The sequence below is a fragment of the Pleurodeles waltl genome, chromosome 7 (genome assembly GCF_031143425.1).
Source record: "Pleurodeles waltl isolate 20211129_DDA chromosome 7, aPleWal1.hap1.20221129, whole genome shotgun sequence".
Taxonomy (NCBI): domain Eukaryota; kingdom Metazoa; phylum Chordata; class Amphibia; order Caudata; family Salamandridae; genus Pleurodeles; species Pleurodeles waltl.
Window position 1 is genome coordinate 821,023,823 of NC_090446.1, and position 72,089 is coordinate 821,095,911.

Consider the following 72,089-nt stretch of genomic DNA (forward strand, 5'->3'; position numbering starts at 1 on the left):
TTGTCAACATGTTTCGGCCGTCTTCATTGCCCATAGGGTCAGTTGGCCTTTGTCTGAATAGGGCTGTGCCTGTCCTCACAAAAAGCTGTCTTCAATCCTCTGAAGTGTGTCTGGGGCCAGGACAAGAACATTCAGGGTCTTGTGCACTCCAAAGACTTCTCTTTGAAGTTTGTCTACTTCAAAGACAGAAATAGGAATAAGTACTGGTTCTCTGACACCACAAAGTGGAACACTTTGGATGGAGGACATTCTGCCAGGAAGAAGAGCTGGATGCTGTAGGAGGGATTGCCACTCTGACAGCTGCTTTGTTGTGCTGGCCTGCTTCTGCCTGCTTCTGTCCTGGGAGTGAAAGGACTGGACTTTGCTTTCTATGTCCTGCTTTCTAAGGTTCTCCAAGGGCTTGATCAGAGATTGCCTCCTGTTAAGAAGTCTCAGGGACATAAAAGACTTCCCTTGCCAATGCCTGGGCTCTCTTCCTGACTTGCCAAGTGGTGCCAAATCCAGTTCCTGGGCCCTTGGAAGTGAGCTCTGGTGCAGTCAAGAAGAACTAAGCACATCGTTTGCAGAGTGACTTTGGAACCGGTGCCACTCTCTGACTTCAGATTGCTGCCTACGCCGGCACTATGGTCCCCACTGTGTGCAATGACCACAACCTGCAACACAGTCCTGATGCCACCACAGCATGAGTCCTAAGTGCTATGTCCCCAATATCCAGCACACCTAACTCTGACTCTGCCACAGCACCTGTGGCCCCATGGTGTGATCGCAACACCGCAAAGTTGACGCATCGCATATTGACCTGCTGATTTCATCGACCCCGCCTTGTTGTAAGGAACTGAAACCTTGCCCCTGATGAAAGGAACTGACTCCTTACCTCTGTTGCCTAGCTTAAAGGAACCAATGCCTCGCCTTCCTGGTAGCAGTAAGGAATCAATGCTGCACCAGCTCCAGCAACACCTCACCTCCCCAACTTTGTGCAACGTCTTTGTTTCCTCGTTGTTTTCAAAGGTACTGTTTCCGGGGTCACAGAACTCCATGACCATCCCTCACTCCTTCACAAGTGGTTTCAAACTGTTGGAAGCCTCTCCGTCAGGACGCATTGATAGCCCCAGATGGAGTTATTATGTTTTTAAGCACTATACTAAGATTTAATCTTCGAAAATTCTTATATTTGCTTGTGTATGTTGTGTTTTGTCATTTTGGTCTTGTTTTTGGTTATTTTTCTGAAATGGATGTTTAGTATTTTTGTGGTGTTTCACTGTGCTACTGTGTAGGGGTACAAATACTTTACACATTGCCTCTGAGATAAGCCTGATTGCTTTAGCCAAGCTACCAAGGTGATGAGCAGGGGTTATCTTAGCTGTGTGACTCCCTTACCCTGACTAGAGTGAGGGTCCCTACTTGGACAGGGTACAAACCACTGCCAACTAGAGATCATTTTTCGAACACCTTACTTTTTCTGAGAGTCTGGGCGTCAGCCTTTTTGCATGCTCTAATTTCTTCCTGATCTCTAGGGGAGCATTTCAGTTTGATTCTCACCATATTATTGACTTCTCTGCACACCTTATCAAACCAGGAATTACTGCCCTTCATGTTATTCTCCACACACTTCAATAACAGCTCCCTTTGGTATGACTTTAAATTAGAAAAATTAGTTAGCCTAACTTTGGGATATATATCTTCATCTAAGCATGTGTTAATTGACCCCCTGCAGCCCTTAAGGGTTTTGCATGTGATACTTTCTGTATTAACAGACTGTCAGATCTACACTCAGTGTTTTTTGCAAAGAGTGGCTGCCTCTGTCCAGTAAACTCCTTCATTCATGTCCCAGAGATATTCATTGTAAGTGAGTTAGGATTGTGGTCATCGATATTACAGGAATAACCTCCCCTACATTCAACATTGACCGTACATATCTGGAGATGAAAATGTAATCAGTGGTAACACCTGGCCCTGTGCTAGTGTATGTTACGACTTGACCTGTTGAACTAACATTAGCCACATTTTCCAGGCCATATGACACCAAGAAGGTGTGTAAGAGATTCCTCTGAGGTCTGGATTCACCTCCAGGGTATCATTGAATGAGTACGTTGAATAAGGTGATGCTGACCAAGACGGGGCCGTTCCTAACTCAGAATTAAAGTCCCCAGCCAAAATCAAATTAAATGGTGAACCCAAATGAAAATTCCTATTTACCACAGAAACCACAAAGTCAAAAAGCTAGAAAAGAATGGTACTTTTTTGGGCTGAGAAATCATTGTTGTAAAAGTTTAGTAACACCAAGTCAAAGTTGGGGCCCTGTTTAGGATTAAAGGCCTGCACGTCCCTCCACCCAAAGGATGACTGTACAATGTTACAACTGATATTGACCTTGAACCAGGTAACCAAGGCCCCCTTGGCTAGGCCCAAGGGTGTTGTACAGACATAAAGGTTAAAACATATGTGCTCTTTGAAAGAGATGTCCCCAGTGGCCCAAGTCTCTTGCAAGTGTGTGACATCATAGTTATTAACAAACATGCACCCATCATCAATTAGCAGCTAGAGTCCAATCTGACAAGATTCCAGCAGAACAATTGTATAATGCCCGAAGATTAGGATGTGGATTATCGCACTGGTCCACTTTATATGTTACCTCCTCAGAGCTTGTTAATTTCCTGAGGATGCCTGACACCCATTCAAGCATGGGGAGACTGCAGGAATGTCTATTTGATGATCTGCTAGCAATGCCCAGGCGAGGGGCCTAGAATGTTGGAGTAATACACAGTGCACAAACTAGAGGTATCAGGAGGAGTGGAGTTGCAAGATCCAGGGCCTGAAGTACCATGCTGCTCCATGTCTTTGCATCAGTCATTGTCCTAAAAACTGGATGAAGCCAAGATTCTATTTTGGTATTCTCGAATCACGCCTTAGGTGTCTTGATTTGTCTGGGGGGAGATTGCTCTACTCACCCCTATAGACTGTAAAATCATCCTGGTCTGCTGCATTCTGTATAATACTTGTGTATGAATGAACAAATGTCCCATGAGAGGCTGAAAATGTGTAGCAAGAAGGCCCAGTTGAGGATGATGAGGAAGCAGTGGGCCAATATCCAAATGTTGCTTCAATTGCCAGGACACGCCGGAGAGTGCAGTGTGACTATTTTTTTTACAGAGCCAGAGGGCATAGTGTACCTCACAAAAAGAAAATATAATATATATTATTTAATACCACTTACAATGTGTAAGCCTTCTTTAATCCAAATTACTGTAAAACAATAAAACATCTATTCATATCTGCTAGTCATTGGCACACAAGAAATGATAGTTAGCAATGTGTAACAAACAGGGCTGTACAACAACTTGCAATTCTAAAATGGTGTCCATGCCAATGACCTGTGGCAAATACATGTATGTTGGGTACACAGATCATACACAAAGATTGCAATGTTGCAAAGCCTGTACAACTCTTTATGATGTGTAATGTTGCACTGTAAATAATGTCCGACAACAAAGCACTGACAAAAGTGTATAAAACTAAACTTTGGCAAAATTCAATGTGTGTGTTGTTCAGCTAACCATTTGTACTTCTACATACTTGTGAAGGATACTATAGTGAACTCATAGTCTGATGCCTGTCAGCTGAGGCACTTAGTATGTGCTTGGGAACTCGGTCCAACCCATACAGTAGACATATGCCACATCAATGTGTTCAGGCCAATGCAACATACATTGTGACATATCATAACACAAACATCACTTAAAAATGCCAAACATGCGGGTACACAATTGTCCATCTACTATCAATGCTGCCACATTAGCCCAACTAGACGATTATGGAAATGGACCAAGCAGGGATGTCTCATACTATGTTCCCTAAGTTCTTTTCAGATGTAAAAAATAGGTTAATTTCTCTAACAACATTTCATGCGTGAATGTTAAGACTTTGGTCATGCAACCTTTACACAGAAGCAAGTACTAAATGAAAGCTGAATACAGACAAGGTAAAATGTACTGATTCATTCCAGATCAGAGTGGCAGAATGTGAAAAGAACTGCATACATTAACAACTTGTGTGAATGCATATCCACATCTGAAGTACGTTACCCATCAATATCTGCAAATATGGTTCTGCCTTCAAATAGCAAACGGATCACTCATTGAAATAAATCAGACCCCTTGTGGGACAGCCAAGCTGGCCTTGTCAACACAAAAATGATGAGAAAGATATTAGTCAAGAAATACTGAATGATGGCTCTGTGCCCATGCAACACATATCCTTCTAGACTCAAGTTCATACAGTAGATGTGTATGTACGATGACATGATATGGTAGTTGTCCAACATTATGCAATGGTACCTTTCGGTATGCACATATCAACATGGTCCTCAGGTGGTACAAGCATCTCAAACATATCCATGAAGGCATGCCAAATCAGGAAAATCAAGGCACATCTATAGACTTCCTTCATCTACTCTGTCATCTGTGTGTTCTATTGGACTTGCAGGGTGTCCAACACACATAGTTATCCAGGAAAAGTAAAGCATATTTTAAGAATAAAACATGAAGTAGCTGAATAGGAGTATGCCATCATTCAATTTGACATCAACTTTCATCGAAGACACCTATGCACCTTTCAGTACATAACCCATACATTGTTTTGATTGGCATTTACCATATGTGCTGCATGTTGGAAAACAATTGGGAATTTGTAAGACAAGAATTTTAATGAAGAATCATCTTGTTACTCCTCTTCTGAGGATGTGTAAATGTTTTGTTCTGCACTAGTTCGTTTGAGAATACGAACCTGGTTCAGTGTCAGACTCCATGGGTCTTCATTGTGAATGGCTTCTGCAACACGCATTCCACACCTTTTTGATTCCAACTCAAACTGTGCAGTGCTTCACTCTTCCTTGCCTTTCCCATTGATACTAAGGTCCGATATGCATGCTTGCTTTGCATTCCGCGAACACTGAGTGAGAGTCCTACGCACCACACCATTCAAGAAAGGACGTTTTCTGTGGGCTGGATCCTTCTATAACAGCATGATGTCCAGAAATGTAGAGCACTCATGCCTGAATCACCTATTATTTTGTGTCAACATTGAACCACTGTTGTCACACACCCATTAGACAAAAGATCCTGACCCAATCCAAAAACCATTGAAAGGGCAATCTGTCACCCCTTGTGTGTGCCCAAAAGCAATGCAAACAAATCTGCATCAAGTGACACAATGCATTACATCTCATTCAAGGATGTGTTCCATGTAGGGAACCTGGCTGTTATCATGCATTCACACATGGATCTCAGGCAATTACTGATTAGACAATGTAACGCAACCCAGGGATTGAAACTTAACCAGCACATCACTGAGGGCGTTGTTATTTGAGAGAAATATGTCTGTGACATCGTCATTGACTATTTCCATGTGTGCAGTAATATGCTGCACACATTGGTAAAAGGAAACTATTTCATTTGAGATCCTTTGTGCAGGAAGGTGTCCCTTCCTCTATCTAAACAATTATCTCTGCAACACAGACACCCTTGCTTTCTGGTGTAAGGATGCCTGCATTGGTGCCTAGAAGCCTATTGTGCACCAGCATGGGAAAAGGACAGGAATGAGCCATATCTTGTAGGTAAGGTGCATTCCTGCCCTTTTCATTTGACGCAGAACAGTGCAGCAAGAATGCTTGTGATGCTTCTCAGCACCAAAACTTGGAAATGTGCCCCCAAGCATGTCTCCTCCACTGGTCCTATGCAACACACTGATCTATGTACTTTTTAACATGAATGTCAATGCAAAAAAACACTGAACAAAACACGTTGTCACGATTGCGTTAAAAAATTATGGATTCACGTAATGCTTGTTTTTTTGCAGCCATCACATCAGGTGGGTGTGATGCCTCCCTGCGAATGCATCAGAATTATCACATGGTCCCTTGTCAGGCTATGTGTGAAATTGCATTGGCTATGTATCTATTTGAAGCATCAAAAAAACAGCTAATTCGCTGAAAATGATATGTATCCACCCAGGAAATGATGCAATGGCTCTGGCATGCTGCATAGCAGGAAATGTGAAGTTGCTTTCACTTTGCCTTAAAGTCTTTTTGTCTGTGCCTGGTGAAGGGTGTGTTTTGGCTTTGCTGGAGAGTGTTTTGGTGTCTTTTTGTAATTGTTGTATGTCTGCCACCTTTTAGTGTCCCTAAAGGTATATTACTGCTTTGTATTTGTTATTGTATTGTTTTGTGCTGTACACTGTTGGGTGTCTGTCTCCTGGGGTTTTATTGTTCTTACGGCCAGTTGTGGGTTATTTGAGTAGTTTAGGATTGTTGTAGGACAGATTGTTGTTGGGGAGGGACATGTCTGGGAAGTGAAGGGTACGTAATCTGAATGGTCAGGAGTTTGGATGTTTCCTGTGGCCCATTAGCCACTATCTTCCAACATGATTGCTAGTGGAGGATGAGTGATCCAAGGATATGCCACGCAAGAGCAGAAGACTAGGAAGGAAAAGGTGTGACAATATATGATTCACCTCAACAACATTGATCGGATGCTCCACCAACTCGAACATAGGTGGATGGATGTGATCAGCTGGGAGGGTGACCTCCTGAGCTACAATTTAGTGCTAGCTGGTGGAGCAGTTTGTTAGTACACATAGGGGGTCATTATGACCGCCAGGGCCAACGACCGCGGGAGCACCGCCAACAGGCTGGCGGTGCTTCTGTGGCATTCTGACCGCCGCGGTCAGAAACGTGAAACCGGCGGTGTCCCACCGGTTTCCCGCTGCCCTGGGGAATCCTCCACGGCGGCGCTGCTAGCAGCGCCGCCATGGGGATTCCGACCCCCTTACCACCATCCTGTTCCTGGCGGTGTTCGCCGCCAGGAACCGGATGGCGGTAACGGGTGTTGTGGGGCCCCCTAACAGGGCCCCACCAAGATTTTCAGTGTCTGCCAAGCAGACACTGAAAATCGCGACGGGTGCAACTGCACCCGTCGCACCCCTTCCACTCCGCCGGCTCCATTCGGAGCCGGCATCCTCATGGAAGGGGGTTTCCCGCTGGGCTGGCGGGCGGCCTTTTGGCGGTCGCCCGCCAGCCCAGCGGGAAACTCAGAATAACCGCGGCGGTCTTTTGACCGCGCAGCGGTATTCTGACGGCGGTACTTTGGCGGGCGGCCTCCGCCACCCGCCAAAGTCAGAATGAGGGCCATAGTCTGTGAGTGCTTCTCTCTGTGTAATTCACCTATAGCTGATTTGTGATCATATTTTCTGTGGCTTACATGTGTTTTTGCATAAAACTGTCATGCCCCCCAAAACATATGCATGGAAATATTGGATTGTCATTAGTTCACACTGACCAGTGGCCTTATTGTACATACAGCACACTTTCTCAGTCTGTACCACAGTGCACATGAAAACAGGTGTGCTGTGCACAAGCAGATAAAATGTGCACTGACTGCAATTTTTAAAGCAGCAGCTCTGTGTTTCACTGTGCATGCGTCAAGCCAACTGCACTTCCAAGTGTGTTTAAGCATCCCCTTGTAGGTAGGTGCAGTTAGCTACTTCACCTGCCTGCAAGAGGATGTCTGGAGGATTTAGAATAGCCCCTTCACCCCTCTAGTGGTTGGCCACTATGGGGCACACTTACAGAGCACCCCCTGTTAGGTGATGCACTATCAGTGCACCTCCGGTCCGGCTATTCGCCGCTGTTCCCATACAGCACAAACACAGACGCAAAGAGATTCCCTCATTTGCATGTGGCCATGTCCTCAGTCAAATGAGGAAGCATGCTGGGACGATAGTGTTGGCGCTGTATATGCCCCAGTGCCATCTGTGTCACAGACAGGACACATAAATGTCTATGGCCCTTTTGGTGATACAAAAGTGTACTAGGGAAGCATAAAGCAGCTGCACATGCCAGAAACACCCCAGGCACACTTCTCTGATACCAACGCAGGTAGTGCAGGGAAGCTCCATATGTACTTCTTGCACTACAAGCATTTGGCAGGTGCTATTGTAATGGGGCATTACAGAACATAAGGGACACACAAAGATGTAATCAAAACTCTGTGTGAGGGAAACTCACAAATTTTGGTACCAGGCAGGACAACAATGCTTCTCTTGTGCTGGCCATCATCAAATTTAAAGTGCAGACTTGATCTGAAGTCATGAAATACGGGGCACACCATTGCTTTATGCCTGCACAAGTGCCCTGGTTGGTGCCCTGAGCAAACCCAGGCACCCTTGCCCCATGGTGCTGGTGCGTCTGCATTGTACACCTGATTGTTTTTGTACTAGAAGGGATGCCTTCCTGCATAAAGACATTCAATTGAGCTGTGTTCCATATTAGATGTGTGCAGTGTAATGGAGAACACATACAATATTGAAAACTACAAAGATAATTACCAATGTTCCGCTTTGTAATGTTGCTCCTGGGTAAGCACACCGTAATGAGCCCTTCCATGCTATATATGGATTTGCAATTCTGTGAAGGGGTAAAAATAAATTTCTCTTTTTGGGGGGAAGCAATTGAAATGTAACATGAATGCTCCCTTGATGTAGAGTATGGCTATGCTGTGCTTTGAACTGCCTTGCCTCACTCCATACCTCTAAATGCATGCCAAGCAATGCAGGGTGGCTTTACATGGCCTCATACAAAAGATTGAGAGGGCTGAGCCACTGGAGTGGTTCTAATAGATGACACTCCCATTGTTAATGTCTCTTGTAATGTATGTCATGTATGTTACAGGGGATCCTACTCACAAGTGACTTTATCCAAATTCTAGACAAGCTAAATTGGACACATCTAGACATATCTCATACATGTTGATGTTCATTTTTTCAAACATAATCATTGGTGATGACCAGGACATCTGTGGACAATGTCTGGTACTATGCATCACTTACAAGCTCTGGTCTCAGTTAAATGAAGGAACAAGGATGGCTACTATGTGATGTATATAGCGTAGTCATGGACATGTGAAGATAAAAGAAAGGCACAGTATTGTAATAACTTGCAGTGTGTGATATGTGAGTACTTGAGGTGCACAGAGCTATGAAAGTCAGCTACCCTTGTGACGTTTTGTAATATTGAGTTATTTGAACTGATTCCACAATCTGGCCACCCAATGCATGTTTGGGCTCATCATATGTATGTACACATCAGACTACCTTACCATTGTGCATCATTAAGGCATGTGAACTTTGCCATTTTATTCATTACACCATGAAGAGTTACATTGCCAATTGCTAATCATATGTACTGTGCTTCACTTGTCCACAGTGTATGTGTTCTACATTCACAGTGCAATGTATCATGATATGTCTTGTTGGTGGACCTGACCCATACACAGTCGGTGAGGTGGAGAGCTTCAAGGATTCAGTTGTTACAAGTGAGTGTCATCCTGAATACATGTAATATGAAAGATATGTCTGAATGGTAGATTTGATGTGTAGTATGTGCAGTTCCATCTGACTTATGTAAAGGTGAATATCTTGCCAATCTCTGATGTACCACATGACAGATGGGCTAACAGAGGACCCATTACCGAATTGCCAGTCCGTGGAAATATGTGGCAGTGGATTCATAGGTGAACATGGCTGGGGATGGTAAATCTTCAAAATGCATGTCAGATGCACAATTCTACTGCAGTTGCTCACATTGTATTCTCCGTCCAATTAGAATGACTAGCCCACAAAGGAGGAGAGAAATCACACAACAGTAAAGACAGGAAGACCATGGGCTATATTTACAAGGACACAAAAAGCCAGTCATGGTGGTTTTACGTGGGCTTCTGAATATGGCCCTGCTTGTGTGCCATAGGACCGTCACTTCTGTGTGACAGGTGGGTTTGCAAACACGCTCCTAAGTGTAGCTAGGCCAGTTGTCACCATTCCACACATGGTAATGCATTTGAAGGCCTCACTCATGTTGGCTAATGCCCCTTACTGTATTGTGGATACATTAACATACCTTTGTCCTTTCATTCAAAATGCCAAGGTATGTTTGACCAGAGGCATCTCTTCACAGCATAGTAATCCAACATGCAATTGCCCAATCCACCTTCCGATTATGTGGCACCTGATGGGCTTCAAGATGTATTGCAAACAGGATCACACTTTGGACAGCAATTGCTATTTACATCACATTATAACTGGGCAGATGAGATGAAGAGCATGCATGCACACACCTATCACGTGGATGTGCTGTGTGCTGATGTGAAACAAGATGACATTAATATCTGGCACATAGAAACAAATGCTAGGGGAACACTTGCCATTACTTTGGCTCTAGGTAATGAGCCATGGCATGAACCACCATGGACTGATATCTGTCCATTTAGGAGATTTATCATACATCTCTGTGTGATGTGAGTTAGCTATCCAGCCTCCATTCTCGGATCTAATACCTAGCACATGTTAAATCCAGCTAGCAATGCGTCCAGATATGTGTCCTCACCTTATCAGTTACACAATGTTGTGATAAAATACATGTACTCTGAAGGCATTGCTCATCTTATTTTGGCTAATGCCAATGGAATCCAGCACATTGCAGGATGCAAAAGGGACACTATTGATCAGTAATTATGACATGTGTACCATGCAATGGGTACATATTAGCATTGTTCCTAAGCATACTCTGTACTTAAATGGTCAAACCTAGATGTGCCAAGATGATGCAATTGCATTGACCAACATTTGGCTTTATACTTTGACCTTAGTATATATGGAGATGATAAATATTAGGTAGATGTATGCTCACTTGTACCTTAGAGGTGATATATTTGGCTGAGGAAATGCCTCATGTGATGTAGGAAACTGATATTACATATCATGATTAAACCAGTTCTTAGTTGCCATTTCTTTGACAGTTTTTCATTTTGATTAAAAAGATAACATGACCCCGGAGCAGAAAAAAGCACACTACATCTGTCTTGAATGCTAACGCCACATTCGGTTCATTGCCAAGACCTTGGGAAAGCAATTTTCTGAGGAGTGGGCACCAGGAAAATAGCGGCTAACACCACAAGGACCACCAAAAGCGGACATGCTTAACCAAGCAAGCCCAGGATATTGATGCAGAGCAGGGGAGTTCGGCAGAACCTGTGCCAGCACCTCCAGCAGCCAGCCATAGGACCAGCAGTACCCCAGATTCAAGGCACAGGACAGGTTAGCTCCTTTGAGCAGAGAATCATGAAGGACATGTTGGACCTCAAATACAGAGCTGTTTTTTAAACGTTTTATATGGGGTGGGTACAATTTTACTGGGTTGGGGTGTTTCGTCTTTTTTCTGGGGGGTAGATGTGTTGTATATGTGTTTTATTAAAATAAATACAAAGAAAACAAATGAAATAAACTAAATAGATATATATATATTTGTTTAGATAATATGTGTAGGTAGTTTTTATGTAGGTAGAATGTATTTTGTTTCTGCATGTAGATGTATATTAAGGGGGGTGAGGGTTGATGTTTAACCTATCGTGTTATATGTTTAGAGTAGGCTAAGTTAAGATGAGGTAGTTTTGGATGATTTTAGGATGAGATGGTGTAGGACATATAGCATAGTTTAGTGTACGTATTTTAAGGAAATGTAGGTAGGTATTTTTATATTGGATATGTTTTATCTTTTCATAAAATGTGTTTGAACTCTATTTAAGAGTCTAGCTCATGTTTTCTATGTAGGGATTAGCATATGTGCCTATGTAATGTTAACTACATGCATTTTTCTTTGCTAGCATTGTTTTTAGACAAGTGTGACTGTGCTAGAAGCCTGTGGAGAAGAAACTATCATGTTGGGCATGGAATGACATTATGATAGACAAACATAGCTGTGCTATCTAAGTGACACTCTTAATGTGAAAGGGGAGACAGGCCAAATCACGTTTCATCACTTTATTGCTGTGTGGTGTGTGTGTGTGTGTGATGCCACATGCATTGGAGGAGTGGTGATGTAATACCATTGTCAAGAATACGGGAGGTCTATGATCACACACTGATTGACAGGCCCTTACAATCTGAGTTTTCCATCATTTGCTTATCACAGCAGTGTCGATTTTTGGCTATTGCCCATGGATAGAAAAGCCACCAGTGCTTTGACCTAATTCATCCTCAACATTGACTGCATGTTCCATGTTGCACTTCATGCTTTTGACCTCGGGTGACCATATAGTAGTCTACATACACACAAGGTTCATTTGCTCTGTTTTCCAAGGCCTGTGGAACTTTGTCCATGGCAGCAATACACATGTGTCCCTTTAGGGAGTTTGTTTAATTTTTGCTTCACATAATCTACCAGGTAATATTTATGAATATAAAAAAGAGGGTGACGTAGTGAGTGATTTGCACTCCTATTCCCAATTCAAACTATGTATATACTGTATATGTACCCACGGTGCACAGAACTTAGGTATCCACCCCCCCCCAAAAAAAACTACACGATAAACCTAACGGTTATCTGACAAAATAAAATACTAAGTAATGGCACACGTGTAATATTATAATATCAATAAACTAGTACATATTTGTGTCAGACCACATAGTGAAACATGAATTATATTAACATCACATGTATAAAATCCTTCCTTGCATTTTAAATAGTGTTTATTCAGAATTAATTTCACCAGTCCAAATTTAATAATTCATCCAGAATTTCACAGAAATATTTTCTAATCTTCACATTCCAATGGCTTGTCCAACTGTCACATTTTCATATCCAAGAAAACAGAACCTCCAACTTGCTTGTCCGTCAACACGTGTTTCATCCGGGGGAGTACCCCTAGGATTTCTTCAGGACTTCCTAAAACAATATTTCCATACATAATAAATCATTTTCCACATCTATTTTTCTCCCTTAGTCTTATTGTTAATCGTGTACCAGCAGAATCCAATCATGTAGTAAGAACCATGCAAGTTACCACTGTCCCTTTGTGACAAATTTTCATTATTGTGAACCAAAGTGAAAAGATTAGTTTACCTAATTAAAGTATAAAATACTAAGTAAAAAAAAAAATAAAAAAAAAATAAAGTAAATACAAAAACAACATAAATTCAGTATATATTAGAGTGGGATAATATTATTATTGAAGTGTTCCTCGCGTAGAGCATGCTCATAAAGTTTTTAGAAAATAATTTTAGATTTTTTTTTTGAAAAACTTTAGAAAAACCGCCCCGAAAGTGCTGTATATCCAACAATAACCAAATGTAAACCCCACATATCCATTAAATGTACCTTAATATTTTCAATATTGCTCACTTCTTTAATATCTCAGAAACTCATTTTTTTGTGTAGATTACAATATGTCTACATATGTGGCGAAAAAATAAGAAATGTGTAATTATTTAGTATACCTCGCATTCTTTCACAACCTCATATTATAGTGTTAATTTGGATTTTCAAAATGCTCACCTATTTCAACTTAAATGTTTCACATTTCAATATATCTTGTGTCCTTGCCTTTTTCTCCTGTGATATCTGCCATGAGATAAACCTCAGATCAGTTACCTCCCGAGTTGCAACCCGTCCAATACACTATAAAGCTGACGCTAGGTTTTATATCTTACCTTTATAAAGTTATTCCCTACCGGTGAGTAAGCTACCATGCCACAGTCTAAACCGAGTCCCTCTATGCGCATTCTATTTAAAAGCCCCGATTTAATACTAAAAATAGAAGACGGACTACATAGTTTTGTCCGTCCGTGTAAAGAAATGAAAGACGCACTTGATTTTTTGTACCACTTCCTGGTTTCCTTAGTAACGCTAGAAATAGAAGACGGACTGTGATATCATTGTGTACGTCCGTGTCAGTAAAAGAAATAGAAGAAGAAATAGAAGAAATCAAACTAAATGAAACACCTAATACATACAATGCACTTTATGCACCTGGTCAATTGTTTATTTCTGCTAGAGCCTAATTTTATCATATTGTATATTGGGTCATTCTACACTAAAATTATGTCAACATTATAGTTTTATCCATGCGCTAGCTGTAAACCAGTTATTCTAACTGACTTATCGCCTCATGTTCTAACCTAACTTATGCTTTACCTTATTTATATGACCTTAAGGCCCATTATATTAAGTAGCACTATCCTACATAGCACGCCTTACATCTGAAATATGTTATTACCATCTCTTTTGGTGTAGTTATTAAATTATATTCTAAAAAGAGTGAAAATAAACCAAAATGTAAACCCTATATTTTTACAATCAAATTACCAAATTCGAGACTAATGAACCAAAATTGAAATGTAAATTTATAAAAGAAACATTCTAAAAGTCTAAGTTAGACCCTTATGTTTTTTGTCTCCCTGATTCTATTATTCATATTTACTTGCTGTTTTATTTATACCCTCCACCGTTGTCTCTCTTCGTACTTATCTTATTATAGTTCTTCTCCTATATTTAATTTACTTATCACCAAGAAAGTATTCCATCTCATAATCTGTATTTAATCCTCGCTCCACAGCACCTAATCTCATAATCCAGATCGACTCCCTTCTCCGTAGGGCCAATTCTCTATTACCACCCCGTGGGTTTAATTCACAGTACTCAAAGCCATAAAATTTAAATTCTTTGTAAAACCCTTGTGCTTTGCATGTTTTCATATGAAAGGCTATCGGATATCGTTCGTCTTCTTGCCTGATTGCTCTCCAGTGTTCCGAAATTCTTATTTTGAGCTGGCGTATCGTACTACCTACATACATTTTTTCACACTTACAAATAAGCATATAGACCACGAATTTGGTGTTACAATCTATATGACACTTTATGTCTATTTTACAGCCACTCCTATCATAAAATTGTTTTTTAGCATGCCACGCCCATTTGCACATTGTACATGAGCCACATTTGTAGAAACCTCGATTACGTGCACTATGACAGTTTAATTTGGTCACCTCAGATGGATAACTAGGACTCAAAATATTATTGAGGGTATTCCCTCTCCTAAAAGAAACCTCTGGTTTATTACTAATATATTTCTTGAGTGTCTCATCCCGAGTAAATATTGACCAATGTTTCTTCATAATTCTTAGCAGCTTCTGAGAAATCTCCGTATAATCTAGAACAATCCTCATCCTTTGAATACTGTCTTTATTAATCTCACTGTCTTTCAGTGTAGCTGGCAACAATGTCTGTGGGCGGGAGATCTTAAGAGCCTTATTTTGAGACTTCCGTATACTCATCTCCGAATAGCCTCTAGCTTTAAATCTATGTCCCATATCCTCAATGGCCTCATGGAAATCACAAACTCTACTACAATTTCTTCTTGCTCTGATCATTTCTCCTCACGGTATAGCCTCTATCTGATGCTTAGGGCGCGCGCTTATCGCATACAATAAAGTGTTACAAGAGGTCGGCTTTCGATATAATCTATTCTCTATTCTGTTGTTCTCCACAAACAGCTTCACATCTAAAAATTCTATACTAATCTCACTATATTTATGTGTGAATTTAATATTCACGTCGTTCTCATTAAGATAACTGCAAAAACTTTCTAATGCTGCCACGTCTCCTGTCCATAACATAAAACAATCATCGATGTACCGCCCCCAATAAAGGATATATGAATGCCATCTTGCTGCTTTTGAGCCAAACACCCAATTTTCTTCGAACCACCCCATAAATAAATTAGCATAAGAGGGTGAAAATTTAGAACACATTGCTACACCCTGTTTTTGTTTGTACCAATCTTGTTTAACCAAGAAGTAATTATTGTTGAGTATGAGATCAATCATGCTCAACAACATATGCGTGTGATCCAATAGACTCGCTGATCTTCTATTCAAGATATGTTCTATTGCTCTCAATCCACAATCATGTTGTATGCTAGTATAAAGTGCTACCACGTACAAAGTTACCATAATCATACCTGGTTCCCATTGGATATCTGATAACAGGCTCAATATATGTTTGGTGTCTTTGATATGTGAAGGTAGATTACAGACAAATGGTTGTAGAAATATATCAACAAATTCTGAAAGTCTCTCAGTGGGGCCCCCTATGCCCGAGACTATAGGTCTCCCTGGTGGAAATTTGGACTGTTTATGTATCTTTGGCAACGTATAAAGACATGGAAACTTGGGGCGATACACTTGCAAATAAAGAATTTCGTCCTCATCTAGTAAATTCTTATCCCTCCAACTTATTAACATTCTGTTTATTTTCCCTGTCAATGCTGGTATCGGATTCTGTGAAAGCTTTTCATAGCAATTGATATCACTCAATTGTGCATGAATTTCCTGTTCATAATCTATGCGATTCATAACAACTATATTCCCCCCCTTGTCTGCTCTCTTAATAATGAAATCATCATCAGATTTCAAAGTCTTTAGTGCAGTATATTCCTCTTGTCTCAAATTAGGTTTCCTCCATTGTTTCTTCTTCATCTCCTCTTTATCCAAATCACTCCCTACTAGTTCGAAGAAAGTCTCAATATTACTGTCCATTGTAGATTTAGGTATCCAAGTAGATCTTCGTCTTAAGCCACTAGTGACATGTGTGTGCGAAGGTCCATTTAAGTCTTGTAAAATCGTAGATGTTGTTACTGGGTACTCCCCATAATCAGTAATCGTCATCAATGCTACAGTATCATAAATATCTTGAATAGATAATTTACTATGTACCCCTTTGACTTGTGGGGCTATTTCTTTATCTGTTACACGTAAATCAAAATATCTCTTTAGTTTCAACTTTCTAATAAACTTAAATAAATCAATTTTAGATTTACATATATTCCCCATGAACGATGGACAGAATCCCAATCCTTTATTCAAAAGTAGTATCATATCTGAGGATAGTTGCTTTTTAGACAAGTTGACCACATTGTTTTCAATATCAGTATTTGTATTTATATCTTTTTGTCCTGTGATCTTGTCTTCATACCCACATAGGTGTCGCCTTTTCCCTCCTCTTTTCCATCTCCGTGTCCTCCTACCCAATTTCTTTTTTTGATTCACCTCCCAGTTGTCCTGTTTTATTCTTTTCAGTTCTTGTAAAAAACCAACCACTTGTGTATCAGATACGATGCGTGATTCACTAGCTTCAGTATCACTGGTATTTGTCACTAGACTACTTCTAGATGTTGACGCTGAGTCTATGGAGTTACTAGATTCAGCTGTGGACACTACATTCTTTATCAGATGATCATATTTACGTGAAAATGTAAATACTCTACCATTCATATAGTCTAATTCGTCTCTTTTCAGTTTTCTAGCTTTCCTTCGCTTAATTTCATCCTGAAATGTTATGATCACATCATTTACAATGGCATAGTTTTTATCAGTTGCTTCTTTTAGATTCAACTCATTAATCTCTTTTTCTAATATGTCTATGTCTGATTGCAATTTCACAACCTTTCTTTCTGCATTTTCTATTAAAATATCCATCAGTTTCATTGAATTGGATTTAAGTTCCTCTTCCCATTTTATCAATAAATCGTCATCTAAATCATCATATGTAGGGAAAATATGTGACCTTAATCCCCTAGGAATCCTATCTAATTTCTTATATTGTTTCAATGTGGTTGCATCCCACCACCTAGACATCTCATTTTTCTTCAGCCTCTCCAATCTAATGAATTTATCTTTAACACCTTCTTTGTTCCTATGGTTCCTACTACCCGTTGCGTGCCGTACTGTGTATTCACTGACTAGACTCCTAAATAATTCCTCAGCTGATTTGATTCTATCTTCCATAATGTTGTGTGCAACTTTTGTTTATTATTATTTACTATGAAAATAAGGAGCTGCCCACTCACAATATTGATTATGAATATAAAAAAGAGGGTGACGTAGTGAGTGATTGGTGCGCCTATTCCCAATTCAAACTATGTGTATATATGTACCCACGGTGCACAGAACTAAGGCATCCACCCCCCCCAAAAAAAAAACTACACGATAAACCTAACGGTTATGTGACAAAATAAAATACTAAGTAATGGCACACGTGTAATATTATAATATCAATAAACTAGTACATATTTGTGTCAGACCACATAGTGAAACATTAATTATATTAATATCACATGTATAAAATCCTTCCTTGCGTTTTAAATAGTGTTTATTCAGAATTAATTTCACTAGTCCAAACTTAATAATTCATCCAGAATTTCACAGAAATATTTTCTAATCTTCACATTCCATCGTGTACCAGCAGAATCCAATCATGTAGTAAGAACCATGCAAGTTACCACTGTCCCTTTGTGACAAATTTTCATTATTGTGAACCAAAGTGAAAAGATTAGTTTACCTAATTAAAGTATAAAATACTAAGTAAAAATAAATAAAAATAAAATAAAGTAAAAACGAAATAAATTCAGTATATATTAGAGTGGGATAGTATTATTATTGAAGTGTTCCTCGCGTAGAGCATGCTCATAAAGATTTTAGAAAATAAGTTTAGAATTATTTTTTTGAAAAACGCCCCGAAAGTGCTGTATATCCAACAATAACCAAATGTAAACCACACATATCCATTAAATGTACCTTAATATTTTCAATATTGCTCAGTTCTTTAATATCTCAGAAACTCATTCTTTTGTGTAGATTACAATATGTCTATATACGTGGCAAAAAAAGATGTAATTCGTAATTATTTAGTATACCTTGCATTCTTTCACAACTTCATATTATAGTGTTAATTTGGATTTTCAAAATGCTCACCTATTTCAACTTAAATGTTTCACATTTCAATATATCTTGTGTCCTTGCCTTTTTCTCCTGTGATATCTGCCATGAGATAAACCTCAGATCAGTTACCTCCTGAGTTGCAACCCATCCAATACACTATAAAGCTGATGCTAGGTTTTATATCTTACCTTTATAAAGTTATTCCCTACCGGCGAGTACGCTACCATGCCACAGTCTAAACCGAGTCCCTCTATGCGCATTCTATTTAAAAGCCCCGATTCAATACTAAAAATAGAAGACAGACTACATAGTTTTGTCCGTCCATGTAAAGAAATGAAAGACGCACTTGATTTTTTGTACCACTTCCTGGTTTCCTTAGTAACGCTAGAAATAAAAGACGGACTGTGATATCATTGTGTACGTCCGTGTAAGTAAAAGAAATAGAAGAAGAAATAGAAGAAATCAAACTAAACGAAACACCTAATACATACAATGCAATTTATGCACCTGGTCAATTGTTTATTTCTGCTAGAGCCTAATTGTATCATATTGTATATTGGGTCATTCTACACTAAAATTATGTCAACATTATAGTTTTATCCATGTGCTAGCTGTAAACCAGTTATTCTAACTGACTTATCGCCTCATGTTCTAACCTAACTTATGCTTTACCTTATTTATATGACCTTAAGGCCCATTATATTAAGTAGCACTATCCTACATAGCAAGCCTTACATCTGAAAGATGTTATTACCATCTCTTTTGGTGTAGTTATTAATTTATATTCTAAAAGAGTGAAAATAAACCAAAATGTGAACCCTATATTCTTACAATCAAATGACCAAATTCGAGACTAATGAACCAAAATTGAAATGTAAATTTATAAAAGAAACGTTCTAAAAGTCTAAGTTAGACCCTTATGTTTTTTGTCTCCCTGATTCTGTTATTCATAATTACTTGCTATTTTATTTATACCCTCCACAGTTGTCTCTCTTCGTACTCATCTTATTATAATTCTTCTCCTATATTTAATTTACTTATCACCAAAAAAGTATTCCATCTCATAATCTGTATTTAATCCTCGCTCCACAGGTACTATTTACTACATAATCCTACAGACACCCACATTTTCATCCCAGACAGGCAGCTTCTCAGGAGGTGTAGGCACATCCTCTGCAATGAGATAGAACAATGTTAATGGTGTCCTTTGTGAGATGTTGACACGTGTAAACTGTTTGACAATCTGACTTGGGAATGTTTGACTTTCAAAATAACACTTTTGTGTAGGATGTCTTTTACACTGAGTCTTTGAGTCCAAATTGCACTGTAACTGCCTTACAAATGTCACTATCTCTGCATTATCACTACAGCCACTGTGTGACCATACAGACTTTTGGAGTCATGGCACATATTGAAAAACTATTACACCAATACCGGACCTACAATTCCAGACGTATGTAAAGAAGTCTTGTCCACATCTGTCAAGTTAAGTTGCATTAGTTGACATGATGCCTATAGTGATTGTGTTTTGACATGTTGCACCCACTACTGTTCGGATTACATCTATCACCCAGGGAGGCTGTATTCCCTGTGCCAGTATTCATCCCAGTGCTCCGGTGCATGTGTTGCCCCTCTGCTCATGATATTGTCATGATCCTGCCATCTGGGTTTCCCACTGTACACTAAGGGACTCTGCCTTGTTGTGCTGTCTACAATGCACACCATGTGTTCATGTGTTCAAGGCTTGAATGTGTTCCACTTATTATGCACAATCCTGCACACATGGGAAAAGTGATAGACTGCAGGAATGTGTGTGGGTATGTATTTCCCATGTAGTACCTAGTTCTATCGCCTCATTTGCAATGCATGTATACACTTTTGGCTCCAACATTGTGGACAGTGGGAACTATGTACCAAATCAGAGGCTCTTCTCAATGTCATGCGCATTACACTCACCTCAGTTGATACTTGTAAAATTTGAGTATCTGCAAAGGGTGACATATCATTCAACTGAGGACTATTCACTTGTACATGTACATGCCTACTCTGACAGACCTCATTTTGGGCCAGGGACACACTTTACTGCCACACAGTGATGTCACCCAGGTCATACATTGACTCTCTTGTGCCTAGAACACCAACAATATGTGTGACCATATCCAGTATACTGACATGTTTGGCTTTTGTTATGGGCTGTGGTTCAAGGTGTACCCCACATGGTAATAGTGCTGGTAATGGTGTCATATAAGTAACTTTTTTTCACAACATGACTGATAGCATCCACCTCAGTCTCCAACCATCACTGATTTCTGCCCTTTATGTTGGCAGACTACTTTTACATATCCCTTCACAGACCCATATTTCACATGCTGCAATCAGGTAATATGTGACAAGGTGGCACAATCTCCCTTCAGACTCCCTCCTGCATGATGCTACTTCTTCTCCCAGGACCACATAACACGTAGGCTGTTGTACCCCAATGGCCTATTCTCTCTCACTGTTACCAGCTGTGACACTGTCAGACACAGCAGTGCGTGCGTATTGTTCATGTTACCACAGAATACATAGCCATTCTGAAATCCTTGCCATGCAATAGCTCCCCTTTTAGACATAGTGGAAGTTCCACCTACACAGACATCACTTACTGTGATTTTGTGACTCTGGTATTGCCAATAAGTGTAACACCTCCCCAGGTGCTATTGCATCTGTGGGTGATTTGAAGGAGAGATTGGCGCTTCTTGTCACCTTATTTCCAACTTTTCTTACCAACTGTGATCCGTTTCCAGATGGTGCACTTGTCAGGGAAAAGCACCCCAAATCCCCAGGTGACCTATAACAAGGAGAGGTATCATTGATTATCCTGGTTTTAATCTTTTCTTTCTATGTGTGCTGCTTTCTGCCACACACACAGAAAGAGGGCAAACATGAATGGTTTTGTGCAGAAAGGTGTCCCTGCCTGCACAGGGACAATCCTGTCTGCAATGCAGGCATCCTTGCAACATGGATGGCATGGTGCTTGCACCAGGCCTGTGGGAGCCTAATGTGCATCAGCGCAGGGGTGTGAACAGGGATACATGTCAAATTGTTGGTGCAGAGCATTACTCACTTCCTCATGTGTCACTGGTTGGGGAAGCAAGATGACCTGCATTGTTGCCCTGCACTACCTAGATCGTGATTAAGCCCGCAGCATCTCTATAAGCAGTTTGTGCCACCGGTATTTCAGGTTTTTTTAAGCACCGAGCGCTCAGGTTGCAGGCCCATGTCTACCAGGACACGCAAAGCCACCTTGCGTAGCTTTACATGTTGTTGTAGATAAGAAGTACAGCCATGCAGTGGAGGACAATCTGTTGTCTTACTCACTGTCAAAGAGGCTTTCCATGGGTGTTGTAATGTGTGTTCCCACACAACACCCACAGATGTTGACACATTCACAGGTTTGCAAGGATTTCTAAACTAGGGAATGCATTGAAAGCTAACACCTCCCCAGGGAAGGCATAAGGGAGGTGCAACAAGGAGAAATACCTTTATTTCACCTAGTTTTTTCTCCATTCTCTGTGTGCTGCATTCTTCAGCACACATAGAAAAAGAAAAACGCCTCTTGTGATTGTTTGATTGCAGGAAGGCGTCCCTTCCTGCACAAAAATAATCATCCCTGCAATGCAGACTCCCTTGGACCATGGTGCAAGGGTGCCTGCATTGGCATATGTAGCCCATTGTATGCCAGCACAGGAGAACATTATAGCAATGCACCATAACTCCTAGATATGGTGCATTCCTGCAGTTTTCTTTTGCCACAGAGAAGCACCACAAGAAGGCTTATGGTGCTGCCCGGCACCCAAAAATAGCAAATATGGTCCACCCCCGGTTTTTGAATTTGTATTGTATTTGTAGGTTTCTAGACTCACGTTGTGCATTGCACTACATGAGCCAGGATACACAGGGGGTTATTACAACTTTGGAGGAGGTGTTAATCCGTCCCAAAAGTGACGGTAAAGTGACGGATATACCACCAGCCGTATTACGAGTCCATTATATCCTATTGAACTCGTAATACGGCTGGTGGTATATCCGTCACATTTGGGACGGATTAACACCTCCTCCAAAGTTGTAATAACCCCCACAGTTTGGAATGGACTCATGCTTTTCTTTACTAATCTTATGGATACATGTGACGGAATCTGAATGAGCTGTACAACATTTTATTAGGCAGTGTGAGTGACCCTTCAGTGGCATTTGATGGGACATGAACCATATTCCTGCCATATGCCCTGCAAACAGTGCATATAGCAATGTGACACACATTGCCGCTTATCGATACCCTGTGCTGGTGGTAGTTCCTTGTGTGCTGTTCGTTCTTATCCAGTGACTCCAGCCACCAACTCATCTGGAATAACAGGTTCCACCCACTCCTCCAAAGCATCCAGAATAACAGGTGCCACCCACTCCTCCAAAGCATCTGGTGCCTCCTGGGGTGCAGGGCTCCCTTCTCTGGTCTGCTTTGCAGCCTTCCAGTTCTTTGCTAGTTTCTCCCTTGTCCAGCACTTATAATTGTGCCAGCACTTCTTGCAGTTAGTAATGGTACTTTTCACTTGTCCCACACAGTTCAATTTCTCCACGAAGACCTGCCAAATGGTATCGTTCCTCTCTAGAGACAATTTTGAGGTGACAAAGAGCTGATGTTTGTCTCTGTCACCTCAGTGATCAAGATGTCATTCTCCTCATCACTAAAGTTAAACTTCCTTGTCTTTTTCCCCTATGAGTTTGTCTGGATACCCTGTCTGATGCTTGGGTTGTTGTCTCTGTTGCTACTGCATGCTTCCTGGTGCATGGCTGCCTTCCTTGATGTGTACCATTTTTTTTCATGAAGCGTAATTGTTGTACTTTTTTGACACTTTTCGCACTCAAAAGTGATGCTGGGCCAATTTGCATCACTTTGTGTGCCACAAATCATCCCTGCATCATTTTTGCAGCAGTAGTGTCAGATTTCACTGCTACATGGCTCACATGGATTTGTCCGTTTTTTGACACAATCAGGATCATTATGCCCTGGTGTGCCATATAGTAAATAAGACACATCCATGGTGTAGGATTCTGTCATACCAGGGTGCAAGTCTTTTGACGCATCACTGTCACAATGCAGTGATGTGTAATTTCTTGTAGATAGAGGCTAGAATCTTCTAGAACAAGTTAGTTCCACAGTCAGCACAACCACGTATGGGCATGAGTGTGATGTGGATTGGATCAAACTCTAGGACTCTTCCTGGCTATCCATACTTGGGTGGGGCACAAGTGGCTGCTGCTCAGGTCATTTAATGTTTGATGCCCCTTTGGAGAACTGGAGAGGTGGTTGGGAAAAGGGTTGTGTCAGGGTCATGTCTACACAAGGTGACTGCCTAGTGGGGCCTTCAGAGTGACTTTTCATAGTAATCCACAATACTTCTATTGCTTCAAGACGATCGTGAATTGCCTGCAGCTTAGCATCAAGAAGGTTGGAAAGCCTCTTTCTTAGTGTATCCCAAGTGACTCTGTCCACTGGCATTGTGGAGGGGGATGCAGTAGGCGTGGGAGTCAAGGCAAACTGCTCTTGGATTCTCTTCCTTTGTTTAGGCGTGGGGCCACCCCACCCCAGTAGATCTTGGACATGGCTCAGCTGGGTTAACCTCCTCCTTTGTCACTTCCTCAATGTAAGTGCCCCTGGTGGTTGCGGACTCCACAGGCAAGGCATTGTCTCTATTCAGTGTGGCAGCCTGGAGATGAGCAGCTAAGACTGGGGATGTGGTAAATCTATTTCATAGGCAGAGAGTTAAAGCCGCATCTCTGCCAGTTCAATCTCCTCAGAGATGACCCCCACAGCTCGGGCAAGAAATGTTTCTATTGTTGTGTATCCTTAGGCCTGTGCCACAGTGGAGCTTGCTTTTCCCATAGTTGACACAGCAAAGAAGAGAGACAAGATGAAGCCAAGTGGGGAAATAAAATTGTCAGAGACCACAATCCCTTTAATCCTTGAAATTCATCACAGCTTAAGTATAGAAGGCGAAAAGCCAAAGGGGGTGGCCCTGTCCTGGGTCTTCTTGGCGCTGACAGGCGTAGGATGGACCCACCCTTGGCCTGGGCTTCACCCGAGCTCATTCCACACAGCAGGAGAAGATCTGTGCTATATAGCGCTTATCTGGGCAGTCATGTGTTGGTAATAAAAAGGACCTCCTCCTCGCCCTCAAAGACTACTGGCACACATAGTCCCTCAAATGCAGAAGATATCCTTGGGGTCCCACACAGCTGGAGAAGCTTCTGCGCTATATGATGCTTATCTGAGCAGGCAGTTGTTGGTGATTAAAAGGGCCTCTTCCTCTTTGAGTTCTACTTATTTTCCGATGGTGAGCTAATATAGTTGTATACGATTCCTTTAACTTATGTGAGGAAAGTAGTGACATCATCTTATAAGGAAAAAGAGGGTATGTGGTCCTTGATAGCATATAACATCTCTGCTCAATTTTCACCTAAATGCTCGTGTTTTTTTCAGGGAAGCGCAACATTGGAATAAGAAATAACATGCGGCATTGCTGTGTTGTCCCTCATTACCAAGTGAAGATTTTAGAATAGAAAGATAATTCCTCAACCAATAAAGAATACACTTCTATTATTATTATTTACCAAGAGCAGTATTACTACCTCAACACACAAAAACAGTCATTTTATTTCACACTGCTCAACTTTGCGTTGCTGTAGATGGTAATATGTGTTTTACAATGTATAAGATCAGTTCATCGCTGATATATTTTTTACACTATTGCTGGTTAATTTAGTGATTGAAGAACAACACATGTACAGCATTACTATGGAAACAACTCTTGACCTGTAGTAGGGAGGATGAAACGCTGCAGAGAATCAGCTACTGAAAGGAGAAGAGCTGAACGGCAATCAGGCAGAAGCAGATTCGTATTATTTATGCAAAAATTCGTGTTTTGAGACTATTTTTAACATGCTTTTGTGAAGTCATTCCGCTGAGTGAATATGGTAGGAAGTTACAATTCTTGATTGTTTGGCTATGTTACTAATGGAGTTGGCAAATAACCTTGGGCTAGATTATAGTTGATTCATATACATGCACATGTACTGAATCTTTACTCGTAATTAACCTAATGGTGTTAATTTAATTGGGGCTGACGTTATGCATTTCCTTCTGGTGATATGCAAAGAGAGTGATTTTAAGATTTCTTCCTGAGCATTTGGGTTACTGTTTATTTTCCTTGCCTGGTAATACATGCCTCACATGGTGGTCCCAAACAGTGAAATCTAATGATGGGCATTTCATCCTAGATGGGGCTGGTACAAACGTCCCTGTGACCTATGGAACACCGATCAATACAATACGCGATATATAGTACCAAACAGAATGGTCAATGCCCACACATACCGCAGTATATATGACCATAGGACCACAAAAAAGTAGATGTAATACTGATGAATTAGGCGCATAACGTAACGTTACCTATCTTTTTATTTACTACCTAATTACACCGATTACATAACTTGAGAGTTGGTTCGTGTAGAAATACTCTTGAGGTAATTGTGAAACCTGATGAATAGTTTAAAGGCACCATTGATGGAGCTGTATCATGCGCGTTCACTTTCTTTTTGTTATTAACTATGCACGTTGCAGTGAGACTACTGTACATATAGAGGCACCTTCCTATATTTGTTCTCTAGAGTTCTCCCATTGTTTGATGATTCCTCAGTCATTTTACATTCGCGCTTACGAGGCAAAACACCACTTATCCTTTGTCTGCACCATCTGCTGCCGTTTAGCTCTTTGCAAGATTATTTTGTTTCTTGGGCTCTAAGACTCTCCAAAACACTGTTTTTGCTCAAATTGGATTATTTTTGTTATTTTCTGTAGGACCTAAGAAATGAAGATGCTGGACAGATTTACGGATGTTATTCGTGGTGCGTTTTGCTGTTTACGGCCTCTTGTACTAGTCTGCTGAAGTCCAAAGGTGTGTCTTCCTTTTCAATCAAATTTTCACATTCTTCCAGCTGTCGTCGTGGAGGTGTGAGAGGCCTCTGAATATAACTAACGTTCATACCAAATTTGTTTTTTTTTCAATCCATGCCATCCATGTGTTTGGTGATAGTATAGGGAGGAGTACCATGGCAAGCAAATATTTCCAATTAGTTTAATATCCGCTTTGTTCCATTTGCTAATCTGCCCTATTGTCAAACCTCTGTGAGTGTGCATCTGTTTAGGTGAAATGAATGGTTAAGGCCAGTTTAAAAGCTTAAAACATTACAGAGTATTGAGTAATTTGGAGAGTATTTGGGAGGTAGTCCAGAGATATAATTAGAGCTTTCACAGATGTTTCTCTAAAGTTTAAGGGGGATATTCACAAGGAGCTGAATCATTGGCTCTGAAGTGCCAGTTTCCTTGCGTTGCCCTGCACCCCTCTAACAACATGATGGTAGCACTGGGTTTACAGTACAACACACCATGGTGCTAGTTATCACCATAGCATCAACATTTTCTATGCTGTTGTGGCGCTTTGCTGGAATAGTTAAAAAAATGTTGACGCTAGTCCAGCAAAGCTCGAGGAGATGCATAGGAAATAGCTTAGCATCACTTTAACGCCTGACCTAGACAGGCGTTAAAAAATATGATTCAAACAATTACCCTCTCAAACTGGCACAAGCGTGATTGACAACAGGCTGGGAGCTAGCCAAACTATACTGGAGTCCACGCAGCGAATACTGGGCTCCCTTAGTGACAACCTGGCTGCATACAACCTTGATTTAGCTGCTGTGTTGCAAAATCATCTGCTCCTCCTTGCTGCAGTGATGCCTTTTTATCTTTCCACATATTAAAGCTACTGGGATCTTTGATCCCACATCTACAGCCCCTGATGTGTGTGTGTCTCCCTCATCTTCTACACAAGCACCATCTATGCTACAGAAGGCAACACATACATCAGAGGATGAAGATGTGGAAGGAACATCATTCTCCAGAAACACAGCTCAGTAGCTATAATTCCTCTTCTGCTCAGTGTTGATGATCATGCCAGTGTTACAACAGCTATCAACGTCCCCTCTTCACTCTCCCACTGTTGGCCTAGAACACATGTGAACTTTCATTCTGGCCAATCCTACCTATTAGCACTGTGATCACTTCCTCACGGATGCACTCCTCTCCTACAGATTGTCTCATGACATGTTCCCCTTCCCTTGGACCTGTCTGGACTTCAAATGATTTGGGATCTCTAATGAAGTTAGTCTCCTGTGTACTATACTGTACAGCCAATATCATCATATATCATTCTAACACATCAACTCAAAACATCAAGGCCCTCATTACAACCCTGGCGGTCAGTGATAAAGCGGTGGGAATACCACCAACAGGCCGGCGGTAATTTTTTTTTTAATTATGACCACAGCGGAAACCGCGTAGACAGACAGCCATGGTGGTAGCAACAAGCACCGCGGTGGTAACTGCCAACAGCCAGACAGAAGACAATGTACCGCCCACAGTATTACAACAGGCCTATCTGCCACCTTTTCTGGGGCGATACCAACAACATCAAAAACACGACAGAAACAGTACACAGAAGACAAAAGACTCACCTCTGGAGACTCAAGGAAGAACCACGACGCCATGGAGCCTGAGTTGCATATCTTCCCCATGCTTGTATACCTCCTCATTCGCTACGAACAGCAATGCCGGCGACGGCGACCACAGTCAGTACTGCCGCCTAGCACACAAGGAAGGGGGGTGGAAAAAGAGAGTGACACACACACACAACATGAAACACCCCCACCCCCAACACCGTACACACAAACAGATGCAGTAACATTACATATACACCCGGTACCCCTCAGGAATAATGCAAAGACAAAACGAATTGATTAAAGTGAGAGTAATGAGAGAAACATCGTGCTTCAAAACAAAACAGTATATACATATATACATATGGAGGGACACTACCCAGTCCTCAATGTCTATGGGCCACGGGGCCACATCACATAGGCCAAGGCCCCACTTGACTCCTGCAACAACACAGAGAGAACACTGCAGGGGCATCAGGTTGAAAATACACAGGCACCTCAGGGGGACAGGGAAGGGGGGGGCACCTCAGCCGGAAGATGGTACAACACCACTGGTCCGGGAAGGGGCTACATGCCCTGTGCGATGTCCTGGGGAGTGCAAGGCCACAGTCTCTCTAGTGGGTGGTTTGCCCACTGCTTGGTCCTGGGGAGTGCAAAGCCACAGTCTCTCTAGTGGGTGGTTTGCCCACTGCTTGGTCCTGGGGAGTGCAAAGCCACTGTCTCTCTGGTGGGTGGTTTGCCACTGCTTGGTCCTGGGGTGTGCAAAGCCACAGTCTCTATAGTGGGTGGTTTGCCCACTGCTTGGTCCTGGGGAGTGCAAGGCCACAGTCTCTCTAGTGAATGGCTTTTCCAATGATTCTGGAGGGGGCCTTGTGCCCAGTGTGCTTCATCCTGGCAAGGAGGGGGTCAGTGGATGGCTTCTCCACTGGTTCTAGAGGGGGCATTGTGCCCTGTGATGCAGCACTTGGGGAGTGCAAGGCCACAGTCTCTTACCTGGGTGTCACACCTCCAGTATTTGCAGGCTCAAGGACGCACTACAGCCCATGGAGGCAGGACTACACACTGCCTGCCGGCAGTGATGGCTGCTCAGTGGTAGCAGTGGCAGGGCTGGTGTTGGGCCTGGCAGTGGTGGGGGAGGCTCCAGCCCTTCCCATGCAGCTTCGGATGGCTGCCCACTGGGGCTGCTGCTGCTGGCAGTGGTGCTGGTGGCAGTGCTGGTGTTGGGGATGCCAGTGGTGGGAGGAGGCTCTAGCCCTTCCCCTGCAGCCTCAGACGGCTGAACTGCCATGGTTGGTAGGAGGGGATCAGAATCAGTCCCAGCACCAGGCCTCCTGTCCTTTCTGCCTGCAAGTGCAGGCCCTTTGCCCTTCCCCTTGGCAGCTGGTGGTGCCTCCTTGCCATTCCCCTTGGCAGCTTGTGGTGCCTCCTTGCCCTACCTCTTGGCAGCTGGTACAGGCACACTGTCAGTGCTGACAGTTGGTTACCTGGACCCTCTCCCACCTGCAGTAGCTGCCAACACTACTGTGGCAGTTGACTGGGTGGCTGAGGTGCTAGCCTGGGTTCTGACCACCCTGGCCCCACGTGAAGGACGGAGAGGAGGGGTAGGGAAGAGGTCAACAGCAGAGAGGAAAAGCTTCTTAGGTACACTGGAGTGGGAAGAGGGTGAAGGTTTAGGGGTGGAGGAAGAGGGAGTGGTTGTTGGAGGTGTCTGCTGTGTTTGGGTGCAGGTGCATGGGCTGGATGCTGTTGTGAGGTGGATGGCTGTTGGATGTCTGAGTGCTTGCGTTTGTGTACTTTGGGAGGAGGGGGCACAGACACAGTGGGAGAGGACACAGGGGAAGTGTGCATGGATGTGGGGGTGGTGACTGCCAATGAGGGGTGTGTTGGTGAAGGTGGTAGTGGATGAGGATGTAGTACATGCAGGTGTGAGTGGAGAAGCTACTGGGAGGGGGTGGACGACGAGGAGGAGAGGGACACAGTGGAGGCAGTGGATATTGGTATGTCTGCATCTGGATGGTGTTTGTGTGAGTGCCTGTGTGATGATGTGTGGTGCTTGTGTTTACCTGAGCCACTCCTGTGTGTTGTCTTGGGTACATGCTGGTCTGAATGTGCAGTTAGTATTTTGTGAAACTGTACTCACCACCTTGTGGCTGCTGTGATGCCCTCAAGTGCCCTTTCAGCTCCGGATAGGCCACCCCCAGTATGCGGGCCATCAGGGGGGTCAGGGTTCAACAGGCACCCCTTCCTCGTTGGGAGGCCATCCCCAGCTGGGCCTCCGCTGTCTTCCTTACCCAGTGTCTCAGGTCCTCCCACCGTTTCTGATAGTGGGTGCTCTGCCTGCCGTAGAACCCCAGGGTCCGCACGTCCTTGGCAATGGCACAACAGATACCCTTTTTCTGATAAGTGCTGACCTGCAGAAAAAGAAACATAGAAAAAGGTATCAGTCATACTATCCCCCCTGTTACACTCATTGCCCACCATAGCCCTCACATCCCCTTACGCACAGACATTGCCCACCATACATGCAGCACGCTTCCCGGAACCCTTCCACCAACTCCTCACACGAGGATTCACACACAGCACTCCATGCATCCATGCCCCTTGCATCGTGCTCACAGTGTACTCACCTGTTGGTCTGGAGGCCCATACAGCATTCGGTACTGGGGTAGGACCCCATCCACCAGTCTCTCCAACTCCACATCGGTGAAGGCAGGGGCCCTTTCCCACGTGACATGAGCCATGGTCGATTCCAGACACAGGTCACAGCAGCACTTACAATGTCGGTCCTCTCCTGTTGAAGGTCAGGTAGCAAGTGAGTAAACAGATAGAAAATGGCGGTCACATCCACGGCGGTGCATACAGTCACCGCCTGTGTACATCACAATTGGCCACTGTAACCCATAGGGCCCAAGGTCAACCAATGAGGAGTTGCACGGCGTTATTCGACCGTCTCCCACAACGGCGCACAACGTCAGTGGCATTACCTCATTTCCACATGTCCAGGACAGGTGGAAACAATTCAGGGGGGGTGCTGGCCAGGACACCTAACTGCGTCACAGTATACATAGGCACCATTTGGGCCTATCCAACAACATACTGTTACAGTTACAACATGCAGTGTAGTGTTTAGAAATGTGGTATATTGACCAGCTGCTCCCCGTTTTGCCCCCTAGATTACAACCGCTGCGGATGAATAGGAGAGGGAGACATCCCCCCATGTATAGACCCTTGGTGGACTTGGCAACAATGAAGGACAGCCCACTGGGATCCCCCCTCTTGTGCAAGTGCTATCAGTGCTCCATTTCATGGCAACTGGCTCGTTCCAACTGACAGTGGGCTTGGTAGCAGAAATGTCTCAACCAATGGTCTCAACTGAGTGTTGTCTGCCTTGATTAAACACATGTGCAGCCACATTGTTTTCCCCCAGGTGGAGGATTTGGCCACAGTTAAAGCTGACTTCTATGCAATGGGACATATCCCCAACATTATTGGGGATATTGATGGTACACATGTTGCATTTGTACCCCCGGAGAAATGAACAGGTGTTCAGAAATCGAAAAAGCTTTCACTCAATGAATGTGCAGATAGTGTGCCTTACAAACCAGTACATCTCCAATGTCAATGCTAAGTATCCTGGCTCTGTGCAGGATGCCTATATCATGAGGAATAGCAGCATCCCATATGTGATGGCTCAGCTCCAGGAGCACCAGGTGTGGCTAATAGTTGAGCCCTGGTTCCCACCCAATGGATGTTGGTGTATGGGTATGGTGTGGGCCCTAAGGGTTAGTGTTTGGCTAAAAGTTGTCCCTCGATATTTGCATGTGACTCTGGTTACCCCAACCTCTCATGGCTACTGACCCCTGTGAGGAATCCCATGACGAGGAATGTTACAATGAGACACATGGGTGAACAAGGAGAATAATAGAGAGGACATTCGGCCTCCTGAAGGCCAGGTTTTGTTGCCTCCATCTAACAGGTGGATCACTGTACTACTCACCCTAGAAGGTGTGCCAGATAATAGTTGCATCTGCATGTCGCATAACCTTGCCTTGAGACGCCATATGCCTTTTCTGCAGGAAGATGAGGCTGGAGATGGGTGTGTGGCAGTAGTGGACCCTGTGGACAGTGAAGATGAGGAGGCAGAGGATCAGGATGAGGACAACGGAACAGCTATTATACAACAGTACTTTCAGTGACACACAGGTAAGACACTGTAACTTCACTTTGCATTGACAGTTTTGTATTTGACATTGTACATGGCAGGCAGATTCTCCCAATTCCATGGCCACTTACTGTACCCTTTGGCATCTCTATTTTCAGATATCTGTGCCCCACTCTGGCACCCGGTGTGTTGACTGCAGCCAACTACAGATCATTCTTATGTATACATTACTGTACAGTTGTATTGCAGTATTTCAAACTTGTTGAACAAATACATAGTTAAATCATTTGACATACTCCATATTTGTATTTTTTAAATGGTGTTCATTTAAGTGCTAAGAAGTAGAGGAGGTAGTGGAATAGGCTGGTTTGATGGTGGAGGAAAGTCCAGGATAGAGTCCACTCTATGTGTATCACAGGTGCATTGTCCAAGGGGACATAGGAAGTGGAGCAATGGCAGTTCAAGGTGGACAGGGTGACAGAGTGGGACACAAGGGCGACAATCAGGAGAGTCTTATTTCCTGGAGCGGGTCTTGGCAATGTTTTCTGGCTTCTGCCCGGATCGGAGGGACCGTTGCGGGGCGGTTCTCCTACTGCAGGGGGAGGGGTGCTGGTGGCCTGTTGTTCCTGTGGTGGGGCCTTCTGTCCACTAGCAGAGGTGGAGGGTTGTTCATCGGTGTGGCTAGTGTCAGGGGCCCGATGGTGTGCCACTGCCTCCCTCATGGTGTTGGCCATTTCTGCCAGCACCCCTGCAATGGAGACCAGGGTGGTGTGGATGTCTTTCAGGTCCTCCCTGATCCCCAGGAACTGTCCCTATTGCAGCCGCTGGGTCTCCTAAAACTTGTCCAGTATCTGGCCCATCGTCTCCTGGGAATGGTGGTATGCTCCCAGGATATTGGTGAGTGCCTCATGGAGCGTCAGTAACCTGGGCCTGTCCTCCACCTGTCGCACAGCAGTCCTCCCAGCTTCCCTGTTGTCCTGTGCCTCTGTCCCCTGAACTGTGTGCTCACTGCCACTGACCCAGGTCCCTGATCGTCCTGTGTTTGTGGGGTTTCCTGGGGTCCCTGTAGTAGTGGACACACTGCTGATTGATGTGTCCTGGGGACAGAGGTATTGGCCCGGTGGATGGGCTGTGTGGTGAAGTTTCCTCTGGGGGGAGGCTCTGTGGTGGTATGGCACTGTGCCTGCGAAACCGACTGTCTGGAGATTACTAATGGGTCAGGTTGGTCATCCAGGTGACCAGAGGTGCTGCCATCACCGTGGGGGGACTGGATGTTGCTGGCACCTCCTCTCTGGTGACGTTGGGTGGGGGACCTATGGCGATGTAAATGCAGTGTTATTGTTTCTGTGTAAGACATCTTTTTGCACCCTTCCCACTTAGGGTGACAAAGCAAAAACAACAACAATTGATGGACGGAATGCTGAACATTGTCAAACACTCACCCCCAGTCACAGATCTGGGTTTAATCCATCGTTCTTTTGCTCACCATGCCACCCCAGTTTGGACCCAGCCATATGCAAATCAGTCTTGACCCTGTTCCTCATGGGAACAGTCCAGCTCGAACTGCCAAGCCAGGTCCTCACTGGACCGGAAACAAGCATCCTGGGACCGGTTTCGGGGTTTCACCCCTCATCAGCCAGGCTAGCTTGAATCCAGTGGCATGGGAAGCACGGGACCCACGTCTGGGCATACCCTTCCCACTTAGGGTGACAAAGCAAAAACAACAACAATTGATGGACGGAATGCTGAACATTGTCAAACACTCACCCCCAGTCACAGATCTGGGTTTAATCCATCGTTCTTTTGCTCACCATGCCACCCCAGTTTGGACCCAGCCATATGCAAATCAGTCTTGACCCTGTTCCTCATGGGAACAGTCCATCCCGAACTGCCAAGCCAGGTCCTCACTGGACCGGAAACAAGCATCCTGGGACCGGTTTCGGGGTTTCACCCCTCATCAGCCAGGCTAGCTTGAATCCAGTGGCATGGGAAGCACGGGACCCACGTCTGGGCATACCCTTCCCACTTAGGGTGACAAAGCAAAAACAACAACAATTGATGGACGGAATGCTGAACATTGTCAAACACTCACCCCCAGTCACAGATCTGGGTTTAACTTTTGCTCACCATGCCACCCCAGTTTGGACCCAGCCATATGCAAATCAGTCTTGACCCTGTTCCTCATGGGAACAGTCCAGCCCGAACTGCCAAGCCAGGTCCTCACTGGACCGGAAACAAGCATCCTGGGACCGGTTTCGGGGTTTCACCCCTCATCAGCCAGGCTAGCTTGAATCCAGTGGCATGGGAAGCACGGGACCCACGTCTGGGCATACCCTTCCCACTTAGGGTGACAAAGCAAAAACAACAACAATTGATGGACGGAATGCTGAACATTGTCAAACACTCACCCCCCAGTCACAGATCTGGGTTTAATCCATCGTTCTTTTGCTCACCATGCCACCCCAGTTTGGACCCAGCCATATGCAAATCAGTCTTGACCCTGTTCCTCATGGGAACAGTCCAGCCCGAACTGCCAAGCCAGGTCCTCACTGGACCGGAAACAAGCATCCTGGGACCGGTTTCGGGGTTTCACCCCTCATCAGTCAGGCTAGCTTGAGACCCACGTCTGGGCATACCCTTCCCACTTAGGGTGACAAAGCAAAAACAACAACAATTGATGGACGGAATGCTGAACATTGTCAAACACTCACCCCCAGTCACAGATCTGGGTTTAATCCATCGTTCTTTTGCTCACCATGCCACCCCAGTTTGGACCCAGCCATATGCAAATCAGTCTTGACCCTGTTCCTCATGGGAACAGTCCAGCCCGAACTGCCAAGCCAGGTCCTCACTGGACCGGAAACAAGCATCCTAGGACCGGTTTCGGGGTTTCACCCCTCATCAGCCAGGATAGCTTGAATCCAGTGGCATGGGAAGCACGGGACCCACGTCTGGGCATACCCTTCCCACCTAGGGCGACAAAGCAAAAACAACAAGAAGTGATGGACGGAATGCTGAACATTGTCAAACACTCACCCCCAGTCACAGATCTGGGATTAATCCATCGTTCTTTTGCTCACCATGCCACCCCAGTTTGGACCCAGCCATATGCAAATCAGTCTTGACCCTGTTCCTCATGGGAACAGTCCAGCCCGAACTGCCAAGCCAGGTCCTCACTGGACCGGAAACAAGCATCCTGGGACCGGTTTCGGGGTTTCACCCCTCATCAGCCAGGCTAGCTTGAATCCAGTGGCATGGGAAGCACGGGACCCACGTCTGGGCATACCCCGACGGAATGCTGAACATTGTCAAACACTCACCCCCAGTCACAGATCTGGGTTTAATCCATCGTTCTTTTGCTCACCATGCCACCCCAGTTTGGACCCAGCCATATGCAAATCAGTCTTGACCCTGTTCCTCATGGGAACAGTCCAGCCCGAACTGCCAAGCCAGGTCCTCACTGGACCGGAAACAAGCATCCTGGGACCGGTTTCGGGGTTTCACCCCTCATCAGCCAGGCTAGCTTGAATCCAGTGGCATGGGAAGCACGGGACCCACGTCTGGGCATACCCTTCCCACTTAGGGTGACAAAGCAAAAACAACAACAATTGATGGACGGAATGCTGAACATTGTCAAACACTCACCCCCAGTCACAGATCTGGGTTTAATCCATCGTTCTTTTGCTCACCATGCCACCCCAGTTTGGACCCAGCCATATGCAAATCAGTCTTGACCCTGTTCCTCATGGGAACAGTCCAGCCCGAACTGCCAAGCCAGGTCCTCACTGGACCGGAAACAAGCATCCTGGGACCGGTTTCGGGGTTTCACCCCTCATCAGCCAGGCTAGCTTGAATCCAGTGGCATGGGAAGCACGGGACCCACGTCTGGGCATACCCTTCCCACTTAGGGTGACAAAGCAAAAACAACAACAATTGATGGACAGAATGCTGAACATTGTCAAACACTCACCCCCAGTCACAGATCTGGGTTTAATCCATCGTTCTTTTGCTCACCATGCCACCCCAGTTTGGACCCAGCCATATGCAAATCAGTCTTGACCCTGTTCCTCATGGGAACAGTCCATCCCGAACTGCCAAGCCAGGTCCTCACTGGACCGGAAACAAGCATCCTGGGACCGGTTTCGGGGTTTCACCCCTCATCAGCCAGGCTAGCTTGAATCCAGTGGCATGGGAAGCACGGGACCCACGTCTGGGCATACCCTTCCCACTTAGGGTGACAAAGCAAAAACAACAACAATTGATGGACGGAATGCTGAACATTGTCAAACACTCACCCCCAGTCACAGATCTGGGTTTAACTTTTGCTCACCATGCCACCCCAGTTTGGACCCAGCCATATGCAAATCAGTCTTGACCCTGTTCCTCATGGGAACAGTCCAGCCCGAACTGCCAAGCCAGGTCCTCACTGGACCGGAAACAAGCATCCTGGGACCGGTTTCGGGGTTTCACCCCTCATCAGCCAGGCTAGCTTGAATCCAGTGGCATGGGAAGCACGGGACCCACGTCTGGGCATACCCTTCCCACTTAGGGTGACAAAGCAAAAACAACAACAATTGATGGACGGAATGCTGAACATTGTCAAACACTCACCCCCCAGTCACAGATCTGGGTTTAATCCATCGTTCTTTTGCTCACCATGCCACCCCAGTTTGGACCCAGCCATATGCAAATCAGTCTTGACCCTGTTCCTCATGGGAACAGTCCAGCCCGAACTGCCAAGCCAGGTCCTCACTGGACCGGAAACAAGCATCCTGGGACCGGTTTCAGGGTTTCACCCCTCATCAGCCAGGCTAGCTTGAATCCAGTGGCATGGGAAGCACGGGACCCACGTCTGGGCATACCCTTCCCACTTAGGGTGACAAAGCAAAAACAACAACAATTGATGGACGGAATGCTGAACATTGTCAAACACTCACCCCCCAGTCACAGATCTGGGTTTAATCCATCGTTCTTTTGCTCACCATGCCACCCCAGTTTGGACCCAGCCATATGCAAATCAGTCTTGACCCTGTTCCTCATGGGAACAGTCCAGCCCGAACTGCCAAGCCAGGTCCTCACTGGACCGGAAACAAGCATCCTGGGACCGGTTTCGGGGTTTCACCCCTCATCAGTCAGGCTAGCTTGAGACCCACGTCTGGGCATACCCTTCCCACTTAGGGTGACAAAGCAAAAACAACAACAATTGATGGACGGAATGCTGAACATTGTCAAACACTCACCCCCAGTCACAGATCTGGGTTTAATCCATCGTTCTTTTGCTCACCATGCCACCCCAGTTTGGACCCAGCCATATGCAAATCAGTCTTGACCCTGTTCCTCATGGGAACAGTCCAGCCCGAACTGCCAAGCCAGGTCCTCACTGGACCGGAAACAAGCATCCTAGGACCGGTTTCGGGGTTTCACCCCTCATCAGCCAGGATAGCTTGAATCCAGTGGCATGGGAAGCACGGGACCCACGTCTGGGCATACCCTTCCCACTTAGGGTGACAAAGCAAAAACAACAACAATTGATGGACGGAATGCTGAACATTGTCAAACACTCACCCCCCAGTCACAGATCTGGGTTTAATCCATCGTTCTTTTGCTCACCATGCCATGAGGAACAGGGTCAAGACTGATTTGCATATGGCTGGGTCCAAACTGGGGTGGCATGGTGAGCAAAAGAACGATGGATTAAACCCAGATCTGTGACTGGGGGTGAGTGTTTGACAATGTTCAGCATTCCGTCCATCACTTCTTGTTGTTTTTGCTTTGTCGCCCTAGGTGGGAAGGGTATGCCCAGACGTGGGTCCCGTGCTTCCCATGCCACTGGATTCAAGCTATCCTGGCTGATGAGGGGTGAAACCCCGAAACCGGTCCTAGGATGCTTGTTTCCGGTCCAGTGAGGACCTGGCTTGGCAGTTCGGGCTGGACTGTTCCCATGAGGAACAGGGTCAAGACTGATTTGCATATGGCTGGGTCAAAACTGGGGTGGCATGGTGAGCAAAAGAACGATGGATTAAACCCAGATCTGTGACTGGGGGTGAGTGTTTGACAATGTTCAGCATTCCGTCCATCACTTCTTGTTGTTTTTGCTCTCCTGCAGATATGCCTGTCCCAGAATACCCTGATGACATGGATGACGAGCTGACAAACATTCCCCAGCAGACCATCTAAGAGGTCCTTGGAACCCTCCAGACCCCACCTTCAGTCACAAGGAGGAGCACAGACCAAGCAGCCATCACAGAGGACCCACTCACCACTCCAATTGTAAGACCTGCCAGCTCCAATACAGCTGAGGACTCAGACGACACAGGCACCAGCTTTGAGAGAACTGTAGTTGGGGTACAGCCGGAGCTGGCCAAGGAGGTGCGGGTAGGGATGCAATCTATGGCAGCCAGCCTAGAGGGGGTGCGTTTGTGCATGATGTCATCTGCAGATGAGGCAGCAGCCATGCAGGCGCTAACATCCATCCTGCAAGGACTACAAGAAACTGTCAAGGAATTCACCACTGCAGTAAGGGAGTTGCCACAACACCTTGCACCCCAAACCTTCCACTGCATGCACGAATGCAATCATGACCCCCTCAGGGCTGACCTGGCTGCCTTCCATCGTGATGTGGCTGCTATTCTTAATAATCAGCAGATCCTCCTTGCAGCAGTTCTGCCCTTACGACCTTCACAGGTAGCAGTGACCAGGGATGTCTGACTCCACGTCTTCTAACACTGAGGTGTGTGTTGCCCCTTCACAACCACCACCACCAAGGACAGAGGAGGCAACACACACATCAGAAAAAGACATGGAACAGATCACCTTCACACGGAAAAGTACCCGGAAGCACTAGTCCCTGCCACATGGCCAAGTATTACCAAGGTCCAGCTTTGTAACATGCCAGTCTTACAACAACTGTACTCAATGACTGTTCTGCAAACCACTGTTAATCTTGTCATCCTGCCCAGTGATTGTCTCTCTCTTACTCATTGGCAAATCCTGTCCCTCTGCCCTGTCTGAAACACCACCCCAGAATGTCAAAAGCATTTCCTTAACCCCTTGTGTAGGATCACAATGAAAGATGTCACTATAATGGACTCACAATTATGGACAATGTACATATAACACTACAGCACTTTTCAATAAATATCACTTACACAACAAATCTGTGTCTGGGTAATGTGACATATCAACTGTGCAGTAGATATCTGAAATGTGCCAACTGTCAAATAAAGTAGCTTGTCAATACAACTGTCCTGAAATTATGTAGTCAGATAAATCTGCACAGTGGCCAGGATTGCATCATACTCTGCCCTTCCTGAGGGTAATATCTGATGAAGTGAGATACCATACACCATCATGCTGTGTTGGACAGAATAATGCTTCCTCAAGGGATATCTAAGTAATCAAATAGTGGCAGCAAAATGTTGTCACCATGCAATACTAACACATATAACAGTGCACACAAATCTAAGCAAACACTACAAAAACTGCATGAATGAAGGTGTCTGAGTTTACATCCAAATAGGTAATCATGCTGAACAGTGTCACAAATGATCTATGTGAGTCATGAAAACAAGACTACAAGAGTGCTCACAACAACTCATCTTATAAGGGTGTCCTTGAACATCACATTGCAGTCAGACCTAAAACTGTTCCCCCAATACCAAGTCTGGAAGCACTGTTTGTGACTTACAAAACATACTTACCGACAAAAACACGTTGGGATCCATATTAACTGTGATTGGTGGTTGCAACGAATGGAGGAATCTTTGCAAGGTAGCTCTGGGGTAGCTGCCAATCTTACAGCTCAGTTGGGATTTGTTCGTAGCATAGGACACAAATGTAATAGAACGAAATTCATGTACACTAATGCCAAGGCCATGATCAAGTAGCATTTAACACATACTGTAAAGGGTTAACTATATATTTATTAAATGGTAATCACAGAAGTGGAAACTGAGGGAAAAGTCTTACATACCCTAATCTACCCTGACTACTCATTACCCACAACTGTCCCTAACTAACCTAACCTAACCTAAACTTACTTATCACATGTAACAAAACGTTCTAAACATTAACCCCCCACCCCCCTTATGAGACGGGACACATGGAGGTCAACACATACTAACCTAAACACATACTATACTATCTTAAACAAATATATATATATGTATATATATATATATATATATATATATATTTTTTTTTATTAAACACACAAGAACCCCAACATAGCAACCCACATACCCACCCACACACTTAATAAGTAAAAATAGAAAGAATCAGGACCCCCCACCCACTAACACTAACTAAACTAACAGACTATACTAACCGAACACTAAGCCCCCTAAGCCCACTAAGTATGAGAACAAGGAAAGAGGAGGGAGGGGAGGGAATCATGTCCATTGTCATCAAAGTCTAGAGGTTGGCCCTCCGGAGGGTCCGCTTTATGGACCGCACACGCCTGTTAATATGGTGAACATCCCACTCAGATTACTGATCTTCCTCAACACACGGTCCATCTTACGTTCCATTTCGTGGAATGCTGCAGGGTCAACTGTTGGAGCTGGGGCAGTCTGTGTACCGGCGGAGGAGGTTTGTGGGCGTGTAGAGCCAAGGCCTCTGGGCTGTCCTGAAGCTGTTGCAATGCTGGGGCCTGGAACTACAAGAGACGTTGGGACACCAGTCCTAGCTGTGGGTGGTGCCACCTGGGTGGAACTGGTGGTTGTGCTGGTGGTAGCTGTGATGGGCAAAGTAGGGACACCCTGTGGGAAAGCCCTCCATGGTACAGAGGCCCGTTCATGCTGGTATCGACGGGCCATCCTCCTGAACCCCGACTCTACCTGCAGGATATGTTGGTATCTCATGGCCCGCCGCTGGAACTCACGGACCTGGATGGGTGTCATGTTTACAGCTGTGAAGATAAAGGCAAATAATTTACATTAGGAACTGCATTGTCTGAAATGGCACAACAAGTAAATCAGACAATATATCTACTGTATTTGTAACAGCTCATATCATCATACAGATCATTGAATGTCCCTGAGGAAGTATATGGCAGGCCAGCCTACAAAGGTCACATCACACATAGCACATCCAAAACCTACGAGATGGGTAACAACTGGCATTGACTTGCCATCTGAGTTCTGCCAGATATCAGCTAACAATCATGCTGGATATCCTCTGCCAATACATGGGCTACAGATGTCAGTGTACTGAATGCAAAACTAAATCCACATGGTCTGCAAGTTGTAACTGGACTTGCCAGTATAGTACCCATGTGCCATACCTGAGTGTGTATACTAGGTTCCGACCAAACAGTCACTTATTCACATGTATGTGTAACATACTGGTAGCATCAGTCCTAGGTACCCTATTCACAAACCCATGCCTGTGTTTGAGGGGGGGTTGAGAAACAACAAACAATTCCAAACAACATGGACACCCAGGAGTGTATAGAAAACTCCACACGTGTTTGGCTCTACACACACACCACAGGTAAGGTCTATCAACAACTAGGAGTCTGCAAACCCTTGACCAATCATACCGCCACACATGTCAGGAAATGCAGAGCTTGGTACACAACATATACTTCCAGTAAGGCATGACTTACACAAGACACAGAGTTGCAAGAACACCCATAATCATGATTAGCATGCACAACTAGGCCATTGCACTCAAGTTCCACATACCTGTAGCACTACATGTGGAAGTACATGCTGCTAGGGTGTTCTACCTACAGTTTAATAAGTACTTTGGTGAATAGGGAAGCAGAAGTCTGTTGGAAAGCGATTTGCAGTACCAATCTGGGAAAATGTGGGTCAGACGGGCTGACTAAATCTGAGCTGAGTTCCAGTGTGACTCTTGTTGATACAAGTGTTATCCACATGACTCACCCCAGTGCTCATTGTGGGGCATACAGGAATGACCTACAATCCCCAGATAATACAATCGGATAAGCACTGGCCAACTCAGAACTTATGAGAAACTGAAATCCCACTCATGGAACAAGACAAATGATTGGCCAGCGCATCACACCTTGCTATGTGTTCAACACACAGGAGTCCATCACACATCACCAGTAAACACAACACATAACAGACATATCAACACTTACTGGAGTGGTCCGGGTCCTCAAATGTAGCCACCTCTCCCACAGTGTAGGGTGCCGGTCCACCTGTAAGGCATGGAAGGAAGAAATGTGCTCAGAATCTGTGCACTGACCAACAATTTCAAAGACATATACAATGTGTAAGCTGAATAAGGAAATGACAGCCATTCAGACATGATGATGCTGCATCTGATATATCACTGCCAACATGTACATAGCATGGGTCTCCTGTGACAGTTACACACATATCTGCACAGATGCAGTGGCCCTAACTATCATGTGGTGGCAAACATGCTCCGTCATTAGTGATCAGAAATAATAATGGAGTGTAATTGTCTCATCATGTGCATCCAAGAGAGACATCCAAAGCCTGGTTACGTGAGGACTGAATTACCAGTCAAACAGCCCATGTGGCCATGACACATTTATTACACATAGGTACAATGTACAGAGGGGCAGGGACTTTTGTAAGCCCTCCTGTTTTTACAGTTTCTTCATTTGATGTGGGCCAGCAATGGTGATTTGCACCAACCATGGAGATGTGAACCCATGTGCATACCTTTGGACTGCCATCCCTAATTGGAATGTTGCACAACTAACTCCAAATACTAGTCTAAGATGTTAGCTGAGGGCACCTTACACCTTTTCACGATGTTTTCAAATCCATATCTGACATGTATCCAAAAAGATGAAGGACCACAATAATCCCTATCATTCATTGAACTTCCGTGAACGCTTTCCTTCCACACTCACCAGACTCACATGAGACATATGACTGGGCCACTTTGCTATCATCAATTGACGTTAAGCCAACACTCATTTTCTGCATCATGTAGTGTTTCTAAAGTCAGTCTAGCTATTGCATCAACAAAGTTAGCCAATATTTTAGTACATCTTTACTTCTCTGGCAAATGTGACCTATACTGATTGGCTACTATTTTGTTTGATTGTTATGCAACACAAAGGCGGCACCAATTTACTTAACGGAAAAGTATCCTGTAAGTTTGCAGAGCACGTGCTTCCTGACAGCTAGCAATTGTGATCCTTCACATAGTGCATCAATTACCCTGTATGTTTCCGCAGCATTACACACAGTCAGCAACTTAGCTGGCAGATATTGCACAAATCATCTGATGTCACTAGAGAGCATTTAATCGTGCACATTTACATGATTAGTACTCACCAACAGGGCCACCAATCACTATTCCCAGGCGGTCCAGCAGATCTTGCTCCCTGGTGATGAGGTCAGCCCACCGGTGCTTCAGCTGGTGGTCACTCCTCTGGCTGGCATACATGCGCTGCAGGTGATGCAGCACCTTTCCCCACCGGATTCTGCGTGCCTCAGTGTGATACCCCTGTATCACCCTGCCTCCTGCTTCAATCGTGAGTGGTAGGAAATGGCACACAAGCCATATAAAGCCCACCAACTCCTCCTCACCCATCCTGCCAAGACGTGGCCTACCAGACATCTTGGCAAAGAAGAGGGGATTAGGGGATAAAGAAGTAGAAAGGGGAAAAGGGGGAAAGTAGGGGTACAAAAAAAGAAGAAAAGTAAACTTAACCACTAAAAGAGCCCAACTATCCCCAAACTAGCACTACCCACAACATACTCCCACAAACAACAAAAACACTAGAATACTGGACAAATGTAAACAAAACACACTAGGATACTATACAACAACAATATTTATTTCACAAAATGACAATTAAGATAGCACACAGGACACAAAAGCACAAAATCACTGGACAACGCTCTGAACACAGCCACACAGTCTAGAAGATTCACAGACTGCAAAGTGAAAGTGAAAGTACACCCACTGTACATAATCTGTAAACAGGATATCCTATTACATCACTTCCTGCATAAAATGGCCGCCGTTTTTCGCGTTCTGCGTCATATTTTTTCACGCACACAGTTTGTGTGTCATATTTTTCAACGCACAGGAGTGAAAATTATGCCGCATCCAAATAATAGTTAATAGTCTGTACAATTATTTGGATGTGGCCTAATTTTCACTCCTGTGCGTAAAAAAATATGACGCACAATCTGTATTGGTGGGAAAAAAAATGACGCATAATGCTAGCAGCGTCAAAATTTCAGTGCATGAACTGGTTTTGGGCATTTTGTTCAGTTTTTATGTTATGTTACATTTGGGACACATCAGAGATAGGCTGATTGCACCCACTATGGTGTTGATGGTGTATGTTCACATGTGAGACATCATACTGCAGCGGACCATGACCCGCTACTTCCTTAACAGGATTTTGACAGTAGGCTGACGCACTAGATGGCCATATGTGTGACCTACATATATGTATAGCACAATTTGGGCATGTTTGGCATCAGGAGAGGATAGCAAGGTGACGCACATAAGTACAGTACCTCAATGCCTATGGCTCAATGTGTTTGCAGTGGCAACTAATGTAGTTGTTGACCCAGTGTGTGTGCTTCACAAGATGCATTATTGAACATATGCTTGTATGAATGTGAAGTCAATGTGTCCATACCTTAGATGCAAGTCATTGTGGAAATGAGAGAGGACATGTGTTAGTCATACATGTAGCAACATCCGTTATGTGCACTTCCAAGATTTTGGGTAACGTAGACACCACAAATGACAAAGCATGCACCAGATAGATGGCAGACGCTTGTTCATGTCAATGGTCCACAATTTCACCATCCTATGTCCTAGATTTTGGTAACAGCTTCCTAGGCACTTGTTGGTGAATCCCACAGTGAGTCAGACACATGCATTGAGGAAGTGGGTACCATGTAATTGGCCCAGACAGCCAAAGGTGAAACACAAATGTATGATGACGCCACAGTTGAGGTCATATAACTGAGCCACAACTCTCCAGTGGCTGTGCTGGACCAGCATACGAGGCAGCACATGTCCACATATTTCCAGTGATCAATTGCACAGCGGTGTCTTGTTCATGTGTGTGGTCCAATGTTGATCCTGTAAATTTTAGGGGTGTCTGTTGTCACAGTTAGTTCCAGCTCTCATCATGAGTCAGTGGCAGCTATTCCTGTATCTACTGAGTATCCTTTGTTGATCAATGTGAGTAAAGTGGATGAGGACATGAGAACCTACTTGGGGATGGTCCCACCCTGTCACTGAAGATGTGTAATGAGACTGTCAACAGGGCAACCTTGGTGTGCTGAGTGAGATAATGTCTCAGGTGTCATGTTCCGGCAGGTGTCATTACAACATTTGTACACAGGTTGGCCTCTGCAATTCCCACTGCATCTGGGAACATCATAGCCTTTGTGCTGATTATTCTCGCAGCTAATCACCACACACAGCCCATCAATATGTTGTGAGCAATGTAATTCTGTGTGTGGACTGTCAGGGTCCCGACATGTGTGGACTTTTCATGGACATTATCAAAGGTTGCTGGTTCTGCTGAAGGCCCCGTACCCAATCCCTGCATACGGCCCTAGGACACTGTCACACTTTGTCGTTCATGCATAAATGAGACCCAGCCAAGGGATGGGCCATGAATTTTGGTATTCACAGAGGATCTAACTCATATGGTACAATTAAAAGGCAGATGATGCTATACAATGTATTTGGGTATGCATTGATGAAGCACATGACCAAATACCCTCTGAGGAATGAGAGGTTTGGTAAAGCAAGTGTGGTACATATGTAGCCACAGGTAAACTTTAGGATGACGCACAGACAGATGCCAGTCAGGCTGCCAGGATGCAGGGTGAATCAGGATCGAGCAATTTCACAAGTTACATAATCAGTGGTCTGACTAAGACTGTTTGGAGGACGAATTAGACAGTTGACATGTAAAACTGTGTATGTCCTGTGTTTTTGAAGGTGACACATGAACCCAAGGGCTGTGTTACACGGCTTAATTAGTAGCAATGCTTAACAGTGTATTTGTCAACATGGGAACTCCTATGCTGTTCCAGGCATCAGCAGGGGCAGTGCATGTTGAAATGGGTGGTGTACATGGAGGTGATCACAGGTGTGGGCTGCATCAGTTTCCCACAAGTCCTGTAGGTGAGATTTGCATTCTAATGGCCAACAGACGTTTTCACATGGGAAGCAATCTACAGGTGCTAACAGGGCTTAGAAACTAGAAGCCAGTGTATTAATTGACCTGACGTCCATGCAGTCAGATGTACTATGACAATGGTATACCATAGGAAAGGGTGTAGCACACTGGATTGCTATTGTTAGTCTGTGTGTGTAAAGGAGGGTGTGTCAGGAGTTAGGAAATGGGCTGACATGTACATGGAATGTCATGTGCGCAATGCGGCTCATATGTGTGGCACTTGTGCTGTGTATGTTCTGATTCTAGGGAACTCTAGTCACAGATAGTCCTTGCAAAAAATGGATGCAGTTGGACTTACTGCTGTCAAGGGTCTGGTCATACATTCCTGTTAATGATGCAAAAGCACATCAACTGCCTCATGTATGAGGCGTGTTTTCCCCTTATTGAGTGATGGTGTCTTAGTTGTGTGCCATATGCTGCGATGAACCATGTTTCCAACATGTATGTGTGAAATAGGTGTGGTCCTCTGCTATTGTCCTTCAAAGGTGAAATGTACAGGATGTATGTCATTTACAGTGTTTGTGTATGTGACCGTTGTATGGTACGCATAACATTTGCTCTGGGATTTTCAGTGTCCTAATCGGTATATCAGCAATGCTCCATGAGGCAACACTCTTATTCTGATAGTTAGAGATAAAGGTGTGCAAAAATGAATAGCCAAACCATGATATGGTGATTATTATAGGTGTTTATTTAAATTAGTTCATAAAGCGGGTATGGTGATTATATTTAAAAGAAATTGTTCACGATATGTTGCCGCCTACCAAACCAGCGGCCATGTTTTGTTGTTCCCCCTCATGTCGCAGGCCACCATCCTCCTCTTCCTCCTCTTCAGGCATGTGTGGCTCTGGTTCCAGGAGGGGAATTTTCCTTCTTATGCAAATGTTGTGCAGAATGGCACATGTGAGAATGATTCTACAGACCATTTCCGGGGAATATAGGAGGCTACCACCAGTGATGTTGAAGCACCGGAATCTCGACTTGAGGATGCCAAAGGTCCTTTCGTCTATGGTGCATGTCCTCCTATGTGTGTCATTGTAGGCACGCTCTGCTGCAGTACTTGGGTTGCCAATAGGTGTCATTATCCATGGCTGGATGCCATACCCCTGATCAGCTGCAAGAGAAAATGAATGGGATCATGTTGATGTAGCTAGCCCCATTAAAATCACCTTGCATGGCAGTAGTTGTCTTGTGTTGTCTGTGACTCGTTTGTGTTATTGTGTCGCATCCTAGGCTTGGAGGATGTACCATCTACATTGTGCTGTTTCCTTGGCTGGACAAGTGTTTGGCTGCTGACCAGTTGTCAGCAGTATGTTTTGGGATTTGCAGTACAGTGTGCCCTCCCTAGCATTGTGACTTGTGATACAGGTGTCCCTGTGTCTTCACTGGGGGTGAGATGATAGTTTCATACACAGGTTAAAATTGACAGTGTTGTTAACAAGTTCATATCAATGTACCCTGGACATCACATACCTTTAGACTTATGCAATGGATTTATGTAAACATAATTGAGACGCTTAGAATTTGCAAGGTGACATTTAGGCAACATACTCCAAGCGTTGTGATCATTGACGTCATAACATTAGGCTGTACAGTAATTTCAGATGTGTGACAGGTTCAATGATGACCTAAGAAACATAGCTAGCGATGTCACAACCTCAGTGTGATCCTGTCGACATGTTGCTGTTGTGGTGTATATGTTGTGTGTCCTAGAGGGTTGCTATGCAGTGTGTATATAAGTAGGTTTTTGTACTTACCAACAAGTAGTCCATTGCCATACTGTCCACCCTGGAAGTGTTGATTGATGGTGCTGTGACGGAAGATGAATGAGTCATGGGCACTCCCAGGATATTTTGCCACAATGTTGGTGATCAATCCTTGGTGATCGACAATGGCCTGCACATTTTGGAATGTGTGTGCTTCCTGTTGCAGTAGAGGTGTTCAGTTGCAGCAGGTGGCACAAGGGGTACATGTGTGAGGTCGATTGCACCAAGGACGTGTGGGAAGCCACTAATGAGGTAGAACCCTTGTTTTATTTCCTGCTGCTTCTGCAGTGTGTTAGGGAAGCCGATGTGGCGTGGTGCGAGTCCAATACTTGCATCCAGTACTTTGGGCAAAAAGACAGAGAATGACGGCTGTGATATTCCGGCAACCAGGGCACCAGTTGTTTGGAAAGAGCCACTTGCCAGCATGTGAAGTACGGCAAGCAGCTTGGTTTCTGTTGGGATGGTGCGGGGTGTCAGCAAGGTGGGTGCCAACTGTGGCTCTATGTTTCGCAGCAGCTGCTGAATGGCCTGCCAGTTCAACCTGTACCTCTGGATGATGTCATGTTCCCTGAGGCCATGAAGGGTTGGTCTGGGGCGGAATATCCTTTCCTGCCTTCTGCGCTGCCTTTAGGGTCCCTGCTGGTGTTGTGGTAGGTGCTGTTGTTGTTGCTGGGCTCTGCGTCTGCGTGCACGCTGGATGAGAAGCACCTCCATGTCTCCCTTTTGCTGCTCTGCTGCTCTGCTGTTGCTTCTGTGTTTTATGATTAAATACAGGTGTGTTTGCCCCATTTTAACACCTGCCCTGACCCAGGCATTACATTTTGACGCAATTCGGGCTGTGTGTCATTTTCCGGCTCCGCCTCCCGTCCGTGGGTCATTTTTGCCCGAAAGCATTAATACGACGCACGGCCGTTTAAGTCATTTTTTGGACGGGACCACCTACCTTGCATATGATTAACGCAAGGCGGGTTGCCGCATCCCAAAAATTACACACACAGCGGAATTTTGTCATCCGTGGGCTCGGCGTCAAGGTTTAAATGCGGGGCAAGGTTTGCGCTGAATGTGCGTCAAAATTCTTGACGCACATTTGGCGCAGACGGAGTATAAATATGCCCCTAAGTATCCTAAGCATGACATTTAATAGCATGCATGCATTGTGATAGCTGACAACAATCACGACACAAGTGACTGGGCCTAGCAAGGATGGCAGCAGCAGGAAATGCATTGATGTCATAGATACATGATGCATGTGTAAGAATGTGAGGAGTAGTCATGAGTGACTCACTAACAAAACCTAGGAGCATATTTACAAGCCCCTTAGCGCCACAGGAGCATCACTTTTTATGACTCTTCGGTGGTAGTGTTCATTACATATACTTACAAGGCAGAGCTAAATGTGTCCCCAATGCATTTAACTGTGTCAGACGGGTGTGCAATGGGAATCTGTAAATTGGTGGGAATGCCAACAACTAATGCCACCAGAGTGGTGGCTTTAGCATGGAACAACGAAGATAAATACTTTCATTTCTCCTCCTTTTAACTTTTTCTGCAGCATACATAGATAGGACAACAAAGCCATGAAAGAGTGTTTATATGCAGGAAGGTGTCCTTTCCTGCACAGAAGCAATCATTCAAAAAAGATGTTTGGTACTTTTATGTGTGCTGCATTACACAGCACAGATAGAAGTACCAAATCGTCATTGTAGATTGTTTATGTGCAGGAAGAGACTTTCCTACACATAAACAATCAATCCCTTTAATGCAGACACCCTTGTACTATGGTGCAAGGATGCCTGCATTGGTGCTAGGCAGCTACATTTAGTGCCGGCGGAAACGCAGGGGAGCACATTATTCTTGTAAATATGGTGCATCCCTGTGTTTCGAAACTTGTCCATAGTGGCACTGCTGATTGTGGCACTGCACCGCGCTGCACCAGTTTGTTGTAAATCTGGCCCCTAGATACAGGGGGAGTGCAAATACAACAACCTAATGGCAATTCAAGTTACATTACTTAAAAATACAGAGACATGCTGTATGAATACCTGCTTTTGGGATGTGTCACTATGCACATCAAGAGTGCCACACATATTGCTGATAAAGCTCTGGAGCTGCAGATGTGATACAATTGCCAACCTGACAGGAACTTGACTATAGGGGATTCATGCATTCATGTTAGCGGCTGCAACGTGATTTGGAAATGTCGGTCAATTGTATTCTGAATGAAAATGAGCAATACACATGCAATGGAGACACTATCTACAGTAGTAACAGGCTGGCCAGCACATAACTACATAACATCCTGAAAGGCAGGGGGGCATACATCTGCATTCCAGCTGTGAACTCCACATTGGCCATGTCCATGGCAACAAGGCTACCTAGTGCAGCACCACAATTTAGATCATCTTTGAAACAAATTGTAGAATCATGTCACCATTGACTAATATTGCCATATACATCACATCAGCTATGTGACCATCCAAAGTCATACTCATCATGGTATGTTGCTGATCATTCTCCCCCATGAATGCGCTACTGACCTCAGATAATCTGTTGACATGTAACAATCTCATCTAAGGAAAGACTGCAGGGAACATGTGGTCTCCTCTCAGAGCCAAATCTGCAAGGACAGATGTCAGGGTACAAGGCTTATTTAAAAAAAAAAACAGATTGTGCCAGATATTATATGTGAAATTGTAGGGTGGTGCAGTCAGTCATGTCACACAGAGGATGATGACACTACTGTCATAGTGACACAGGTCTGTACCTGGAGAGCTGTGCCATGACTTGATGCATAGTCCCAGAGTTACCTATTTCATCACACTAAATTGCCCATTGGTTAAATGTGTCCTAAACCATGCTCAGAGTGTAGCATTACATCATTCAGCACCAGCATCTCATATGAGGGTGTATGCATGTCCGCCACACCACATCTGCAGAGGGGTCTTGAAACAGCACTGGATAATGCTGTACATTGTTTTCAGTTGTATTTACAACACATCCTCGACAATATCTGGATCACAATATTTAGACAATGCAGGGGTCCATGGCTTGTCAATTGGCAGCGTAGTATGGATATCCCTCTGGCCAAACATACATGATAAAACATGTGACGTTGGCATGCGATTTAAACGTTTCAAACTATGACTCAGGTAATGGGCCATGCACCACAATGGTGTTGATAAATTGGGCAAATGAAGGGACAGATAGACAATACCTGCGTGCCAATGGTGCATTTCTTTGTACCCAAATAAGAATTGATGCACTGGTGGTGCTAGTGGCTTGTAACTAAGTCCCCAAGTGTGATATGTTGACCATTGACCTGTTGATAGTAGGTTACAATGAACATGGTAATGCATCACACCATTAGTTGAGTTACTATGTGCTATGTGTGGGACACAGATGAGTTACATGTATTGTCAACCAAAGTTTGCTAACCTGCACACGTGTTGGACCCTTTATTTCTGCCACATGACAATAATTTAATCACTCATTGGAACTCATGTACCATGTCCATCGTTCTCATTGTCTTTGCTACATGTGTTGCCAACAGTGCAATCAGTTCATGGGAAGCACAGGCTAGACACATCAGCAACCAAACTGTACTCATCCTGCTTAAGCCTACTCTCATCCTGATTTACAAGGCGAGGTGGCACAGGACGGGACAGCAAGTGTCTTGCTGAACCACCTGAAAAGTACAGAAATGCACCACATCTACAAGATATGACACATTCATGCCCTCTCTCCCTGCGCTACCACTAAAATATCTGCTCACTCCAGTGCAGGCAGCCTTGCACCATGATGCAGGGATTCCTGCGTTGTGGGAATGAGTGTCTTTTGTCAGGATGTGACACTTTCCTGCACACAAATATTCACAAGTGGTATTTATCTCTTTCTATTTGTGCCGCAGAATGCAGCACACATAGTAAGAGGAAATAATGTGCTAAGTACATGATTTTTTTCCCTTTGCATCGGCTCCATGCTACCTCCAAGGTGGCATTGGTGTCTGACCTATTTCCAGAGTTGTAAATCTGGGAATGCATGAGATTCCTTAGCGTTCCCTAGGTGTTGCTTTGCGAACACCCACAGCAACACCAATGGAATGTCCTTTTCACATAGTTCGATGTGTGAAATGCCACATATTTACCAGGTCATGAAAAGCCACGCAAGCTGGCTTCCCGTGGCCTTATAAGTATGGTATGGTACTGGAACCTCAAGAAAAATGAGACTGCGGTGGTGCAGTGTACCAATATGGGCTTGTAATTATGCCCCTATGTTAGTGGCAGCATACATGCAATTGGTTCATGCCATGACGTTCAACATGCAAATACACACACATTACTTGCATAACATTACACATACAGATTGTTACTCACTAGTTGCCTCACTGTCGTTGAATATTTCCACCTCTCCAATTGTGTATTGTTGGGGTCCACCTGCAAGATGGAACATGAAGCATGGCACTGTGAATGTTGCACAATGAACACTCTAGACAAGTATTGCATATCAGACATCATTAGCCATTGACAATAGTATACTTATTTTGGTAACTACTCAGGAATGGCATATGTATGAGTGATATACAGTGATATACAGTGGATAGGCCAGACTGACATGTACACATATGTGGTTGATCCTGACATAAGCAGCACTACTACATTGTCATGTCATAGCTGATTATTTCAGTACGCAAATCTTTTCATACATTGATATTTGTGATGTCAGCCTGCACATACATGGCACACAGGACACACTTAGCCATGACTGCCTTTACTTCTGTCTGAATTGTGACATCAAATGTACGGAACATTCTAAAGTGGTTAGACACTTAGGGGCAATTTATAAGCCCCTAGCAACAAAGTGTGCCACTGGAGCATAATTTATTCTTGATGCTCCCGTGGCACAGTGTGCCATTCCATATTTACGTGGCCATGCAAAGCCACCATGGATGGCTTTTCAAGGCCTTGTAAAAATGGGCCTTTTCATGCATATAACAGCATGAAAGGGGCATTCCATGGATGTTGCTGTGTTTGTTCCCACAGCAACACCCATGGAACGCTATGGTATTCCAAGCATTCCCAGATTTACAACCCTGGGAATGTATCAGATTTCTACACCACCTTAGCGATGGCCTAGAGGCAATGCAATAGTAAGAAATGTATCTATTTCTCCCATTTTTTTCAATTTCTATGTGTGCTACATTCTGCAGCACACATAGAAAGAAGACATGCCTCTCTTGCTTGTTATTGTGCAGGATGGTTTCACTTCCTGCACAAAAACAATTATCCACTCAATGAGGGCATAGTTGCACCAAGGTGCAAGGGTGTTTGTGCAGGTGCTACACAGTGACTCGTGTGCCTTATGGGACAGGGCAGCCGGAAACTTGCTGCGTTGCAGTGCATCCCCTGGGCTTGTAAACCTGGCCCTAAGCCTTTTGCCTTCCTAATGGTGCAGTATTGTCATTGTCATGGTTGCAGTATTTCAACCAACACTATAGTTATAACTCTGTCCTTTACCTTCATTTGCTAAAGGAGACTGTATGGCCAACTGATATGTGCCTGAAATTGTGAAGCAACAATCAATCACAAAGTCTGTATACTCACCAACAGTTCCTCTAACCTCAATGCCAATGTGGTCCAGAAGGTCCTGCTCCCTGCTGACAACATCTGCCCAACGATGTTTCAATTGCCGGTCAGTTCGCTCCATCTCAAAGATTTGGCTCATGTGGGAGAGGACCTTCCCCTACAGCAGCTTCCTCGCCTGGGTCCTGTTACCTTGTATTACTCGCCCACCCATGGCCACCATGTTGGACAGATATTGGAGCACCAGCCATATAAATCCTCCTGACTCATCAGTGCTGAGGTGACGTGCTCTTTCTCTTCCCGGCATATTGCCACACACCCTCCGTGCACTAAACCCAAAACAAAATGTTACCCCAACAACCCCCAAATATACTAAATATCTATGCTAGCCCAGAGACAGACACCCAACAAAACAATGACATCACAATATTTAAGTCTAATGGAAAGGACAATACACAGGTCAAGGACAAAAAGACACAACAGCAGACAGCACAAAATTACAGCTCAAAACAACACTCTCTCAAGGAGCTCTCAAAAACACCACCTCTCACAAAGACAGACAAAAGCATGTGACTGTAAGAGAAAGTGAAAGTAATTTTGCAGTTGTGACTTTAAGAGAAAATTAAAGTACTCTTGCAACTCCTGGTGTGCTTGGTAGATCCATTACATCACTCCCTGTGATGATTCATCACATTTTTGAGTATGTGTCATTTTTTTTAGGCATCACACGTTTGTGATTTTTTTGTGTAATGTCAAGACATCATTTTTGGTAGACGCAATGCAAAAAACTTTGACACATAGCCGAAATGCATCTTTTTTGACACAGGACTTGTTTACTTTGCTAATATGTTTGGTGTTATTGAACAATTTTGTTTTTTTTATTTAAACAGTCATGTGTAGTGTTGTGTTACTAGTGGATATGCCAGATGTAGTCAGCTCTACTTCCATGTGTCTAAGGTATGTCAGGTAAGTGCACATGTGTGATGGTACATGCCTTACAAGGAACAGACATGACATAGTTCTAATTTCACATGATTTCACATGAGTCAGATCAGCACATAGGGTGGCCTTATGTGGGTACTTTGTGGCACATTTAACCCCTCAGTGGCCTGGACGAGGTGGTTATGTCCTCCGCCGTGGCGCTCAGGTGCAAGGGAAGTAACAACTTCGTCCCGCACCCGGCTCATGAGTGTAGTGTTAGTGCTCCCCTTATGAGCCTCCTACCAGCTCCCCCACAGGGCAGGGATGGAAGGGGAATCACCCAAGGGGGGCAGAAACCACTAGGCACCATGGATTTTAAAAAACAAAAATTTACAGATGGGAAGCGACCCCTTAGGAAAGGGTCGTTCTCTTGGGGGGCAATTTTATTTTAGGCCATCAGCCTATTTTTCTTCGGCAAATCTGCCCCCACGGGGGCAGAAACCACTAGACACCAGGGATTTTTTGGGTGTCAATTTCATGCAAGTGGAGCGACCCCTTAGGCAAGGGTTGCTCCCTTGGGGGGTAATTTATTTTAGGCCAGATTGGCCTATGTTAATTATGCCGATCCCCCACAAGGGGGGAAGAAACCTCTATGCACCAGGGATTTTTTTTTTTTACTTTTTTTTACAGATGAGGGGCGACCCCTTAGGCAAGGGTCACTCCCCTGGGGGGCAAATTGATTTAATGCAATTTCTGCCCCCCTTGTGGGCAGATCAGCCTATTTCTATTAGGATGATCTGCCCGGGGTGCAGAAACGACTTTGGCACCAGGGATTGGTGTGTGTGTTTTGTTTGGGGGGGCAGCCCCTTGGGCAAGGGTCGCTCCCCATGGGGGCACATTACTGTTGGCCATTCCTGCCCCCCTTGTGGGCAGATGAACCTATTTCCGGAAGGTCCATCTGCCTCCAAGGGGGGCAGAAAGCCCAGCAGGGACCAGGGAAGAGTTTTATTTAAAAAAAGAGGGTGGGGTATGGCCATACACCCCCCCCCAAAAAATAAATGGGGACAAAGTTGTTCTGCCCATTGGTGGGCAGATGGGGCAATTACCCCTGATCCACTCCCAGAGGGGCCGAAAGCCTAATATATGCCAGAGGATTAAAAATAAATAAAAAAAAGAGTGGGGTGGTGGTTACCAGCCAGTATGGGCATGGTTATGCCCCCACCCCAACTAAAGGGGGCAACAGTCTTTCACCTCCCCCGCACACTAATAGATCTTATCCCAATGGCAAGCATGCAGACATTTGATTATTTTGGGGTTTGGTTTTGCATTTGGGCCATGAGAGCTTGGCTAACTCTCAAAATCGTCCCACTTGGAATGGTGTGGGCTGCACTTTTCTAACTTTGGGACGCGGCCATGTAGCAAAATCTACGAGACCTAAACACATCTGGAAACTAAACATTTGAGTGAGTCCAGGGTGGTGTGCTTTACATGCACCCCGCACCATTTTCCTACTCACAAAGCCCTGCAACCCTCCACACATTTTTGTGATGGAACCTTCTGGAATCTGCAGGAATCCAAGAAATTCCTACCACCCATTATTGTCACATCTATACCAATAAAACTTCTGCCCCACTTGTCAGCCTAAACATTTTTCAAGCTGCCCTTTTTGACCCGCTTTGGTTCCCACTCAATTTCGACACATTTTTGGCTCTTCCCTCTCACAGGCACTTGGCCCACCTACACAAGTAAGGTGTCATTTTTATCAGTAGACTGAGGAGAAACATTGGGCGGTAGGAAATTTGTGCCGGTGTGGTGATCTCACACAGAAATGTGGGAACAATGTTATTTTGTTTTAGCTAAATTTGAGGTTTGCTGAGGATTCTGGGTAAGAAAACACTGGGTCATTCATGCAAGTGACACCTCCCTGGACTTCCTCGGGTGTTTAGTTTTCAGAAATGTCTGGTTTTGATAGGTTTCCCTAGATGGTTGCTGAGCCCAGGACCAAAACATGTAGTTTTGCATTTGATCATTTTGATGTGTCCACGTAGTGTTTTGGGGCATTTCCTGTTGTGGGCACAAGGCCTACCCACACAAGTGAGGTACCATTTTTATCGGGGGAACTGGGGGAATGCTGGGTAGAAGAAAGTTTGTGCCCCCCCTCAGATTTCAGAACTTTGCAGCACCAAAGTGTGAGGAAAAAGTGTTTTTTTGGCCAAATTTTGTAGATTGCTAAGAATTCTGGCAAACAGAACCTGGTGAGAGTGCCACAATTTACCCCATCCTGAGTTCCCCTAGGTGTCTAGTTTTAAAAAATGTCCAGGTTTGGTAGGTTTTCCTAGGTGCCGGCTGAGCAAGCGACCAAAATCCACAGCTAGGCACCTTCCAAAAAACATGTCAGTTGTCAATGTAAAAATGAAATTTGTCCATGTTGTGTTTTGAGGTGTTTCCTGTCATGGACACTAGGCCTACCCACACAAGTGTGGTACAGTTTTTATCGGAGAGACTTTGGGGAACACAGAATAGCAAAAAGATGTCTATTTGAGAACTGCTTTGTAATTCACATGCTAGTATGGGTTCCCCGGGAATTCAGAAATGTGCAAATAACCACTGCTTCTCAACACCTTATCTTGTGCCCATTTTGGAAATACAAAGGTTTCCTTGATACCTATTTTTCACTTTATATATTTCACCAAATTAATTGCTGTCTCCCCGCTATACAATGAAAAGCCATTGCAAGTTGCAGCTCCTTTATTGGCACTGGGTACCTAGGGTTTTGGATGAACCTATATATCCGTGCAACTAAAAGAGTCCAACAAATATAACAGTATATGGCTTTCAAAAATCTGCCATAGATGTAAAAAGTTATAGAAGGAAACGTGGGCAGAAATGGGTCAATTTAAATATTTATTTTTATTTTTGCTGTTACTTGAAGGGTCTACACAATGACCCCTTGCTGAATTCATAATTTTGTCTACTTTTTGGTAATGTTTAGCTGTCCAGGATGCAGCATTGGTTTCACACCCATTTCTGGCACTAATTGGAAGGAGGCTGAAAGCACAAAAAATAGTAAAAATGAGGTTTATCGCAGTAAAATGCTAAAATTGTGTTGAACAATGTGGTTTTCTAATTCAAGTCTGCAGGAAGATGGTGATTTTAGCACTGCAAACACTTTGTTGATACCATTTTCAGGGGAAAAAACACAAGCTTTCTTCTGCAGGCCTTTTTTCCCATTTCTATTTTAAAAAATGAATTTTTGCTGTATTTTGGCTAATTTCTTGGTCTCCTCCATTGGACCCGACAAACTCAGGGTACCTCTTGAATCCCTAAGATGCTGGGGAAAAAGGATGGAAATTTTGCGTGGGTAGCTTATATGGACCAAAGTTGTGAGTACCTAAGCGCAAACTGCCCGAAATAGCAAAAAAGGACCTGGCACCTGTGGGGGAAGAGGCCTGGCAGAAAAGGTGTTAATGTCTTTGCTCACATTTTTGCCTGTGTTTTTCACACAATTTTACATGCTTTGTTTCTGGGTAGGAGAAAGTGTTGGGGAAGTGGTCTGGTGTAAGGTGTATTTAGGACTTATAAATTAGGTTTTTTTCTAGGGCAACTTAGTATTTCAGTTGTTACCTTGAATAATGGCTTTTGCAGTGTTGCACCAGGTTTCTCTGATGTTCTGTAGGCAACAAGGGAGAGGGTGCATGGCTTTCGAGCCTCCAGCAAGATGTGTCTTAAGGTGCACGGCTGCAGCAATTAGCTTGTGCTAGGTTGATAGGCTGCCACAGGGTGCGTGTGGACCCATGGTTGTCAGCACATTTCAGAAAGCTTTCTTTCTTCATATTGGTCACAGCTGGGGGGCGACGATGGGCGGACCCCTTTCATTTAGAACTTGGACATAGCAGATGCCAGGGGAAAGTAATGGTAGCAGCCATCTCGTGTAACAATTGAAATAGAGGATGGGCTTAATACAAGGTGCTCCAACCTCCCGTAATATATCAAGAGCGGGCAGCCATTTTAGACAGTTGGGAATGGTTAGTGGACGTAAGAAAGATTTAAGGAAGGACTGATTGGGATATGTAGATAGTTATTACCAGCTGATTTGGTCAAATAACGAATAGTCAGTCAGGCGATTTGGAGTACAGATCATTTTATTTTGTTGGAGTGATACTTTTTTAGAATTTCAAGTGAAGGTTAATCTGGTCATTGAATTTAGGAAAAAACTAGTTGGAGTTTATTCTTAGAATCGGTCTTTGTTAGGAGTTTTAGGAGAGTGGAAGAAACAAGCAGACAGAGTCGCAATGAGATACCTTTAAAGGATAAAATAAGTGGTATACTACAGAAGATTTCAAATGATTTACATGTAAGAATTGAGAAGAAATTAGAGGCATTATTACAGAATAAGAGTATGTTGTCTGATGAGAAGAGGTTTTGGTCAGCTGGGGAAGGTTCACAGACTAGGAGAGGTGCTAAAGGTACTAGGAAACATAAACTCATTGGGCCCAATTCACAAAGGTAAATTTAGACTAAAAATCTAACCTTACTCATAGTAATGTTGGACTTTTGGTCTAAGATTAGACAAAAGTCTAATCTTAGACCAAAAGTCTAACTTTACACATAGTAAAGTTAGGCTTTTGATATAAGTTTAGACTTTTGATGTAAACTTGGACCAAAAGTCAGACTTTCCTTGTAGTAAAGTTAGACTTTTGGTCTAAGTTTAGACTTTTGTTTAAACTTAGACTTTTGTTCTAAGTTTACCTTTGTGAGTCGTGCCCATTGAGTTTAACATGACATAGAATAGGAGAAGAAATATTACTGTGTCAAATAGTGTTTTTTTTTATTGCACAAAACATGTAGGTGTGGAGGACACACAAAGGGACCACAAAAATGGTACAGAGAGACAGAGGAAAGATTTTAAGAGTGCTTGCAAACCTAACATGAGAAGTTTTCTGGGAGCACAGAAGTGAAACTAAGTTGTTCAGCAGATTTTGGTTCATATAAGGACGACAGGAGTGTGAGCCCAAGATCAGGCCAGGTGGAGAGCATCTTGAGTGGAGAAAAAAGGGGGTTTGACTAAGCCTTTCAGGGAATTCAAATTTTATCCCGTGTGTTAAAGCATTCATTATTGCCATAATGGGCTACAGCAGCACATGTCCCAGATTATGGGGGTCATTCCGACCCTGGGAGCTTCGCCAACAGGCTGGCGGTGCTCCCAAGGGCATTCTGACCGCGGCGGTATGGCCGCGGTCAGAAACGGAAAACCGGCGGTCTCCCGCCGGTTTTCCGCTGCCCTGAGGAATCCTCCATGGCAGCGCAGCTTGCTGCGCCGCCATGGGGATTCCGACCCCCTCACCGCCATCCTGTTCCTGGTGGTTTTGACCGCCAGGAACAGGATGGCGGTGAGGGGTGTCGTGGGGCCCCTGGGGGCCCCTGCAGTGCCCATGCCAATGGCATGGGCACTGCAGGGGCCCCCGTAAGAGGGCCCCTAAAAGATTTTCAGTGTCTGCCATGCAGACACTGAAAATCGCGACGGGTGCTACTGCACATGTCGCACCCTTCCCACTTCGGCGGCTCCATTCGGAGCCGGCTTCCTCGTGGGAAGGGGTTTTCCGCGGGGCTGGCGGGCGGCCTTCTGGCGGTCGCCCGCCAGCCCAGCGGGAAACACAGAATAACCGCGCCGGTCTTCTGACCGCGCAGCGGTATTCTGGCGGCTCCCGCCGGCACTGTGGTTACCGCGGCCGGCGGGAGTCAGAATGACCCCCTATGTGTATATGGGTGAGGTAACAGATTCCAAAAGACGTTAGATTATGTCTAAGATCCGAATATCCTAGGCCTAATTTGGCAAACAAGGTTAAGATGACACCTGATTTGGGTGTGAAGATGTTGGCATTCATTGGTAAGGGTGGAAGAGATCCAAGATGTGTTAAGTCAGATCTTACATGGCTGTTAACAAAGATGTTCAAAATGGCAGTGGAGGCATATATGAGTTTATCAATGTCAAAGAGCTGAGGGAATGTAGACAGAGAGCAGTGTATTTGGCAATGCTAATACTGCCCTATCTGTTGAATGCAGAAAAAGCATTTTTACTGAACATCGATCCAAGATTGGTTCAGTTAGCCAATAATGAGGCAGATCAAGCTGCTAATGGTCCGTCATTGGGCGATGCCCTTATAAAGGGATTTCAAAATATGTAGGAGTGTTTAGCGCATTGCAGAAATCTGAAAGAGAAATTAAAAGTGGATAATAGGCATGTTTTTGGTTGAGCCGGGCGAACAAGGGATTGGTTCTCCATCCGGGGTCAAGGCATTAGTAGGACCTATTTTTGTAGAGCGCTTAGGCCTAATTTCTATCACACCTCTTACCAGACGGGAGGAATTCCCCTCAGAAGACAAAGAACAAGTGAGAGAGGAAACTGAGGCAAGCGTCGCATTTGGGGATCAGGTAAGACTAAACCCTTTTGATATGCTGTTAAAACTGGGCAGCAGATTTGTGCAGGTTTTCAAAAATTGGTTTCAGGTAACAGGGGGCCATTGGGTATCAGAAACGGTGAAAGGTATCACATAGACTTTGTGAAAGAACCATTGCAGGTTCATATACTGGAATGATAAGGCTCATTACATAACTTACAGAACTGGTGACCAAGGAGTTAGAGGCCAAGGGAGCTATTACAGAAGGAAGAGGAAAGTCAAAATGATTTGATTTTTAGTAGAGAAAAAAGTCAAAGGAATGAATCCTGTGATAAATGAGAAGTGTTTAAATTATTGGGTGGAGTATCACCTCTTCCAGATGGAAGGCATGCATTTATTTAGGGATGTTCTACAAACAAGTGACTGGTTAACCAAGTTAGATTTGAAGGATGCTTACTTGACAATTCCAATTTGAGTACCCTAACAGAAATTTCTTCAGTTCAGGTGGAGTGGAAAAATGGGGAAGTTTGTGAGCTTGCCTTTAGTGTTCCACCAAGCTTCTTTAGCCGGTGGCAGCATTTTTGAGAGAAAACAATGTGCATCTAATTATATAGATTACATTCTTTTAATGGATCTGGAGAGATCAAAGTTGTTGGTTCATACAAATATAGAAGTATCCTTGTTGGAGGGCTTTAGGTCTGTGGCGAAATGACACAAGTCTTGTCTGAAGACTCAGTTTTTAGGTTTTTCTGATGAATATAGTAGCAGGACAATTGGGAAAGCCAAAGGAAAAGTTGAAATGTATAAGAAAGGAAATAAGGAAGATTTGAGAATTTTGACAAAAGTGGTAGGTTTGTTATCTTCTATGATGCAAGCTGTTTTTCTAGGACATTTTAACTGTTGTGCACTGCAGAGATTGAAGGCAAAACATCAGAAGCACAGATTGATATATTCCCAGGAAATTGTGCTTCCAGAGGAAGACAAGGAGGAGCTTGGTTGGTGGAAATACAGAGGCGTGATATGGAAGAGTGCTTTTTAAGCAAATCCAAGTGCAGGTTTGGCAGGATGGGGAGCACTTTGTGGTATGGTTTCTACAGGAGGATCATGGCCAAAAGAGGAAAACAAATTACACATAAATTGCTTGGAACTTCTGGCAGGGTCCTTTGCAACAAGGAGTTTTATGAAGAATAGGGTGAAGTGTTTAATTCTTTTGTGGATAGACAATGTATCTGGCGTAGATATGTGACCAAGTTAGGAGGACCAAAATAAAAAGATCTGGCAGACTTGGCTGAGATGTTTTGGGAGTAATGTTTGAGGCAGAACATAGAAGTGCAGGCAGAACATATACCAGTGTTGAGGTATATGGAATCATATTAGTTCCCAAAGAATTAACGGGATTTGAGAGGTTGGAGTCTAGACAGAACAGGTTTCATGAGATTGATGGAACATTGCGGTTCTTTTCAGGTGGACTTATTTGTGAACTGATTGAATACCCAATTGAAATGTTTTACTATTGGTGTCCAGGCCCGGAGTCAGCCGGGCTAGATGCTTTCAGACAGGATTTCGAGGGGCCCCAAGACTTATGTTTTTCCTCCATTTTTTATGATAACTCGGGTGACTGTGATGGCACACAAGTAGAAGGAGAGAGTGGTTAAAAAAAATATTTTTTGAGAGAAAGACATTACAGCCAAGATCAGTGAATGCGAAGCAGTTGTTGATTTCCTTTAGTTATCCTCATATAGTGGTGTCATCTCTAACTCTTGTGAGATGAATGAAGGAGGTGATGAGTAACTCAGGTGTGGATGTTAGTTTGTTTAGATTACATTCAGTAAGCAGTGAGTCTGTTTCACAAGCTTTAATGCTGGGAGGTGCATTGCAAGACATATTGTGGTGTGCTGATTAGTCAAATGATAGAGTTTTTCATAGACTTTAATTCAACCCTGTTGAGGATGCAGCTTATTGTTTATTAAGAAAGCTTTTGCTATAATGTTAGCCTCTGTTCTTGGCATAAAATGTAGACTTTCACCAGCTTTGATGCTCAGAAAATTTTGATTTTATTAAAGACAGAGGCTAATATTATTCCCACCCTGTTACCCAACCCTATTTACATGTTAATGTGATATTCTGTGGCCTGTGGTCAATAATAAAGGAAGTGGGATCAGAATATCGAATCATCTCATGATTAGGGATGTGCAGGGATCTTCGCTTCACTGGCAGAGCTATCAGAGTTTTTGGAACTCTGCTCTCCGCTTGGAGCACTGAGTTAGTCCAAAAACTCTGCTAGCCCCACCAGCGTAGCGGAACTCACCTGATGCACACTGCGGCCCAGTTGTGAGCTGCACAGCGCAAGCGCAGACAGTCTGCGCTTGCGCTGTGCAGCCAATAACTGGGCTGCAGTGCACATGGGAGCAGTGAGCAGAGGGCCCAGAGGGAGGCAGTCGCTGTGAAGTCTGGACTCATCAACGAGGAGAGTAGAGGATGACCCCCTGGAAGACCAAGGTAAGTCCTCATCGCTTTTTCATTGTTTATGCACACTGATGGATGGAAACAGCAGTCTTTTCTGCCTATGGTCCTGGTAGTAGGCAGTGAAAGCTGCTGTTTCAGGCCTCTTGTTTGCACCGGCCTGTCCCGTGTACACTGCACATCAGGGGGAGGGGCAGTGCAAAACAGACCTGGCAGCTTTTGCTGCCTTCAGCCCCAGCCTGAATTCAGGCTAGGGCCATTGGCAGCAAAAGAAAGCTGCAGTTTCTGGCCTCTTGTGCACTGGCGTGTGCAGTTGGCAGCACCAGGGCATATACGCAGTAAGATGTCAAATAGATAGTGTATCCTACCAAACTGACTTTGTGTGGCAGGGCAATGCATTAATATTGAGACAGTGTCTATATCCATATCTTTACTAGTACATGCTGGCAACTGTGGGGTTCAAAAAGGGAGTTTGGAGTTGTGAGGCTATTATTTTGAGGTGCTCTGTGAGTGTCGGCTTTGTGGATGATTAACAAGTTTGATTATGTATGATCTTTGCATTATTGCTAATACTCATCTGCCTCTGCAAGAGTTTGTAGATTTCTCTTACCTAAACCTCTTTATCATACCCACACACAGGTCAATTGATATTTGATGTCAACAGAGCAGTAGGGAGCTGAGGTCAATAAATAATGCAATCAAATAATATATTTTTTTTCTCAGTCAATAATGAGAGATGATGTGAGTTAGGGGTTTTTATTTAAGTCTTATATTTCATCATTTTATCAAGATTTTATTATTCATTTTCAGCATCAAATGTTAACATAATCAGTCAATCGATATTTAAAAATAAGGTAAGTGAGAAGAGTTATTATTAGTGCAATCAATACAATAATGCTACATACATGATCCAGAAAGAAACTCCCTATTCTGAATAAACAGAAGTTCAAATGCGAGAAGGAAAAATGATATGGAGCCAGATGTAGCAAAGGGTTTGCGAGTCGCAAACAGCGAAAAACGCCAATTGCGAGGCGCAAAAGCCTCTTTGCTATGCAGAAATGCATTTTGCGAGTCGGATCCGACTCGCAAAATGCATTTCCGACTCGCAAATAGGAAGGGGTGTTCCCTTCCTATTTGCGACTCGCAATGCTATTCAATGAAATCGCAGTTACCATCCACTTGAAGTGGATGGTAACCCAGTCGCAATTGGGAAGGGGTCCACATGGGACCCCTTCCCCTTTGTGTCTGGAAAAAAAATAAAAAAATTAGAGTAGGCAGTGGTCCAATGGACCACTATCTTCCCTGAAAAAAACCGAAACAAAAGGTTTCGTTTTTTTTTCTAAGTGCAGCATATTTTCCTTTAAGGAAAACGGGCTGCAGGTAGTAAAAAAAAACTGCTTTATTAAAAAGCAGTCACGGACATGGTGGTCTGCTGTCTCCAGCAGGCCACCATCCCCGTGAGTGCCCATACTCTCAATGGGGTCGCAAACTGCGACCCACCTCATTAATATTAATGAGGTGGGTCTTTGCGACCCCATTGCGAGTTGCAGAAGGTGTCTGAGACACCTTTCTGCATACCAAATTGCGACTTGCAATTTGCGAGTCGCACGGACTCGCAAATTGCAAGTCGCAATTTTCTACCTACCTACATCTGGCCCATGGTGTCATTTCAGATACCCATGGATTCAATGCATAAGCATGACATTTTTGCATAAAAGCTGGACTGTTATCTCAGCGAAATAACAGCAGACAAAAAGTAAGCTAAGACTACTCATGAGTTTCCTCTAAAAAGTAAGAGAATCAGGGTCAAATTAACTCTGAGTCTCCTCTCTCAAGTAGAGGAAAGAAGGGTAAGAAGATGTTTTCAGTCTAAGAAAAGGAATGAGTCTGAGCTCTAATGTGTCTAATAAATTCTACGTTGCAACACTACTGTTCTTTCCTCTTCATATTTACCATTAGGTTTTCAGCACATTCCTGGGAACAGGCTTACTCCCTATCTACTCACCTCGGTACAATTGCCTTTCAAACATTTTTTCTTCAATGTTTCTGTGCATCATTCTTGTTTTTCACAGACTTCTTCTCATGAATCGTCCTTCCTGTCTTCATCTTTCCCTGTAAGAACCTCCCTATCAGTCATCTAATACAAAGGTCTGTTCTGTAACAATAGCTTCTGGAACAGCAAGATGTGTAGCAAGGATAAAAGCATCTTGCACAGCAAATATTTAATGTGAAAACAGGCCTCTCAGTATTATTTGATTTTGTGTTCCAAGACACACAGTCAGTCATCTTAATTTAAAGGTTCATTATTAATTTCTTTGTTACAGGCCTATAATGATTAAGTATGGTTGCCTACAGCAATTTTAGCACCTAGCATATTTATTTTCACAAGTAAGTTTAATGTCATTTTATAAAGCGTTTTTGTCAAAAGTTAATTTGTGTTATCAGTTTCCCCCTCTGATAGTTGAAAAACCATCACCTCAAAGGAATATTTTAGAGTGCACACTCATTACGAGTGTGACAGTCTTAAGACCGCCACACTCGTGGTGGCGGTCGGCCGATGCCATAGTGGCGCTCCGACCGCCACATTAGGACTGAGGCAGAGCAGCTATGGTTCGACTGCCGGCACTGTGGGGTTGCTGCCAGTTGACACCCTGGCGGTCTTGCAGTCGTAATCCCCCAGGACAGTGCTGCAAGGAACGCTGCCCTCCAGATTACGAGTCCCCTTTCAGCCAGCCTTTGCTGGCGGTCGGACAGCCAAGCAAAGGCTGGTGGAAAGGGGTTGTCAGGGGCCCCCATACACAGGCCCGTTGTGCTTTTCACTGCCCAAATTACGGGCAGTGAAAAGCGTGACAGGTGCTGTCGCACCTGACGCACCACAACATTGCTGCATGCTCGATTATAAGCTGGTGTCAATGTTGTGGTGAGTTTCCTGCTGGCCGGAACGGAAACTCATAATAGAGCCCGCGGAGAGATGGCCGCATGGTCAGTCATCCCAACGTAGGACTTTGGCAGACGGCCTCTGTCGCCTGCAAAAGTTGTAATGAGCCCCTCAGTCTTTGTCGAGTCATCATTCTCTATTTTCTGTTTTTCAAATTCTTTCAATTTCTTGAACTCTCTATTTATCTTCCTTTTCATTTCTGGCTCTTTTCTAATGTGTCTTTTTCTTTCTTCACTTTTCCTCCTTGCTAATAAGCTATATAAAGTGAATAAACAAATACCTATTATTTGTGCAGGTTTCAGAATGACTCTAAATAGTCCTCTTTTTACTATTGCAAAGCAATTACAGATAGCAGATGCTCATTTACCTAAATTCCCTAAACCACTAGTAGTTTCTAAAGGTTCTAATTTGAGTTTCAGATAAGAAATGTTCTTTACAAGTTCTTCTATTTTTCTACTCTCATCAGGAATATTTGAGTGACAATGTTCGGTATTGAGGTATTAAGGGCTTTTTCTGTTCTAAGATACAGAGTCAGTAATGTCAATTTAAATATTCATCATTAATGTCTATGTTACAGCCTAATAGACCTGACAGCCTTAGGGTGATCTTCCCCTGAAGTGTGTTCATACCCTACCTCACTTTCAACCTTAGGACCCTGGGGCCTTCACCACTGCAAACCAGTGCTAAGGTGAATATGATTATCGCCCTAAAACTTAGTAACATTGGTGTATCGAAAATTACCATATTTATTTAATATACGTATAGGTCCCTAGTAAAGTGCACTATATGTACCCAGGGCCTGCAAACTGAATGCTACTAGTGAGTCCACAGCACTGATTGTGCCACTCATTTAAGTAGCCCTTCAAACATGTCTCAGGCCTGCCACTGCAGACCCTGTGTATGTAGTTTCACTGCCATATTGACTTAGCTTATAAGGCCCTTTGCTAAGCCTTAAAATCCCCTTTTATTATACATAAGACACCCCAAGGTAGGCCCTAGGTAGCCCATAAAGCAGGGTGCAGTATAAGTGAAATGACATATAATTTTTAGTTTTACGTGTCCTGGTAGTCAAACACTCCCAAATTAATTTTTCACTACTTTGAGGCCTACCCCTCTCATAGGATAACAATGGGGATTCCTTAATACACATATTAAGTGTAATTCTTGATTGAGAAGGAGTAGGACTGTTGTGCGTGGTACCTATGAACTTGTAATATAAATCTTTCTTAATGGGAAAGTTTGATTTATGACTACAAATTTGAAAAATAAAAACTTTTCTGTTCCTAATCCATCGGGGGCCTGCTGTGTTCCTCCAATATATGTCTGGATTGGGTGACAACTGGGCTTTCTGCATTCCCTCTAAACAGTCACACACAAAGGGAGCATAAATGTGCCATTTACATTCTGATGGCCTATCACCAGGCTGATGGGTTTTCCTGAGCTGAATAGGAGGGAGGAGCTGACACTTGCACCTGAATTGGGCTATGCCTATTCCCACACAAAGAGCTGCATTCTGCATAGTGTGTCTGGAGTCAGGATGGGAAAGGGAAGACCTGTGTACACGTCAAAGCCTCTCTTTGAAATCACTCCCACTTCAAAGGCACCACTGGGTAGAAGAACTGGACTTCTGACCCTACCAAATCAGTACACATCTGGACCTGAGGACGTTCTGTCAGGAAGAAGGACTGTGTGCTGCTAAAGGGACTGTCAATCTGCTGGAACTCTGCTGGACTTTGCTGGACTCCTGCTTTGCTCTACCTGCCCTGCTGCTCTCCTTTCCTGGGAGTGAGAAGGACTGGACATGAATCTCTACATCCCCAGAACCAAAGGATTCCAAGGGCTTGCTGGCTTGCCTCCTGTTCTGAAGTCTCAGGGACATCAAAGACTTTACTCACCACTGCTACAACTTCTGAACTGTGCTAGCTGTGAGGCCTACCCTGCCAAGTGGTGACAATCCAGTCCTGGGCCCTCGGAAGTGGGTTCTGCAGCTGTGTTCTGAGAAAATCGATGGCGTCACTGCAGTAATCAAAATTGCAACATCTATCCTCCATGCCAATGCATTGCTGCTGCTGATGAGAACAAAGACTTCGCATCACCAATTGCATGACTCAGAGTCAAAGCATCACCATCAGCTTTAGCACATCACGTTTGCATCACCGTCTGCATGGCTCGACGACAACACATCGCCTTCATCCTAAAGGATTTGACGTGGCACCACGAGGACATTGAATCAACGACTGCGCTGCATGATGATGATGCATCACCTGAGTGTGCAGATTGAAACCTACACATTACCTTCACATTGTCTCCTCTGCTCTGGTCATTGGATCCTCAAAGTCGACACAACCCTCCACACAAGGTACTATTTCAGCAGGTTAGTCCCTGTAGCCGTCCAGTACTCCATCACGGTCAGCCTGAACTTTTGGAATTACCCCAGTCTAGCACAACCACATAGCCCTAGTTGGCTCTTTAAGTTTCTATGCACTACAACTGCAGATATTCTTTAGAAAATATTACCTTGACTTCTACCGATGAGATTTTTGTTATTTTTGTCTTGTTTTATTCAGAAAGGTAAGGTCTATTTTTGTAACATGGATTACTTTTGTGTGGTATTTTCACAGTTTTACTGTTTTAAGTGTTGCACATACACTTTACCCATTTCCTCCTAAGTTAAGCTTGCCTGGCTGGTGCCAAGCTACCAGAGGGTGAGCTCAGGTTAATATAAAGTGTGAATCTGACTTACCCTGATTAGGACTGTGGTTCCTGCTTGGACAGGGTACATACCTCTGCAAACCAGAAATACAGGGGCTCATTTACAAGTGGCCTGTGCTGCCAGTGCATAACTTTTTTTGGATGCATCGGTGGCACAGGCTGAAGGGCCCCTGTGCTGCCAGTGCATCACTTTTTTTGATGCATCGGTAGCACAGGCTGAAGGGCCATATCTACAATGCCATGCAGAGCCACTTTGCATAGCTTTACATGGCCTTTTAGCTATGGCCCCCTTTCATGCAATTCTCTGCATGAGTACTCTCCATGGGTGGTTCTGTAGGTGTTGCTATGCTGTGCAACACCCATGGAATCTGGCACATTCCCAGATTTACAAGGTTTTTCAAACCTGGGAATGCATCAGTGCCTATGCAGGGATGGCGGAAGGGTGGTGCAACAGGATTCCTCTTTCAATGTGTGTTGCATTCTGCAGCACACATAGAAGGAGGAAAACGCCTCTCATGATTGTTTTTTTTGCAGGAAGGTGTGCATTCCTTCACAAAAAACAAACATCCCCGCAACACAGGCATCCTTGCACCATGGTGCAAGGTTGCCTGCATTGGTACTTGGCAGCAACGTGTGTGCAGGGAGTGGGGACAAGAACAGGAATGTGCTGCATCTTGTAGATAGAGCGTATTCCTTCCCTTTTGCTTAGAGACAGAGCAGCACAGCAAAAAGGCTTGCAATGCTGCCCTGTACCAAAACTTTGCAAATGAGGCCCCCAATTTCTAACAAGGCCTATAATGGTTAAGTATGGTTGCCTACTACAATTTTGCACTTAGCTTATTTATTTTTTAATAGGTTTCACATCATTTCATGAAGCATTCTTGTAAAAAGTTAAAATTGTGTATTCTCTCATGATGACTTGTCATGACATGAACTAGGAATGCAGTATGGGAATGTATTGAAGAACTATTTAGTGTCAGGAACATGGTAGCTAGCCTTAGAAATTACCCACCTGAATTGAAGAAGGAGTCTAAGTTTGTTTGGTACCCTTGTTGGATTTCACGTAGACCACATTTGACACTGCTGCTTAAAAGGTTATTCATAATGCTGGCTTCCCCTCGCCTCATAAAAAGACAAAATGGCAGCAGCCAGCAGTCACCCTGAGCAATTTAGCCTTTTTCCTCTGCCTGGCACTTGTTTCTTCAACACACATGCGTATGTCTGAAGTTGCACACTTCAACTGATGCCAAACCTGAAGAGACTGGGAGAATTTCACTGTGCTTCGGGGATCATAGAGAAGGACAGTCGGAGACAATATAAGGAGGCATATTTAATATTGAAATGTGAATCTCAAGGTCTTCAAATTAGAACTGAGAATTCTAATGACTTTCTTCAAGAAACCTATGCATTTTGCAGTTTATTTCCAATGGTGAGCGACAGATCTCATTAGGAAAAGGAGAGGTCAAGAAAGCTTTAAAGAAGAAACTGAAAATTCATGTATAAAAATTGTCAAATGTTAAGAGAAGTATTTCTGTACCAGAGAAGTGCTATCCAGAAGAGTTTTTTAAGTTTGATGAATGACTGAATTAATTGTATGAGTGAACAGTTGAGAGGATTTTAGACATTTATGAAGAATGTCACAGTCTTGTTATCTTTTATATAAGTGTCACAGAAATACCTGTCATTATACCGCCAGGACCAGGATGGCGGGAAGGGGGTCGGAATCCCCATGGCGGTGCTGCAAGCAGCGCAGCCATGGCGGATTCCTTGGGCCAGGGGTAAACCAGCGGGAAACCGCCGGTTGCCCTTTTCTGACCGCAGCTTTACCGCCGCAGTCAGAATGGCCCAGGAAGCACTGCCAGCCTGTTGGCTGTGCTTCCGCGGTCCCCGGCCCTGGCGGTCATGGACCGCCCGGGTCGGAATGACCCCCTTTGTCACTATCTAGCTCAGCGAGGATAGCACTGTCCTGATCCTATGCTTAAGAACGTTGCTAGATAAGCAGACATTTGAGGTGAGCAAATCTAGAGTGTCGCTGGTGTTGCAGGGTGCTCCTTATTAGAGCAGCTCTCCACCTAAAATTGGGAACTTCCCAGAGTTCTCCTTTGTTTTTTGCATATATATATATATATATATATATATATATATATATATATATATATATATATATATATATATATATTCTATATATTTCTATGTATATATATATAACAATATTAAGCACAGGCATCTGCCACAAAAAGTACCACATAGAGCAGTCAGCAAACAGGTGGACAGCTCACAATCTCACCCCAAGCAGTGAATGGATAGAGTAACACAATAAAATGTGTAGACTACAAAGAAGCCAAAATTGGCCACTAAGTATAAAATTTATAACACAACATAAAACTGAGGAATCCATTATAAATAACATGTAAATAGAACATTAATTTGTAGTTAAGGAGTGTGATCAGGATCAATCAATGTCCTGGAAAATATCAAGTAGTGTTGTACAGTTACACAAGTCAAGGAAAATATAGCAAGAGGGATAGTGCCAACATGCCTACTCATTTCACCTTCTACAAATATCATCTACAGCTTGAATACATCATGGAATCCTACAATCAATCAAAATAGAATAAAATCAGAAACAGAGGATTCTACTAGCTAAAAGGCTAAAAAAACATACTAAGTGCATCAATCTATTGAGATGTGAAGCACAGCAAGGAACAAACATCTTGCATGAACCACTACAGTGATTCAGTCTAAAGCTGAACATATGGTCATGTTCAGGCTTCTATTTA